The following is a 72,089-nucleotide window of genomic DNA, read 5'->3' on the forward strand; positions in this document are numbered from 1 at the left end:
TTATATACAAGGAAATTATATGTACCAAAATAGAATATTTATACGTGTATAACTTAAATTCATATTAAAAAAAATATATAATTGGGTGATTGGACATGGTATATCTTTGGTTATCCGTTAATCATTCCTGACTCATGTTAAATTTGTTTAGACTTCCTTTTTGTTTCCTCCACAGACTCAGTTCTCCTAATTTTTAAATCTATAATCTTAGACTTAAGATTTGTTTGGTATGAGCCATAACACAGTAAAATGAGGATATATATAATCCATTGATTTTTTATTTCAAAATTTTTATTTTTCGTTCCTAGTAACAAACCATCCCTAGTTTATGTGTCCTACTCAGTTTATTTTTTACTTGATATTTATTTTGTAATAGATTTTTATTTATCACTTTTCAAGAAAAGATAATTTATTTTATATTTTACTCTAAATACTATTTTTCAAAATTTAATACTAAACATCTATTAATAAAAAATAAAAATAATATAATAAAATACTATATTAATAATTATATTTTAATAATGTGTAAAATTAAACTGTGACAAATAGAAATAATAGCTAAAGAGTTTGTCACCTTCGTAGTTTCTAGGTAACTTGCCTTGTTAATCGTCTTCTAGAAAGAGCTGAAGATTTATTCATTTCCTCTACTCTTTTAAAAATTTTATAATATATATGTAAATTCAAGTTAAAAAATATAATACTTCTTTATTAAACTTTTTATTTTTATTATTACAATTATTTTCCTGATCAAACATCTATTTTAATCAGATCAAGGAATATATATATTCGTTTTCATCACGCATGACGAAGACCTCTGAAAATCACCAATTTTTTTTAATTAAGTTTTTACCCTTACATGCATTTATATAACCGCCTATTGACGTATTCTTTTTAAAATAAAGAGCAAGATTCAAATTGACTTCATTTTTAAAAGGGATAATGCTCAAGTACCCCTCAACCTATGTCTGAAATCTTAGAGACACACTTATACTATACTAAGGTCTTATTACCCCTAAATTTATTTTATTAATAATTTTTTACCGCTTTCCGACCTACGTGTCACTATCTTGTGGGCTCAACGATGATTGACTTTTTCTTAAAACTAGTGCCACGTAGGCTAAAAAAGGGTAGAAAATTACTTATAAAATAAATTCAGGGGTAATAAGACCTTAATTTAATATAAGTGTGTCTCTGAGATTTCAGAGATAGGTTGAGGGTACTTGTGCATTTTCCTTTTTTAAAATAACAAACTTAAACTTTTCATTTTTCCTTTCGTCTTTAACAAGCCTATCAAATTGACTTTTCATTTTTAAAATAACAAACTTAAACATTAGTTTTTCTTTAATCATTATTATATCATCAATATGGTACATTAAGACTTAAATTCAGTATTTATTCATATAAAAGTGTCTTAGGTCATAAATCGACGGGTCTTGCACCCAAAATTTTATCATCATGGTGCATCAGGACTTTAACCCAATGTCTTACCCTCTTTGTGCGATTAGACATAAATCTATCGTCTTATTCTTTTGATGCGATAATACTTAAATCTATCGTCTTACCCACAATGAGGCTCAACCTCAAGCCTTCAAATAATTGTAATTTTACTACTTTTGATGTCCATTAATATGATCGTACATTATAATTACACACAGAATTGAGATTATTAATTTATTATAATCAACATTAGTAGTTAATAAATATTGCTTAATAGATCACATATAAAGGTTGAAAACATACCTTTCACTAAATTTTGCTTATTTAATTATTAAAATAAATTAAGGAATTCTCTTTCGAGTCGATTAAAATTAAACGTATAGAAAGTCGACAAGTCTATTTAAATATTTTACTTTAGATGGTACCTCCATATTTATTATATAAATAATTATAACATAAAGATAAATCATACCTTGAAGATATAAGAACCTTATTGCATAACTTATTCAAGATCTCTTTTGTACTTTTCCCGTCTTCTTCATCATTCTTTAAGAATAGGATAATCGTGCTGATAACGTGTTATGCAACTATATAAAATTAGAAGAAAGAGAAAGTAGGGAGAAGAGAAAAGACTTCTTATTTCTCTTGAAATAAATTTAGGATTTATAGATGTTCCACAAATCTTATTTACAATGAAGGAAAATCCTTTATTTATAGGGAAAACATTACTTGGTTCCCAAGTAGGATTCCTAACCATATCTTACAAGGACTCCACATAATTAGACATTCACTATAATACAAATTGTTTATAACAATGCTAAACATCTATTAATAAAAAATAAAAATAATATAATAAATCGAAAAGGACCTAAAATACTCAAAATATTAAAAATGGTACAAAATTACCCTCCATCCACCTATTGACTCCAAAATACCCTTCCCACCCACCTATTGGGTCCAAATTACCCTTGTCATCCACCTTTTGGTTCAAAATTGACCACTTATTTAACGGTTTTATATTTAAACTATTTAAATATTTTTTAAAATACGTGATGCTCAACTATTTATTATAATTTAACTTATTAGTATAATTTATAGATCAATCAATTACCCACCCATTACTAATTAAATTCCTCTTAATAAACCCGTCATATTATCGATGCAAGCTACTGCCAATTGAGTGTTTTTAAAAATTATAGAAGTAAATTATCATAAATTCAAGTGGCTAAATAAAAATCACCGATAAAATTAAAAGTCTGATTGTGTTCATCTTAATTATTTTTACGTCTCAATTATGTAATGTTACTTCATATGTAACTTTTTTTCAAAATAATATATTAAAGGTTTTAAAACAAATCATAAATATTTATAAAATTATATTTTTAAAAAGTGCATGAATTAATTCGGGATGTATTACTTCTGTACCATTAATCATAAATTTATAATTTAATCTTGAAAAAGAATCCTATTGAAAGTCTCAACCTAAATTTAATTGGAGCTTAAATTCGGACTCGAATAATTTTGGATGTCATTTTCACGAATCTATAATTTCATCGTGTTTTAGTAGTGTTTATGATGATTTTGATATTAAAATTGAATTATTAATTGAGAGAGGTTTAGTTAGTAATGAGTGGGTAGTGGGTTGATTTATAAATTATATTAATAAATTAAAATTATAATCAGTAGTTGAACGCCAAGTATTTTAAAAAATATTTAAAGAGTTTAATTTTAAAACAATTAAAGAAGTGGTCAATTTTGAACTCAAAGGTGGATGATAAGGTTATTTTGAAGCCAATAGGTAGATGAAAAGGGTATTTTGAAGCGAATAAGTGGATGAAGAGTAATTTTATACCATTTTTAATACTTTAAGGATATTTTCACTACTCTTTTAAAATTTTTATTATATATATATATATATATATATATATATATATATATATATATATATATATATGTATATTAAACTTAAAAAATATAATATTTCTTTATTAAACTTTTTATTTTTATTATTACAATTATTTTCTTGGTCAAACATCTATCTTAATCAGACCAAGGAATATATATATTCGTTTTGATCACGCATGAACGAAGAAATCAATGACCAATTGGGACCTCTGAAAATCACCAATTTTTTTAAATTAAGTTTTTACCCTTACATGCATTTATATAACCGCCTAATGACGTATTCTTTTCTTCTTAAAATAAAGAGCAAGATTCAAATTGACTTCATTTTTAAAATAACAAACTTAAACTTTTCATTTTTCCTTTCGTCTTTAACAAGCATCATATTATATTAATATTATTATTACAAGCCTTTTGTCTATTAATACCAACTCATCAATTCCACAAATTACACACAACTTTATCTGTTTCTATGGATACTTCTACTAGTTTGAGAGTTTTGATGTTTCCATGGTTGGCTCATGGACACATCTCTCCTTACTTAACTGTCTCTAAAAAACTTGCTGATCGCGGATTTGATATCTTACTTTGTTCTACTCCGGTTAATCTCAATCTTATTAAGAAAAGGATTCCGAAAAAGTATTCTGTTTCGATTCAGCTTGTTGAACTCCGTCTACCGGAATTGCCTAATCTTCCTCCGGAATATCATACAACAAATGGACTTCCACCTCATCTCAACTCGACACTCAAAAAGGCTGTAAAAATGTCAAAACCTGAATTTTCAAAAATCTTGCAAGATTTGAAACCTGATTTGGTAATCCATGATGTATTGCAAGTATGGGCTAAGAAAATTGCAAATTCATATAATATTCCAGCAATAACACTTGTAACTTTTGGTGGAGCTGTTCTTTCTTACTTTATGCATCCAATGAGAAAGCCAGGGACTGAGTTTCCTTTCCCAGCTATTTATCTGACGAAAATTGAGCAAAAAAGAATGCGAGAAATGATGGAACAAGTTTATAAAGATAAGGATCCTGATGATGGGGATCCTTTTGCTGAAGATCCTACACAAGTTATATTGTTGATGAGTACTTCATTGTCAATTGATTCGAAATACATTGATTACCTTAATGAATTGACCCAAGCAAACTACGTTCCAATTGGTCCTCCAATCCAAGAACCTATGAATGAGGATGGTGGGGATATCGAACTCATCGATTGGCTAGGAAAGAAAGAAGAACATTCAACTGTATTTGTCTCTTTTGGAAGTGAGTATTTCTTGACTAAGGAAGACATGGAAGAGATAGCCTATGGATTGGAACATAGCAATGTAAATTTCATATGGGTTGTAAGGTTTCCAAAGGGGGAAGAAGTCGATCTTGAAGAAGCACTATCAACAGGTTTTCTTGAAAGAATTGAAAACAGGGGAAGGGTAGTTGATGGATGGGCACCACAACCAAGAATTTTAAGCCATCCAAGCACGGGAGGATTTGTAAGTCATTGTGGTTGGAATTCAGTAATGGAAAGCATAGATTTTGGTGTGCCAATAATAGCCATGCCTATGCACATTGATCAGCCAATAAATGCAAGATGGATGGTGGAAATCGGAGTAGCTGTAGAGATTGTTAGAGATGATGAAGGGAAGGTTCACAGAGAAGATGTGGCACAAGTAATCACAAGTGTTATTTGTGAGAAAACAGGGAGAAATTTAAGGGAAAAAGTCAAGGAAATAAGTGAAAAATTGAAGTCCCGAAGAAAGCAAGAAATCGATGCAGCCGTTGAAGTGCTATTACAACAATGCAAAAACAGAAAGTTCATTAATTCTTCTAGCTAGTATCAAAAATTGGATTACTAAATTACTCTGCCCATTCCTTCTTATTTGTCATAATTTTCTTTTACAGAATCAAATAATATGAACTTTAATTAACATCTTTTTTGGTAACCAATGTAAATTACTTTCAAATAACATTCTAAGATGTATGTCATAAGGAGGAAAATTTCAAGAATTTGAAACAAAATTTTGAACTAACTACATGCGAGTGATTTGACATAAATTATGTATAATCATGCTGTAAGGTGTGATTTCCATACACAATGATAAGAAATCAAATTTGGTTTCCAACATATCGAACCATTTGTCAATCGGAGTATGGTACAAAAGGTTATGAATGATTTACGAAATTACCGTGGAAAAGTTGAAAGTCCATCTAAGTATAAAAATAGAGGTGACCCTGAAGACTGAGAATGAGAGATGGACAGGTCCTCACCTTAGACTTCGTAGTGTGAGGCTAAGAGAAAGGCAAAACCTCGTTGTGGTAATGACTTGGTTGGTCATTATTGGGAAGTTTCGTGAATTCACTGTTTTTCCCTCTCAATATCGACCTCCGGTCATTTAGAATTTGAGTTTTGAAAATCGGTTTCGAACTTTGAGTATAAAATTGAGAATTTGGTAAAATTTGAGTTTGAAAGTCTAATGTTGTTAAAAGAGAGGGTTTTGGTATCTTTTGGAGTTTCAAGTGTCGAATTGTAATTTCATCGATTCCATCATTCTCGAAATGTGAAATTTGGTCTGAGAGAGTTGTCAATTTCAGATTTGGAGTCCTTTTGAGAATTTGAAGTCCTAAGTAATGCATTTGTGATACTGTTCATTAAAAATATCTTGATGTACTCCAAGACCAGGTGGATCACGATCAACATCTGAGGATTTTACTCCAGAGATTGAGAGTATAGAAACATTATGCCAAGTTCTCAAAGTGCGGATTTTAGCTTGATACATTGGCATTTTTGGGACACATGTCATGTGTCCCAGGAGGGTATTCGGGTAGATCCACCAAAAATTGAGGTAGTGAGGGGTTGGACCAGAGCTACGTTAGTTACTGAGATCAGGAGTTGTGTGGGACTTGCTGGCTATTATAGACAATCCGTGCAAAGCTTCTCCACTATTGCATCTCCTTTGACTAGATTGACTCGGTAGAGTGTGAGTTTTCACTTTTTTTTAAGTTTCCACTGGTCTAATGAGTGTGAGGAGGGCTTCCAAAATCTCAAGACCTTATTGAGTTCGATTCATGTTTTGACTTAACCCAAGGAGGATTTGGACTTCACTGTTTATTGTGATGCTTTTAGAGTCAGGATTAAGTGGTGTGCTTATGCAGAAAGGTAAGGTGATTGCTTATGCTTCTATATAATTGAAGACCTATCAGAGGAATTTCCCTACTCATGATTTAGATTTGGCAGCCATGGTGTTTGTGTTTAAGCTATGGCGACATATATTTATGGAGTTCATTGTGAGGGCTTCACAGATCACTGTGTTACACCTCCAATGACTTAAGCTAAAGCTTTGAATGGAGTCTAACAACTTAAAAAGGGTTAAAATGGTGTTTCTATACCTAACCTATTAAAATTAAGTTGGTTAAGATGTATTAGAGTCTTAGTGTCAAGGAACGACCAAGACGTTCGGAGACTAGTGAAAATGATCTAGTGTGCCTTTAGGTATTGCAAGGGGTTTGAAGAGTCGTATGAGGTCTAAATCTTGTAAAATGCTTAGAATACATATTAGTTCGTGTTTAGGGTCAAAACGTTTGGGTACGACTCCCCAAAGACCACTCTAAGGGTCCTTGAGGAGGACCCAACCATTTGACCCAAAAAGTTGTCAAATGACAGCATGACTTACAGTGGGCAGTGACAAGCCGCCGCTGGGTTTACGCCCCATAAGTGAGGATAATGGGTTCAGACTTAGTCTCCCAACAAAGCCTTCTCCTTTCCCCCTTCTATGACCAGACCTTTAACCTGCAGGACAGGACATAACACCACCTACTATCCGTAGGTGGTGGCTCACTGCCTGGTAAGTGAGTTTCACTTTTAAGTCAAGGGTCATATTAAGAGTTAGTTATTTAACTAGGGGTTAGGAGGGGTGGTTAGTGAGTTAGTTACCTAACTATAAGACCCCAACCCCAATACCCCAAGTCATTCTAACTAAACTCACAAAACACAACTCAAAACTCAAATTCTCTCAACTAAGACTCTATTGAAGAATATCAAACTTTAAGACTCCATCGAACAAGATCAAGCTTGCTCTAGGGATTCAAGAAAAAAAATCTTATCCATTAATCCTTAAGAATGGATAAGGTATAAAAAAATCTTTACTCTTGGGACTTCTTTCCCCAAGAGGTTCCTTCAAATTGAATTGCAATATTCTTCCAAATTTCTAGATTTCACTCAATTTTGTGGGTCACCTTTAAACTTGACTTACTTGGTCTAGAATTGATTAATAATGATTTCTTATGAATGATTAAGAATTAATTGATGTATTACATTAGGTTTTTGACTTGATTCCTTAAAGACCCATGAATGTCCCTCTTCTCTTAATCCTAACTCTTGAATTTATGTTGATCAAGGATTAGAGGTGATGTAATTGAGTATGTTCTTGCATAATTGAATATGGTATGATGATGTTAATTTATTTGATAGGTAAATATCATTGATTTGGGGATGAAGTCTTGAAAGGGTTTCTTGGAGGCCATAGGTAAGATCTTCAAGGTTATGAATATTTTATTGTAGTGTTGTTGGCTTATCTTGGATAATGTTGATCAATTGAAGTATGGATGATCAAGTTATGAATGTATAATCATGCTATGAATATGATGTTGTGAGATAATTTTAGGTGTGCTAATGTGAGGGATTAAAAAGTCATTGTACACCTTATAACTATGTTATGAAGTAATGTTCTCACTTGATGTTGGGTTGTGATGAAAAGACGTTCTCATCCAAAAACCTATGAGCTTTGTATACGTTAAATGAGGGGTTGAACTCCAAGGAACTATGTTATAATTTGATGTTTAAGAAAGACTCAAAGACACACCAAAAAAGGAATTTAGCTTAGCACCGAGAGGATATGCATGAGAGGGGTCTCTTCACGAGGAAGCTTACCCCGATGTCTTCATGAGATGGAAACTAAAATGCTATATAGAATAAACAAAGTTTCTAGTAACAATCTACATATGCCTTAACTATGAAACCCACATAGGATGTAGCTACTGGATCCACCTAGATGTTATACGAATGTTTATGTCTTACCTTGGCAAGTAGGATACCCTTCTTTCGGTGCATGTAGCTCACATGTTCTATGTCGGTTATGGAAAAGTTTCCCAAGTATTAAAATGAATGAACTAAAGTAAGAAGATGAACACTAACTTGGACTACTTAGGAGGTTTTACTTAGTGTAGGTAAGGGTATGTGACTTTACCTATTCATTGCACAAGTGGTCCTTGAGGGGAATAATAGGGTGGGTTCTTTATGTATACATGTTATGAATTAAATGCATGTTGTTGGCCCCATACGATATGTATGATATTGATTTCACTTGATATACATGATGTTGGTCTATATTGGTATGCATGGTCTTGACTACTTATGATATGATGATGGATGAGGTAAAAACAGTGCTTGTGATCTTTTTGTTAGTTTACTTGGTTTATGTGGGGTTATTGGGCTTCACATACACATTGCACTAGTAGACTTAGATTGGGGTTATGAGTAAACGTATTGTGACATATTGATAAATTGGACTCTAAGTATGAAATGCTGACTATAATTCTATTATGATGTTACTCTTGAAATATGAATATGCCTTGTTGTTGTGATATGGACTTGTATATTGTTCTTGGAATGTGTATGAAGACTTTCAAAAGTGATCTTAGCATGCTTATAACAAAATATCCCATTGTGCATGTTTTCAAATATTTTAACTTGTATATGTTTCCATACTTAGTACATGTGGTTTGTACTAACCCACATTTCTCCTATTTTCTACTCCTTTATTCAAGAAACTTGGATTGCGATTCCCAAGTTGGTGATTCCTGAAGTACGAGGATGGATATGCTTGATTCTAATTCTAGTTCCATTTTTCTTATTGAAAAACTGTATTGTAATTCGTACTATAAGGCTTGTTGCTGATGTAAGGGAGAAGTCTCAGTTCTCATACTCTTATGTTTAGATGGTTATGTGAGACAAGTTAGTTCTATTTTTGATATATGAAGTGAAATTGAATTTCAAATGAAAAGTTTTTAAATTTTTTGCTTTTATTCTATCTATGATGCAATGATGAATATTAAGGGCTTGTTAAAGCCTCTTCGAGGACGAATACATAGGTTACCACTAGGGGGTGCTATTCGGTCGTGACAACTGGAGTCTTCATTACATCTTCATATTAACTCCTGCATTCAGGTTAATCAAAAAAAAATATATCAAATAGACAGAATACTGTAAATCTGAAGCCACAGAAACCACTATTTTCCTTAAGAAATTTGATTGCTTCACTGTACCCGAGGTTGCAGATTAATTTTTCCTTAAGATAAAATGGATTAATATGTTAAAGAAGTAGAGGTACCTCAAACTTTGATAACTTCAGCGAACACATGAGAAATAACAGTTTTCTGGAAGGAACATGTCCCTTCAAGAAAAATATTATCGTTACACGTGAATTAAGATAAATCTTGTTACATTAAATTAATTCTGTTAATTAATTAATTAAATAACATATTGAATTAATTTATAAGAGAAAGGAAATTAGAGAAGAGAATTTAATTAATGAAATTGATGAAATAAATATTGTCCAAGATAATTATCAATCGATCACATCATTGTCAAATCCATATTCGAAGCCGAAGCTGAGGCCGAGCGTGCAAAGACGACAGCGCAAGGGGGCACCTTATTCTTAACCCTTTAGTAAGTAAAGGAGGTGTTTCCTAATAGAAGGAAAACAATTCCTTTTCTTCTATCAATATGAGAGAAATGGCTTTTCATTTGCACTTTGCAAATGACTTTTCATTTTCCCTCCAAAATTGGTTCCTTGACTTTTCCATTTTGTCTTCTCTTTTCCCATTCACATTTTGCTAATACTCAACAACCATATGAATGTGGAATGACTATTGTTAAAACATATGCATGAAAAAACTGTGTGTCTTGTAAGTAAGGTTAATCACATCTGCATAAGTAGGTTTCCATTTAAACTTTCCGTAGTGAATATATATCGGATATACTCGGTCAATGGGTAAATTTGATATCTTTGAACCGCCGATCTTTGGTGTGTACCTATACAACATAAGTCACACAATCAACTCTTAAACGGTTTTTGATACTCAATTTTTTTGTTCTTTTCATCCATGAACAGATCTCGGTTAGTAACTGCGTAGACAACTGGCCTTACCGGGTTCTCCTTAAAGAGACTTACACTTCACACTTATATAGGTGGTTTCTAAATGTATTATCCTGTAGATACACTATTTGATATTGTCAAGGCCCGAGCTACCACCGAGATACGGACACGGGAACTAGGATCACAAGTGACCCAAGCTAACCCTGTTGGCATGATCATGAGCATACTAAAGAAAATAAACTGATGCAGAAGCTAAAACATAATTAAAATGAAAAGATGGGGAATACCCATATGCTATAACTGAGATATATGAAAATTGATGATTTTAATATTGAGAAATTACTGACTCAACACTAAGCTGAAACTAACTGTCTGAAAATAACCTCTAACTGACTAGAAATGCTGGGATAGGCCCTAGATAATAAGTCTAGCAAAAACTGAAACTAAAGGACTAAATACTGAAAAGAAACACATGACTATTTTCCTCGGAGAATGAGGGCTCACCACTGATTCTGCTGAACTGGAGATCGAGAATCGATCTAAGCATGATATGGATGTTGAGAACCTAAACCTGCATCACGAGAAGATGTAGCGCACGTATGCGTTAGTACTTGAAAGGTACTGAGCATGTAGGATAGAGTAAATCTAAAGTAATACATAATTGAACAAGCATAAAACTAAGTATAATATTATGAACATGATATACTAAATTCTGAGCTGACTGAATGCAATGACTAAATCTATAACTTACTGAGACAGGATAATACGTGAACTATAAATATGGTCAATGCAATATAGTCTGACTGAACTGTGGGAGCTACTAATAATCGATAATTAAATCACATGAGCTAAATATGGAGTCCAATGTATACGCCCCAAGAGGTATAAAGGCATGCTGGCATGATCACTGAACTGATGCCCACAGAGGGGACTTACAACCTACTTGGTTAATAGTTCTGGGACTATTTGGGTACACTGAACCCTAGTCCAACTCGGTATTATGCTACTCCAATGAATTAAGTAGTTAAATGATTATGAATACATTTTTGTAAATACTGGATAGCTCAAAACTGAACATGCATACTGAGAATGCAACAATAATTTTGATTAATGATGCATTAGTAACTGAGACATGTATAACTGGATAATTGAAATATCTGACCTAGCATGTTTAATTCAAGAAATAAAGAAATAAATATATAGGGTTATGAAATCCATGCAATAATCTAAGTAATAACATGGTAATATGATTTGGAACATGACGTTCTGTTGAAGTTCTAGAAACCCTAGGTCTAATCATGATATGGGAATCAAGAATCTGATTGAAAACTAGGGACCAATGAGTGAAAGGAATCCACTAGTGAAATCCCACATACCTGGTGATGAAATCCACAGAGTAATCTTTAGATTTTGGGGATGGAACTGATGAAAACTTGTTGCATTCTTGAACTAGGGTTTTTGACCTTTTTATCATTTCTTGCCTCTAATTTTCTAAGTTTTGATTAATTATTTGACTTAGGTAAGTTTTAGTTATGTTTCTAGGCTTAAAATAACTAAAATCTCATGATTTTGGATCAAAATGACGTACCTTAGGGGTCCAACAAAGTAGAAAAAGACCAAAAGACCCTGAGTTAATTGCGGTTGGAGCAATCAACGACCTGGACTGACCTATTTCTTTTTTGTATGTATATTGTACCTATACTTTTTTTTCACAAGTGGTGTTCAGATGAACCCTCTTCATCCCTACCTCCGCCCCTGCTTAGTGAGTTATTATATAACGAGGGACGGGTTATAATAAACATGTCATGCAAGTAAAGTATACGATTGAAGCAACTTCCATTGAATTTCTTCTTAGGAGGATTGCTTTTTGGACCAGATACATTTTTTTTTTATTTTGTGGGATCTTTTTTAACAATATTTACTCCAGATATTGCTAAATTACCATGTGACCTCTTTTCTGCAGTCTAGTTATCCCCTTCGATTCTCAACCTTACTATGAGATCTTCAACAGTCATCTCCTTACGTTTATGTTTTAAGTAGTTTTTAAAGTCCTCCCACAATTGAGGTAACTACTCAATAATGGCAGCCACTTGAAAAACATCATTCACAACCAATCCTACATTAAAGATTATGTGCTTATTAAGAATAAACTTAATATTTCCAACATAGGCAATAAATTAATTTATACCTTCAACAAGGAGTTCAGGAATTATGACCTGCAGTTCTTGAACTTGGGTGACGACGGTATTACTATCTATCATCTTGTAGTCTAGAAACTTTGTCATAATGAACTTTTTCATTTCAGTATCCTCTGTTTTGTATTTCTTTTCTAAAGCATTCCACATTTATGTTGAGGTTATGACATTACTGTACACATTGTACAGATCATCTTGCAGACCCCTCAGAATATAATTTTACACAAAAAATCTAAATGTGTCCATGCTTCTGTTACCAAGAATCATTCTTCACGCAAAATTTCATCCGACATAACAAGAACATTCTCATTAATGAACCTCTATAGGCTCAACATAGTGATATAGAAGCACATTTTTTGCTTCCATCTCTCGAAGTCGACTCCAGAAAAAGAAGCAGGTTTCTCAACCGGGTTAGGGAAGCAGTTGAAAGATTGTGCACATGCAATCGATGTTTTTGCAACACTTAATGTTTGTTACAACCCACAAGTACACCTTAGAAGTTAGGGCAACCCTTAGCTCGAAACAAGGTGTGCAGGGAGGTCTTGCACAAGCCTCTTGGCTATCATCCATTACATAAAGTATGAAAAGTAGTGCAAAATTAAAACTTTTCACAAGAATATAATAATAAGAAACATCTTTTATAAAAGTGAGGAATAAGTCTCGTCGTCACAATTCAATCTTAAAGACACACCTTAAACATCTTAGGGACACGACCTTTACATTGAAAGAAATACATAAATAGTCTAATACGAGGCTTAAAGAAGAAGTAAAGAAACAAAGACTATACCTTCGAATATATGAGGACATACTTAGTCTTGAGAGAGTCGATTCCCAAGCTTGCCTTCTAACCTTTAACTTGCCTCCAACCTATACTTATAGAGTATAGAAAAGTATGGGATTAGTACAAACATTGTACTAAGTATGACATTATGCAAAACCATGCAAAAAGGGACAATTTAGTTGAAACATACAAGTCATGCTATTTTGACAAAAACCTTCATGAATTAAGTTATAAAACATCAACTAGTATCATCACTTAGCACATAAGGTAAAACTTCAATTTTTCTTAAATAGGAGCATACTTAGAGTAAAACCAAAATTACACATGAACTACTCCTATCCTAAGTTATCCTAAGGCTCCCCTAAGTACGAAATAAGGAGATTGCCCATACAATCTTTTCAATACCTACCTAAGAGATCCTTAAAGCTACTAAGGATAAGCATACTTTATTTCATTTATACAAGTCACCGTTCAATACCAAAGACACTATGGAAATATATATATATATATATATATATATATATATATATATATATATATATATATATATATGCTTAGGAACTTCACATTAGAACCATTTTTCAAGAAAACTCCACAAGTCACACTTAGTGCAATGTGAAGGTAGTTTCACATACTACTACTTCCACTTAGTGTTCCTTAGGAATTACCTTAGACTAGGCATTTCACATTCATCACATAAATAGCTTTCATCATGCAAACAATAATATCAACCTACTTCCTTAACATTAGACATAAAGTCGCATTACTTTCAACTGCATCATATAATGACCCATTCATACATTTCATATAAGGACACACCAAGACTCCCTCCAAATGTCTACTTGTGCAATGAATAAGTAGCGTTCCATTCATCAATCTACCCTAAGTAGTACACCCTTAATAATACTTATTTCATTTACATACATTTATGGGGGATAAATTTAACTGACATAGACCATGAGAGCTAGACATGAAATTTCCGTACTACCCTTACATAATAGCCATCATTCATAACATTGATTTCTAGACATGCTCATACCCACATTTATCACATTTTACATATTATCATACTCCACATATCAAATACATACTTCATTTAGACATAAACCCATCAAGATACTTATTTCTACCTCCTAAAACATATCATACATATACATATCAAAATCATCACTTACCATTTATCAAAGCTTTCACCACCTATCCACAATTTATCTAACAATTCATCATAAAATATCCCTTAGGGCAGTAGCTAATCCTCAATGAAACTACCAAGAAACAATAACTTTAACATTATCTAATCATGCTCATTGAACCCATTTCATAAGCTAAAAGTTGATAAAAGAATAGAAATGATTCTATTGGGGTTTTGACATTAAAATCATCATTTAGAACTAAGAGCAACTCATTTTAACCATTAAAACATTTTTATGCAATGACTTATACTTAGAGTCAAGGAATAAAGAAGTTTGAAGTTGAAATCCTTTATGAAATCTCTTTGAAATATCTCCTTGAATGAAAGAAGGTTCAAGGATGACTACCATACCTCAATGAGAAGGAACCCAAGAGATTTTTTATGAAGAAAACATGAAGAACTTGGTCCTCTTCCTTGGAGCTTGAAGCTCCTTGGAAATGGAGGTTTTTGGAGGAAGAGTTTTGGAGAGATTTTTTATTTGAGCTTTAGGATTTGAAATGGTGGGTGAAATTGAGGTTTAAAATGACCTAAATCAGTCCACAAATGATTCCCAAAGTTTCCAATCACACCTAAATTATTTGGACCCTTTTCCAAGCTATAATTTGACTTAAGAACGACGCGGCCAAATCAATGACTTGGCTGCGCGTCGTGAGATAACCTCCTGATCTTGGTTCTGGAAATTATTTTGTGACAGTAAGTTTCGTGTTGGCCCGGGTCGCAGGGCCAAATTTTCTCATCAAGTGTTGGCTACGCGACGCGCAGCAGCCTTCAAATCTAGGCTGCCTGGCACTTTGATGGCCCATGTTTGGGTCCTCCTTGGGGACCATTAGGCTGGTCCCCTGGACGTTGTTCTCAGAACCTTTCGATCCTTTAGATGCCAGTTTATGCATAGGAACCATCTATACTCAGTTTCATCTTCAAACCATCCCACAAAACTTCACTACAAAACATTATAACACACTAGTTCAACTTCGACTAGTTTTTGGACGTTTGACTTCCAAACACTCCCAAACTTTACAAACTTACTTTTGATACTAAAATGCACTATTTTAATACATTATTAACTCATGGAACACATGTGAAGCTCTACTTCAACCTAGTTTATTTTGAGGGTATAACTTTGTTGCAGCACTCATTGTTCCAATATTTACTTGACTTGAATTAGTTATTTTTCTGTCACAAATGACAGCCAATTATAGTATTTGAAATACTAACATTAAATAATAAATCATTACACCGCCTGTTTCTGATTTAACGATAAAGTTTTTATGTTTTTTAATCGTTAATCGAATGAATTTTAAAAATTCAAACCGAGTAGAAAACCATAAATTTTAATCTAAACCTCAAATACAGAAACTATTAAATTTCTTAAGATTGTTATCTCAAGTATTTAGGTTAGTGAAAAAATACAGAAACAGAAATAGATGAAATAGACAGAATATTGTAAATCTGAGTCCACATAAACCACTGTATTTCCTTAGGAAATTTAATCCACTTACTGTACCTGAGGTTGCAGATTAATTTCTCCAAAGATAAAATGGATTAACCTATTAAAGATGTAACGGTACCTCAAACTTCAATAACTTCAGCCAATGCAAGAATAGTGACAAAAGCACATACAGACTCGGTCGATCAACAATTTTGTTTATGAGAGAAAATGTATGCAGAGAGAGAAAAATTTTCAGTGTTTTGGAAAAATGAAAATAACCTCTTTATTGTCATTTGCAGCAAAGGAACGCGTCTGTTCGACAATGGTTTGTTCAATCATGTCGTTTTAGACCGTTGTGTCTTATTGGGAAAAATAACAGTTTTCTTGAAGGAAAATGTCCTTCACGAAGAATATTACTGTTACACGCTAATTTAAATGAATCCTTTTACATTAAATTAATTCTGTTAATTAACTAATTAACTAACATCCTCAATTAATTTATAAGAGAAATAAAATTAGAGAAAAGAATTTACTTAATGAGATTGATAAAATAAATTTTGTCCAAAAATATTATCAATCAATCACATCAAACTCCAAATCCAAATCCAAATCCGAGGGCGAAGCTGAAATTAACGAATTAACTACATCCTGAATTAATTTATAAGAGAAAAGAATTTAATTAATGAGATTGATGAAGTAAATTTTGTCCAAAAATATTATGAATCACATTGTTTGTTGAATTCAAAGATGAAACCAAGCGACGACGGTACGAGGGGGCACCTTCTTCTTAATCCTTTAAGAAGTAAATGAAGTGCTTCTTAATATAAGGACAACAATTTCCTTTCTTCTACCAATATGGGAGAAATGACTTTTCATTTTCCCTCCAAAATTTGTCCCCCCCCCCCCACTTTTCCATTTTCTCTTAGCTTTTTCTATTCACATTTTTCTAAAACCCAACACTTCATTCAAAGGGATGTGAACTTGAGGTAGCGGAAATGGCTTGAACTACTGAAGGATTACGATATCACCATCTTGTATCATCTTGGAAAGGCGAACATGGAGGCTGGGGATTTGTGTAGGAATACTTGTAGCATGGGAATTCTTACTGATATTAGTGTGGAGGAGAGATATATATTGGCTAGGGATGTTCAGAGGTTATCAAACAGTCTCGTCCGGCTATAGACATGTTTAGCCAAGTAGTGAAACTGACTATTGTTCGTATGGTACTTCCCATTGCAATCAAATGTGATTGGCCTCAAAGTTAATAATGCATTTCTTCAAGGACGTCTGAGTGAAAAGGCTTATAAGGAGCAACCTCAAGATTTGGACTTATCCAACATATATTTTTGGCATAATACATAAATGGAACATTTAACTTGACCTCATTTTACGTTTATGTCTTCCAACTATGGATATGCATAAGTAGACACTTAAACTCACTACACCATTTTAGGCCTATGACCACACTGAATCTGCGCAACGCTTTAAAAGTGTTGCCCAAACTATTTTTGGGAACACATTTAAAATGTAGCCTAAATTTTTAAGTTTTGACAACAATAATATTGGCAACACTTGTAAAGTGTACCCTTTAATGGTATAGGCTACACTTTTTAAGTGTTATCATAGTATGAAATTATGGAAACAATTATTTATATATATGGACACACTTTTAAAGGGTCCTATGTTTATAATTGTAATAACAATACTTTAGAAGTGTGGCCTACAAAATTTCACCAAAATATTATATTCCCTCCAACATTTTCTACTCTCCCTCCTACTTTTATTGGCCAAAAAAGAATTGTTAAAATATTGGGAAAAATAAATTGGGGCTTATAGAGGAACCTACGCTCCTGAACATATGAATCGAGTGTTCTCCAGAACTTCAAATCGACAAAAGCTGAGCTGAAAATCAAAGCGATGAAGCTGAAAATCGAAGGAGCTGAAGAGAGGAAGCTGAAGACTGAAGTTGAGCTAAAAATCAAAGGAGCTGAACTGAATCTATTCTCCAAAATCAAAGGAGCTGAAAATTGGAGGAGCTGAGTTGAGTAGATGGTCACGAACTGATTCTACGCTCCAAGATTTGTTAGTGTAAGACGTTCTTTTCCCCAAATAAAAAATACGATTTATCTTACAGATTTTCGTAAAAATGGTTTACAGATTCCTTGTTGAAGATCAAATAGCTGAAGAACGTGATTTTCGTCAATTTCTTTTTGTTGAGTTGCTCTTTTCATCACAACTTCTTTGTTAACGAGCTGTTCCGTCGGATTTCACAGATGAACAAAATGCTTCACACATGAACACGCCTCACGTCTTGGGTTGTTGCAATAGTGTTTATAAGGTATGAAATTTTATCTCTAAGAGTGTTAATTATAACTTTTAGGTTTTGATATTCTTGTGTATCTTTGAATGTCTAAATTTTAATTTAGGGTTTTGATATTGTTGTGTTGTTGATACAAATTGACCTACCTCTTAAGGTTATTCAACTCAACCTATACAATGACTTTGTAATCAAAGACTACGCACCTAGAGAGATTACATAAATTAGGGAGATTCTCTCTTTACAAGAAAATTTTTAAGGAATATAAACCTATTCAAACAACTATACCAAAGTTAGATATAGTCAATTTGAAAAATATATAAATTGTATAACTCTTTATGTGTTTCTGTAGCATAAGAATAATATAGGCATCATAAATGCTCTGTTGTTTGTGACTTTATAAACTTGTTGGTGGGATGTTGATTTTGGTATACATCCTCAAAATGTAAGTTGTACTCATATATTCCAAGTCTGCATAATATGGTCATTATCAATACATGACTGTGCTACATGTCTGTGACATTGTTTACCAATTCTCTGCTGGAATGCATATGACAACGATCTATGTTCTCATATTATCAGCAACTTGAATATCCCTGCTAACAAGACTGCAACTAGCTGCTTCCTGCAATCACATATCTGCATATTATTACACAGGAATGTGATTATCTTTATTTATTGCTGAATGTACGTTCTCTCATTCACTTAGCTGCACAGAGTGCTGACTATTAGAGATTAGGACCTGAGGACATTATTATCTCCAACCTGAAATTCGTAAAAACAAACCAAGCTAAACAAAACTGGTTAAGTTCAGAATGAAAAGGAATTGTACAGAAACAAAAGGAGGAATTTAAATCTTTCTAAAATGATCATAGTGCACAACTACCTGAACTTTCTGTTCCTAATCAACAACAACATAAATAATATTTATGCTCAAAGACAAGAAAAATAGAAACTGCAGAAGTTGTATTTAACATAGAGGAAATCAAGGAAGGAACTTTATTCCTTCTCAACTTTTTCCTTCGGAAGCATCGCATTCCCAACTTCTCCAAATTATAACTTCCTCTCGCTGATTTGTGTAATTGAGTGGGAGTGAAAAAATGTTGAATAATTTCATGCTTGTGACTTTGCTTGGATAGAACATTTGATGTACCATTGGACTCTCTATATTTGCGAACACATTGGAAAGATTTACATCGGTTAGCTAGACCTTGAAGATCCCGAACATACCTACAGATCTTCCAAGGAGGATCAGAAATCTGCCAAAACCATTTAGTCAGAAATGCAGAATGTACCTCTAGAATAATGTTTTATATCCACTTGACTGCACCAGTTAAGCCCACAACTAGCATCTTGTATTTTTTGTTAGTCCCTTCACCTGAATGTATAACAAAGGCATAAATGATATCGTACTGACATTACTATTCTAAGTTTGTGGTTTACTAAGAACTCATATTTTTTTAACCCATTCATAGAACGAAAGAATCTCACTAATATATTCTGTTAATTTTCCTTAATGAGATATTTTAGCTGCTAAAACACTATTATTTCTATGTGGAAAAGAAAATGTTGTGTAAATAATGTTTACAGATCTCTAAAACTATAATTTGAGTTTCACTAGCTAAGACTACTTTGTTTGAAAAAGTGAACTAAAAATCATCTTTTAAGACAATGCATATTCTGCTATCTCCTATTGTTTTGTTCCTCTTTAATCTAAATTTTTCATACATACATAAAGCTCACACTTCTGCTCCTTGACATGTTTTAACTTTTCCAGCCAAGGACTTATTTAAAAAATTAGAATTTTACGACTGTTCATTAGCATTTCTTAAAGAGTCGTTCTTGAATCAGAGAAAGCTCTTTCTTATTTAACAAACTCTTGCTGAAAAAATGAAAACATCATTAAGGACCTTTATACCTTATCTTCATCCCAGTTTAGAGAACTCTGGTAGAAGCAACACTTCCCAGATCAATCTAAGAAATTAGTGGCCTTATTACATAAGGACGTTCACTAAAGTTTCTGCTCACAATTTTTTCTTCGATTTCTGCTCATACTTATGATGTTCAATAGAACAATCAATTTCTATGTTAATTGCTCCTAATATTTTGAAAAATATTTAGAAACTTTTACGGTTCAGTTTTGGTTACTAACGTTTTTGAGATGAATATTTGTTCATTTCGTTTTTCTTATAGTACTACCTATATTGTCTTATGATCCTCCTTGGATGTTAATATGGCGAACCTTTAGGGTTCTAATTTGTACCCGCTTTTCAGGTATGTTTATGTTATTGTGGATTTTACTTTGGGATTTGTCTACTTGATGTTGATTTAATTATTAAAAATTCATTTAGTCAATTGATAATTGATTCTATATATCTTGTTCCTTAAAGTCGATTTATATTTTATTCAAGAAAGTACTTTTTGATGTCAATTTCGTTTAGCAAATTGTAGTGTGATGAAATTAATTATGAAATAAGTCTATAAAAATCTAATTTCTGTAAATGTCTTCCAGCCACCTAATGACCTATAATTCTAGTCGAAATCTTATTTGGGCTAGGAGTTTCTATCTTTCATGGTTTTTAGCTTAGCAATCATAAACAATTTCGTTCTTTTTTATTTTCAAAGTGTAAAGAGGAACACGCTGAAACTTTTGAAAAAAGATTCACGCTGAATACATATTGCGTAATGATGGATCTTTTGGACATCTATTTTCTTTATAGTATTTATATTGTAGAAACTAAATGGACTTAAAAAAACTTGCGGACTTGCTTTAAATTCAAGCACATGTATTCAAGCCTAACTTATCTTGTAGCTGTTGCTAGTTTCATCTTCCTACATATATTTTCTCTTCATTGTTCCTAGTGTCAACTAGGATTGTGTTGTTTAAATGTATTAGGATAAAAAAATATATTTACTTTCTCAAGTTTATGTCCATATGTTATTCAATATTTTGAAGTATACTTGGGTAATATTAAACACATAGGACTATTTTTTTCCGAATTCGTACACTTAGTTGTAGCAAATGTGACAAGTTGAAGAGACGAACATTTCCTTATATTAACATTTGAATTGTAAAAATCCTCTACTGAATAAGAATCTTCTTCTGAAGTTTCTTGTGTTGTTTTTGAGATTACTGAATACATTTTCAAGTAGACAAGCGGCTCTTAATATTCTCTTACAAAAACTGAAATCATACTATCAAATTTGGGCTTTATGAGTTTCTGCTGCTTGATTGTTTCTTTTTTTGTAGCTTACTTTTTGTATGTATCTATGTCATCTTTCAATTATTTTTTCTTCAATAGACCTGAGCAGCATAAGTTTATAACATCAAGCTAAATTCTAGTGATGATAGTTCTATCAATGTAGTTCGCACAGATATTAAGAACTTTTATTGATGTTTGTTTTAATCATGAAACTTCCTTGCTCATTTCAATGTTTATCATTCAAACCTTTTAATACCTAAATCATTGATGCAACAGATTAAATGGTTCAAGTTTGTTTTACTATAATCTACATAAATTTGACGTAACACTCGAATTTGTAGAATCAAGGCTTACGCTTTACTAATAGTCACATATAAAATTTTATGTAACTATTTTAGGAGTTCAAACATGTTAATGTTACTCATATTAAGCATGGAAAATATAAGAGAAATCGAATGAGTTATGTTAACTATATTTTTCCTTTTTTTCGGTTAACACTATAAAAGAGTTGATTTTTCAAAATTTATATGATAGAGGGGGAGTAGTAATTTTGTGATTTCCTTTTGGTTTAAAGTTGAACATGTAAATAAAGTTGAGTCCTTCTATTGTAGATTAAGTTAAGCGATAATCATTGGAAGTTAATTGCATTGTTGTTTTCAGATTTGGTTAGTGTTTGGTTGAGATCATGTGGCATGTCATTATTTTATATCTCTTTCGACGTTAATGTTTCTAGAGATCTCCACGAGCATGCTCTCGTAATTGGGGGATTCTTTTTCTTGTTTACCTTGATCCTATCGCTCCTCTTAATTTTTCAGCATCTGAGATACTATAGTGATCTGGCAGTGAGTTCTCAATTTAGGTATACATGGAGTACTCTTTATTCTTATTTTATCAGAACCTAGAAAGTAAATTTGTATTTTCTTATCAAGGAAAAAAATGGACTGTGAGGGTCATTTTTATGAGTCCTGTTTATGCCACATAATCAATAAGGATATAAACTAGTTAAAGGCACTGTGATTTCTTACTTCTTTAGAGCTCATTTATATATACTACTCTTCCTCTTCTCACTAAAATTATGATCATAAAAGTAACAACAATGCAAGGACAAAATAAGCAGCAGGGTATGTGGATGTACCAATACCTCTATTTTGGAAAAATACTTCACTTGAAGAACCTAAAGACAACTGGTATGATTACCCTTCTGACCCTCCTTATCTGTAGGAAAAAGATTTTGCTCATCTTGATTTACTGATGTTCTAACGCCTTGAATCCGAATCTGACAAATTGGGTAATTAGATCATTCGTATTGTTGGAAAACTCTTTCCAGGTAATATCTCAAAAAACCATATCAGTTATCTCAAGTCTATATTACTGACAAATTTTGACAATTACTTCTCAAATTATAGTTTTTTGTTTGTTAAATTTTATGAGTAATTTCCTAATTTAAAGTTGGATACTAAGTAATTAAGTATTGGTTGAATAAAATTAAGTATCTTTATGTAATAGTTGTGTATGTGTTGTTTTAGCTTCTGTAGAGTTACAATGGTGTAACTATATTGGTGTGAACATGTACAATATATGTGTCAAGGCTTAACAATTGAGTCTTTAGATGAGACAGTTATCTTGGCAACACTTTGCTGTTCTCTACTGGCTTTTTGAAGTATTTGTTTGTGCATGAATTTTTTTGAGTTGGTGTTAACCTGCTTGGTTGTTGTTATAAGATCTTACTTTGTGGTCCATTTTAATGATGTAGTTAATATTTGGAAAGTCGAAATTCGTATGAAAGATGGATGCTTTGCCCTAGGATTCCTAACTCCTTTGTTCCTTTTGAGATGGAGGAAGTGAGGTGGTTAATAAAGCGTAATGTAAAGAATAGAAACTACATCAAGTAATGACTTCATAAAATATCATTATCTACTTATATTTGTTTTTCAATACTTATATTCTTTTTATTTCTATATCTTTGTTTTATCCTTATCTACTTATATTTCGTACAACTTAAGAGTAAATATATGTACCATGCGAGCTCATCTATATGTATTTTTATTGTCTAATCCAAACATGACGTTTTCTACTGAACCCATAGTATAGATCAACCTTTGCATCAAACCTCAAAAAGATTAGGAAGTAATTTAACAAATTTATGAAGACAAGTAGGCATCTACTTTGAACATCAAAAGATGCAATCTAATTTTCTGTAACTGCTGGAATTCTTGCCTCTCTATATTGTTGCAATATGAACTTCTTACCTCTTCTATATAACTGCCAATATCTTATTTGTGTAGGGAAATAGAGGTGATCAAATTTGAAGCGGATGATGAAGGTTTTTGAACTATTGTAAAAGTTTAAATACATATTTGATTTATTGTGTACACATTTAGAATATTGATATATAAGTATGGGTATGTACACAACACATACTATCTTTTGGTTGTACATGAAATATTTCTCGAAGTTTATTTGAAATATATAGCTTCAATTTAATGATTAATTAGTTCATTTTGTGTTTTAGGTCACTTGTATGTATTAAATATATTATATATATTTGTGCTACAAGTAGGCTTATAAATGTTGAAGTTACACTTTGTAAGTGTTGCTCTAGGTAGATAAAAAGTTACACTTTGAAAGTGTTGCAATAGATGACCAATAAAAGGCAACACTTTTTAAGTGTGACCAATAAATCTGAAAAGGCAACACTTTTAAGTGTAGTTTAACAAAAAATAGGTGTTGCTAATGCACGTCTTCAAAGCGTGCCCTTATACCTATTTGGCTAAGCTTTATAAGTGTAGCCAAAGATGACAACATTTAAAAAGTGTTGCCTAATGTCAAAGGTTACGCTTCTTTTGGGCAGCTCCTAAAAAGTGTTGCTGAATGTCCAAAAGTGTAGCCTTTTATCAAAGGCCACACTTTTGCTAGTTTAGGCTACACTTACGTGGTGTTGGTGTAGGTCAAAAATGGTGTAGTGACTTGTATAAAGTAGAACAAGCAAATATAGGAGTCCTGCATGGCACAATACATGTAGGACACCGCGTATGATAAAAAATGACATGTATGACATGTGTGTCTATTTTTCAACTTTTATACAAGTTTAAGTATTTATTTGTGCATATCCAAAGTTGAAGGCAATTAATTTGATTTGAAGGCAAGTTAAAGAGCATATTTATGTGTCATGCCTATATTTTTCATCTTCATAAAGCTATTTACGGACTCAAAACAAGCTCCTCGAGCGTTGTATAATGAACTCAAGAATCATTTTCTTTTGAAGGGATTCATATAATCTGAGTCTGACAGCTCACTATTTATTTGTCATATTCTCATGCCACAGTATACCTACTGGTATATGTGGATGACATTATTGTTAATGACATCAATACTTCAGCAGTTAATCAGGTTACTTCTTCCCTTACAACTAGATTTTCTGTAAAAGATCTTGAATGCCTCACCTACTTTCTAGGTGTCGAAGTCATTAGAAGCGCGGATGGTATTATCATATCATGAATTAACTATTCGAGTGATATATTGTGTGAGGAGAATATGACTGATTGCAAACCTCCAATATTTTTCTTTCACTCGTTCAGACATTTGTTTTGTAGTAAAAAACTTGTCACAACTTATGCATACTCCTCCAGAGATCAACTGGAAAGCTGTCAAACAGGTACTAAGGTATCTTCAAGGGACTGCAATCATTTTAGTTTATGGTTGATAAGCTATTGTGGTTTCACTTTACATATGTAATCTGATGTGGATTGGGAGTGGCCGAGTGGAGACGTCAATGATCGAGTTTTCACCACTGGATATCTTTTGTTTCTTGGCCAAAATCCTGTGAGTTGGTCATCCAAAAAGCAAAGAACGATTGCACGTTCTTCCACAGATACTGAATATCAAGCAGTTGCAAGTGCCATTGTGGAAATAAACTTCTAGCAGAGCTTCAACTTAAACTTGCAAAAGTCCCAACTGTCTACTGTGACAATGTTGGAGTAACATATTTATGTGTGAATCCTATTTTTCACAGTCGCATGAAACACATTGCGGTGGATTCCATTTTGTGCGCATGCAAATAGGTTCTGGTCAAGTAGGTTTTAGTTGTCCATATACAATCTGCAGACCAAGTAGCAAATCCTTGGACAGACTCATGTTCAAGCTAGGCGTTGTTACACACTGCCTACCTTGAGGAGGGTGGGGGGGGGACTATTAGCGCATAAGTTACTGTTGTATGATTGTTAGATAGAATTAGTTAATTAAAATTTTTATTAGACATAAGTTACTTTTGATACATACAATTAGTTTACTGCTGCTCTTTTATTTACTTTTGATTACAGTTCTCTAGCAGTATTCAGGCTTAGCATTATCTCCCTAGTTTGTGGAGTTATCTTAGGAAATTGTTTGACTACCTGTATATTTATTTCAATTTCATCAATAAAAATCATAAAGTTCTACAACTTGTCTTGTTTCTTATTTTGGACAAGTAAAAATTCAATTAAAATATGTTAAATCATAATCTAAAATTGTGAATGTTAAATGATAAACGTCTATATTTTATTTTTAAGATTAAACAATATAATAGCAAAAAATTTATGTTGTCCGAAAGGAAAATTTTCAAGTACATTTACACGTACTTACAAAATCTAAATAATTACCTATAAAGACCATATGCGTAAACTAGCTGACTCAAAATCAAAATATTTAATTGATTCATGTTTAGTCAATATATCCTTTTAAGGATAGTCAATACATCCTTTCAGAATTGTTGCTATATTTTGATTTCTCCTTCATTCGAACATGTCAAAAGACAATAATATTATATATTATGATTCTAGTAACTCACCAAAAGGTAAAAAAAGAAGTTGAAAATTAACAATTGAGAAACACCTAGCAGATAGGAAGAGGAGCACCATTCCAGCTCTTGAGACACTCCAACAATGGATCAATGATCTGTCCATTGCACATTGCTGTGAACACCTTTTCAATCTCCTCGCCCGGTGATCGAAATTTTTCACCTGTCAACAGTTCTGTTCCAAGTTGTTGTCTCACCAACCTGTACAATGGATATGATCTGCATTCTGTGATTCTGTTAGGAATCGAAGGGTTGCCACTTTCAAGAACAGCTCTTGCAGTCTGAACTTCTTTAGGCAACAAAACATTTAATTCATCCTCGAAAGCTCCAATCTTTTGGAAGATTGAGCTGTTGACATTCTTCTCACTTTCACCATTCTTCATTGCATGATCGACGAGGACTTATCTCAGCTTCTGCATCAAAGGGTAGGTGGAGCTGCAGGGGTCATCAGCATAGGTAAACAAGTATTCCCTGTCTACGACTCGAAGCAATTCCTTCTCGCAGAATCTTGCTGGATGAAGTTCACCAATAGCACCTATTGTCAAAGTTCTCTTAGCTACTTGGCTAACTGTGGTCTTGACAACACTCTTCAAGTTCTCCTCCAAATGACTCAAGTCTATATCTTGGCAAAGTGCCACGAGATAGGTTGATGACATAAGCTTTAAGATGTCGACAGCCTCAGTTATTTTCCTTGCTGAGATTAAGCCTAAGGAGTTCACATCTTGGTTGTGTTGGTCGGCACTCTGAACATGGTTAGTCACTGAATTTGCCAAGAATTGAAGTTCCGAGCAATAAGAAGCCATGACGATTTCAGCTCCCTTGAAACCATAGTCCAAGCTTGGATTCCTTCCTGCTATGAGGTTAGATGGCAACCCATTGTTGTAATAGTTGTTGACAAGCTCTGAGAATTGGGCAAACATCAATTTCCCAATTGATCCAAGGGCCAATCTCGTATTATCCATGGAGACACCAATAGGGGTACCTTGGAAGTTGCCCCCATGTATGGCCTTGTTTCTTGAAACATCGATCAATGGATTGTCGTTCACTGAGTTGATCTCCCTCTCGATCATCTTTGTTGCAGCACGAACGACTTAAATATGAGGGCGAAGCCATTGTGGAGATGTTCGGAGAGCATAACGATCTTGCTTTGGTTTTTGAAGAGGATCCATTCATGGAGCTTCTGAGCTGCCTTGACATAAGAGCTGCATTCCAAAATGTGTTCCATAATAGCAGCAACCTCAATTTGACTAGGATGATGCTTCAACTTGTATGAAATACAATGAATTCGGATTTCCCATTCATCACTTCAGCGAAAATAGCCGATAAAACTTCAGACATAACAACAAGAATGTTGGAGTCATAGAGGACAATTGATGCCATAGCAGAACCAACTGTTGTACCATTCACAAGTGCAAGTCCTTCCTAAGGCTGCAACTGGAAAAATCCACCACTAAGACCAGCCACACGGAATGCTTCATGAGCGTCAAGTTTCTCACCATTGGGTCCAATAGCCTTGGAATTAGGCCTGCCAGTGAGTAAACCAGCAATGTATTAGAGAGGGATAAGATCACCCGAGGCAGTGACGGTTCAACGAAGGGGCAAACACGGGGTAATGTTGGTATTGATCAACTTAGTAATTGCTTCCAAGATTTCAAATCTAATGCCAGAGTAACCTTGAAGCAAGAGTGTTGATTCTAACAAGCATAGCCGCCCTTGTTGCTGAATGTGGCTAAGTGTGAGATGATGATTCTGTTCCATTGCCAAAAAACTCCAGCATTCAAGAACCTAATAAGTTCCTTTTGAAGAGCACCACCATTTTTGGTTCTTCTATGAGATGTTGCACCAAATTTAGTAGTAACACCATAACTATCTGTACCTTTACTCATACTATCCATAACACAATCACTACTAGCTTTCAGGCCAGCCCTTGCAGTTTCAGAAAGTTGCACTTTGACCCCACTAATATTTGCAATGGATGCAACTTGTGCAACAGTTAAAGTTCCATCCCCAAGTTTCACAATTGGCTTTCTAAGTTCAACCACCATCTTTTTTACTTCATTTAAATGACTCCCTCTTAAAGAATCAGCAGCCATTTCCCAATTCAATGGATCATGAATTGATTTCTTGCACAAAACTTCTCCAATAACATGTCCATTTTGTGCAATTGCTGGTGCCATTATATATATATATATTGGATCAAGAAAATTGTTAAATTTGTAATGAAGAGAGTATATAAAAGAAGATGTTGTGAACTTATAAAACTTTTTTTTTTTTGTGACAGATGTGGTGAGTATAAATAGAGAGGAACAAATGATGGCAGGTAAACAAAATATGTGAGAGGGGGTTGCTAGGAAAACTCTGATCATGGAGGTTGTTGGAAGAACAATATTAGTATTATTCTAAGTTCCTAGGAAAACACGTATAAAGTCAAATTTTTAGAATAATCGGTCCAATCAGTATGAGTCAAATTTAACAACTAATATATATATACTCTTCTATCCCAACTTACATTTTACGTTTTAAGATTTAAGGCAAGTCTATCTTTTATATCAAATCATATAAATATATTATTATCTTAACTTATATTATTTTTTATGTAGTTTATAAATACATAAATTTTATTTTAATTTTTTTTTTAAGATTTCATGTGTAAATGTCCTATCAAACTTTAACTGTTTCACTTTTAAAAACTAAAATATGTCACATAAATTGAGACAAATAAAGTAATTTAAAAAAACAAAGTGATTTCCATGTTAGTCCTATTTGTTTTTGTTTTTGTTTTTTCCTTTTTCTTTTTCTTTTTTTGTAAAATAATATTTTAATTTTTTTAAATAAAAAGTTGATGTCTTTGTCTGGGAAACACACTAAAAAGAAAATAAAATGAGAAAAATTGAAGAAATTTTCTTTATGAACCAAGTGGGTGCACTTTTGTTAGGTTTTGTCCCATGTATATCCATTAATTAATTTTAAACTATGCTTCAAATTGCCTTCATACTTGAGTGTTCACCTATGACCGCGTTTTCACTTTATAGGATTGATGGAGAAGACAAAACTACATTTTGTAGGTGATGAAACAAATTTTGCTTTTCGAAGTTGATGAAACAAATAAACTTGTATTTTAAAATTTGAATTTTGATTTAAAAAAAAACATACTTTCAACAACTTTAAATATTTCAAGACTCAAAACATTAAATTTCAAAATCAATAGCATAAACTAATTAGAAATGGTTCAGGGTAATTATTTGGAGGAGTAAAATGATATTTTCTAACAAATCGAAAATGACCTTTTGGGGTCGTTACAACACTACTTTTATATTTTGTGAATCTTTAACGAACACCTTTCACTCTCTAATTGTATGACTTCTTGTAACATCTCTTTAGTAATTTATCATGTTTTTATTTCCTTTACAAATTATGAACTATTCAAATCATAATTCAAATCTCTCTTTTGATCGGAAAATTAACAATTCTTTTGAGAAATGTTGAATTACGATTTCAAATTGTGTAAATAAATGTGAATACGAAACGACAATCTAATATTTTATTTTTAAAATTAATTAATTTAGGAGAAAAGATTAGACTTGAATCTAATATATTTGTCCGAAAAAACTTTTCTAGAAATATATTTACACATACTCAGAAAACCTAAATGATTAGTCAATATATTCTTTAGATTAGTCAATGTCTCATTTATGAATTGTTTCTACACATATTTTCCTTCATTTCAGCGTGCCTAATTAGTATATGTTTATTTATTTGATAAAGACTTTTTAATCTTCTTTTTAAAAAAAATGAAAAAAGAAAAGAAGATTAACTTTATCATATTACAATCTTATCCAATTTATTGATGATGTTCTCAACTAGATATTAAATAAACATGGAGTGGGCAAATTTATTATTGGTAATCAGAGGCGGATCTAGGATTTGGAGGTCGGGGTGCCACAACATTCAAGTAAGATAAAAGATCGATTGCTTTAATTTTGGGTTACAATTCCATTTTTTTATTTATTTTTTTTATAAACAAATCGAAAATGCATGTTAGTAATTTTTTTTTTAGAAATTTTGTGATTAGAGATAACTAAAAAATTCATTTTTTTTTCTTTTTGGAATTAGATGTCTTATTCGTTGAAACTTTGAGGGGAAAAAAGATTTTTCACATTAAAATTTGAGTTTGTATAAACCATCTAATAGTATTAACATAATATATTCATCATTCATTGACTTTATGTGTTGTTGGAGATACATAGTAGGAAAAGAAAAAAAATTGTGGTTCTAGCGTAGTCATCTTACTTAGCAAGAACGTTGGTGAAAATCGAAAGAACCTTTAAATTAAAAATAAATCTAACTATAATATTCATCATTTTTAAAACTTATGTTTTTTTAAAACTACCATTTAAATATATTCTTAATAATATTTATTTGACGCTCCTAATTCAGTACTCACTAATTAATAAAACAAAATAATCACGTTACACACATATCATGAGATTGATAATTAGTGCAAGAGGAAGTAAAAAAAACTAAATATTAATTATAGAAAGGGGTCAATTTGAGTTAATAAAGAATAGTAAATAAATAATAATAAATGGAGAAAAAGAAAAGAAAAGAAAAAAAAGGAACAAGCAAAAATGTAGATGTTGTTGGTGATGTTTGAACCATGGTTGGCTATGTGGCAAACCATCTCCTTCGCCAATTGAGCTATTCACATTATGCATTTTAGGTGGCAAAGGTGATATTTATTCAACTATTATACATATATACATATATATACAATATTTTTTTTATATCACTGGGTTCCATGGCACCCCTACCTGTCTACGTAGATCCGCCCCTGTTGGTAATGAAGTTCTTGATAATTAGCAAGGGGAAAGGTAAAACAAAGTTATCAAATTTGTTCATGTACTATTTAAATTTAAGAGAATTATTGAAAACGCTCTTAAATTTGGCATGAAGTATTTCTTTCATTTCCAAACTATTGAAAGCCTTAAGAACACTTGTTTACTTGACTTAGTAAACATAAATACATCTCTGATCTTGCAACATTATTGAAATACACCAGTAAATTTTTGTCAAGTTTAGGGGCGTCTTCAACACTTGTATAGATTTTGCAAGTTTTGGACCATGGATCGCCTATGTGGATCGACCGGCCCGACCTTGAAATATTATATGTAAAAAAGAGATAAGTCTTATTTTAAAAATAGGGGTGGTAACAGTTACTATGTATTTAACATCTAGAAAACTAGTAGGTAAAACTTGAAACTTACGTGAGTCTTGGAGTTTGATGTTTCGTTTAGAAGTGTAAAATGGCTTCCCAAACTTGGGATGAGTGGTTTTAGGGGTTAAATATCAAGGTACGACCCCCAAGGACCAAACAAGGGTCCTTGAGGAGGACCGTAAATCCTAACCCCCCAAGACTCCCAAATCTGCCAAAACTGTCCAAAAGAGGGCCACCTATGGATGGCACCTACGACCAGTAGGTGGACCCACACTTCGTAAATGAGGGTAGTGGGTAAGCCCCTCAAATTTAGGATACAGGTCATGACCTACGGACCTTTAATATGTCCAGTACACCAACCTACGGATAGTAGCTCCTAGGCGTAGGTCATGCCTGCAGAATTTGCCTAGACTCGACCAAGCGAGTGATATTTTAGGTAATTCCTTTTGGGGTTAGTTTGAACTGAGGTCATTTTATATTGTTTTTTTATACTTATATAAGGAATTTTAAGCTATTAATTAAGCCTCTACTTCATAAAATCTCAACTACCCAAATCATAACCACCTTTACCCCCAAAGTCTTCTCTTTAAAACTCCATTGAAGAAGATGATCAAGATAAGGCTTGAAGTAGGGGGCTTTCTCACACGAATTTGATTGTATTTCTTCATCTAAGGTACTTTCAATTTCAAAGTTGAAAATATTCCAAAACCTAGGGGTTTTTTACTCCATGTTATGGATTCTTCCTTAAAATAATTTTGATGATTTAATTATCATATATTGTGGATGAATTGTTGTTTATGGTGGTTTTGTAATAAAATCTCCCATTAATTCATGAATTCTCATAACCCTAATTTATGACTTTGGGATGTGGGTAAACTGTAGTAAGATGAATATTATAAAACTGTTCTTGCAGTAGTTTAATTACTTAAATAATGTTATTATCCATGAATAATTGTAGTAATTCTAAGTGTGATGGTGAATTATGATTCATGGTCCTTTAAGGGCAAATTGTTAGATTTTATATAATCATGATGCTTATGTACATGCTTTGCGAATACATTGAAAGTAATGTGATCGTGATTATAATGAAATTGTGATTATAGTATTGTTTAAAGGTTATTCTTATCGATGAACTTGTGAATTATGATGACATGTTTTTATTGGGTATGTAGCGAGAATTCGTGGGAAATGAAGGGAAGATGAAAAGAGAAGAATTTGAAAAGTTGGGAACTTGAAGAGCTGATAACTTGAAGTCCTCTTATACTTTAATGAAAAAGACATTTGTCCCTCATCGGTGGTTGAAAGTAAAATAGGAGAGTTTAAATATAGAAACACTCCTATTAATTATTAAAAGGGTTGGAAAGAATGACTCCTCTCGCGCCGTCATCGTCGCTCGCTCGGCTATGACTTCAACTTTGGATTGATCGAGAGATTATTTTTTGGACAAAGTTTATTTTGGTTAATTATTTAATTTAAACGGACAAACATTTTCAATTAATTAGTTGATAACAAAAATATTTTTAATTATTTAGTTGAGATTAACCAAAACGTTTCAACTTTTTAGTTGATTAACCCGACTCGACTCGGATTTGCGTCACCCGTTTTATTTAAAATATTTTTTGGTTTTATTTATATTTCCCACCGTTTGAAAATGAATATTCCGAAACGTTGCAACTTCCAGGAACAACAAGGACCATTTTAAAGATTGCAAACTTTCATTAATGGTCGTCTTGATTCTGAATGGGTTGCAACCTTTCGAAACATGTTCCTTTTCCCTATAAATATCATTCATCCAAATTCAAAATGAGTCAAATTTAACAACTAATATATATATACTCTTCGTATCCCAATAGATTTAAACAAGTCTATCTTTAATCGAAAACTTTGTATATATATATTATAAATATTACTATTGTGACTTTTCCATTAATTAGTTTCAAATTATGCTTCAAATTGCCTCCATACTTGAGTGTTCACCTATGACTGCATTTCCATTCTATTTGGTTAATCAAATATTATTATTTTAAAATCTTTTATCTAATCAATCCGAGTGTCTAAACTTTAAATATTGACCAAAGTCAACTCTTTATCTAATTTTAATTAAACTTTTAATTGAAGTGCTCAAATCCATGTGACAAATATAAGACAGGAAACTACAACTCTTTTAGATTAAATTCAGCATTCCGAGCTGATGGAATAAACAAAAATGCATTTCGAGACACAAAACTCTATTGTTGTTTTTTTAAATAATACTTTCGACAACTATAAACCTTCTAAAACTCACAACTTTTCAATCAAATTTCAAAATCAACTTCATAAACTGATTAGAAATGGATCGGAGCAATCATTGGGAGGGGTAGAATGATAATTTCTTTACAAAAAATTAAAATGACTCGTTACAACAATATTTTTATTTTGCGAACCCTTTTAGGAAAATACCATAACGGTCAATCCGAACACTTTTTCGAACATCTCTTTAGTAAATAATCATGTTTTTTTTATTATTTCTGTTACGACTTATGAACTATTCAAATCATAATTTAAATATTTCTTTTGAGAAAATCCACAATTCTTTTGAGAACCATCGGATCACAATTTAAAATTGTGTAAATTATTATTAGGAATACTAAACACCAGTATAATATTTTATTTTTAAAATCAAACAATTTAGGTGAAAACAGACTTGAATCTAACATTGTTCCAAAAAAAAAAAATTTCCAGATATATATTTACACATACTTATAAAACATATATGATTAGCCAATATATCCTTTAAGAATTGTTTGTACACATATTCTCCTTCATTTCAGCGTCCCTAATTAGTATATGCTAATTTATTTGAGAAAGACATTTTAATCTTCTTTTTTTTAAAAAAAAATTAACAAAAAAAAAATATTAACAATATTTTAATACCATCTTTTCCAATTTATTGATGATGTTCTCGATTAGATATATAAATAAACATGGAATGGGCAAATTTACTATTGATAATGATTTTCTTTATAATTAGCACGTAGAGCTGTCAATATGGGCTAGCCATCCCATACGGGCTAACCCATACAGGTTTGAACATTTTACGGGTCAGGCCGGGCTAGACCATTTTTGGCGTGGTCCAAAAAACGACCAGCTCAATCCACAAATACATGGACTACAGGCTTGTCGGGTCAGCCCATTTTATTTAAAAATTATATTATATTTAGAATTGTTAAATTAAATTAAAAATTATAACTTAAATCATTATCATAAATATCTACAAAACAATATTACATGATGTTAATGTCACTATTTTTTAATCAAATCCACAAATAAAATTATCTTTATAATATTTATTAAGTTTTTTTTCAAGTAAAAGTACAAATATCTAATAGAAATATTAACCTAATTATTTTGAATTTGTAGTCTCCTTAATTTTAAATTTTAATATTATATTATATTTTTTAACAAATTTTTATTGACCCACGGGTCGGCCCTACAGATATATCTTAAGCCCCACAAATCAACAGACTTATGCAGGTGTCACGACCCAAATTCGGGCCGCGACTGGCACCCACACTTACCCTCCTATGTGAGCGAACCAACCAATCTAAACCTTAACATTTCAATGTAATAACAACCGAAAATAATGCGGAAGACTTAAACTCATTAATAAAAACCAATTCAATAACTATCAATATTCAACATCTACTATTCCCAAAACCTGGAAGTCATCATCACAAGAACATCTACTTTAAACTACTAATTCTAAGAGTTTCTAAAAGCTAAAATACATAAGAAGCTAGTCCATGCCAGAGGTTCAAGGCATCAAGACATGAAAGAGAAGATCCAGTCCAAGCTAGAAGCGTTAGCTCACCCTGAAGATCCGGTGTGACGAAGACTGGCTTGAGTTACTGTTGAGTCGAAGATGACGGCACGTTTGCTGTACTCCACAAATAACAAGAAGAGAAACATAAAAGTAGGGGTCAGTACAAAACACGGGTACTGAGTAGATATCATCGGCCTACTCCAAATAGAAAACAGTATGTATTAAGCAATATCATAAAATCAACTAATATCCTTAGCATGCAGCATTTATAGTTACCATAACCCTTGGTTACAACACCAAGCACATCAATGAGGACTCACACCTCCTCATCATACTCATTTGGGAATTTAGTTCATTAGATTGGATATATTATCATATTTCAAGATTCATTATCTTTATTCCCCTCATGTCGGTACGTGACACTCCGCTCCTCAATATACTATCCTGGTGTCGGAACGTGACACTCCGATCCATATTCTATCCTGGTACTGGAACGTGGCACCCGATCCATATTCTATCCTGGTGTCGGAACGTGACACTCCGATCCTCATATACTATCCTGGTACCGGAATGTGGCACCCGATCCATATTCTATCCTGATGTCGGAACGTGACACCCGATCCATGTATTCTATCTTGGTACCGGAATGGGGCACCCGATCCATATTCTATCCTGGTGTCGGAACGTGACACCCGATCCATATTCTATCCTGGTACCGGAACGTGGCACCCGATCCATATTCTATCCTGGTACCGGAACGTGGCACCCGATCCCCTAATCTCACCACTTTCGTTCATCAAGCCTTCTTTTATACCAAGGCATCATCATTAACAAGTAGATTAGGGTTTCTTTTCAAGATTTGGGATTCAATAGCTTCATCATGCTTATTTATTCACAATTACATAATCACATCATTCATGCAAGCATACAATTAAGCATATAGAAGGTTTACAATACTACTAACACATATCATTCACTATTAAGAGTTTACTACGAATAGCATGAAATAACCATAACCTACCTCCACCGAAGAATTGGAATCAACAAGCAATTTCCCAAGCTTTGATATTCCCTCTGCCTCTTGATCGATCAATTTCTCTCTCTCCTTGTTCTCTCTATTTTCTTTATTCAAACCCTCTTTCTTTTACCCTAGTTAACATATAATTAAGTGTAAAAGATGACAATAATACCCCACTAATTAACTTAGGGTTACCTCTTTTAACCCCCAAGAATTTGAGTTATTAATATAAACCCACGAAATCTATAATTAAGGAAAAAATAGTCCAAAAACGTCCCTTAAAACGTGTAAGGAAATCCGATTCTGCCTGGGATTTGCGCAACCTGTGACGGGCCGTCGTGCCTGCGACGGTCCGTCCTGCAGGTCGTCGCAAGGGTCAGAGAGTCAATTTCCACTGAACAATCTATGACGGTCCGTCACGCCTGTGACGGTCCGTCCTGCCATTCCGTCACGAAGTTCAGAGAGTCGTTCCCTGTACCAAATTCTCAAGAGTTGAAGTGTTTTGAAACGGTGGATCACGACGGTTCGTCGTGCCTGTGACGGTCCGTCCTGCGTGTCCGTCACAGAGTTCATAGAGTCGATTTCAGCACCCAAATTTCAGAATTTCTAAGTGTTTTGGGACGAGACACCCTTGACGGTCCGTCGTGCCCATGACGTTCCGTCGTGGGGTCCGTCGCTTCTGCCAGTTTTTCAAGAATTGAAGTCTGTTGCTCAAAACGACTAAATGGGTCGTTACATTAGATACCAATTTACCCATCGTTCGTCCCCGAACGATCAAAAGAAGGAAAGCAAGGGCGATAAGGAGTACCTGAATCTGTAAACAGATGTGGGTGTCTTTCTTGCATATCTGCCTCCTTCTCCCAAGTGGCTTCTTCAACCAGTCGATTCTTCCATTGCACCTTGATGGATGCAATCTCTCTTGACCTCAACTTGCGAACTTCTCTATCTAAAATAGCAACAGGCTCCTCCTCATAAGACAAGTTCTCTTCAAGCAAAACTGAATCCCAACGGATAATGTAGTTTCCATCCCCATGGTATCTTTTCAACATCGACACAGGGAATACCGGATGTACTCCGGACAGCCCTGGAGGCAAGGCTAACTCATAAGCCACCTCTCCTACTCGCTTAAGTACTTCAAATGGTCCAATGTACCTTGGACTTAGTTTACCCCTTTTACCGAACCGCATCACTCCTTTCATGGGTGAAACCTTAAGCAAGACTTGTTCACCTTCCATGAACTCTAAGTCTCTAACCTTTCGATCTGCATATTCTTTTTGTCTACTTTGCGCCGCTAGAAGCTTTTCTTGAATAGACTTCACTTTCTCTATCGAATCCCTCAAAAGGTCAGTACCCCAAGGCCTAACCTCAAATGCATCAAACCAACCAATGGGAGACCTACATCTCCTACCATACAATGCTTCGAATGGAGCCATATCAATACTTGAGTGATAGCTATTATTGTATGAAAACTCTGCTAAGGGTAGGAAGCTATCCCAATGACCACCAAACTCTATCACACACGCACGAAGCATATCCTCCAACACTTGAATCGTCCTTTCAGACTGACCATCGGTCTGAGGATGGAACGCGGTACTAAGGTCCAACCTTGTACCCAATTCCGCATGCAATGTTTTCCAAAACATAGAAGTAAACTGCGTACCTCTATCTGATATGATGGATAGTGGAACCCCATGCAATCGCACCACTTCCGAGATGTAAAGTTTGGCTAACTTTTCTGCATTGTAAGTCACCTTGACCGGAATGAAATGAGCAAATTTAGTTAACCTATCAATAATCACCCAAATGGAGTCATGCTTACCCATTGTCTTCGGAAGACCAACCACAAAGTCCATTGCAATTCTTTCCACTTCCATTCCGGAATGGGCATTCTCTGAAGTGTTCCTCCGGGCCTTTGGTGTTCATACTTTACTTGTTGACAGTTTGGACATTTGTTAATAAAATCCACAATGTCACGCTTCATTCTACTCCACCAAAAGTGTTGTTTTAGGTCACGATACATCTTGGTTGCACCCGGATGTATAGAATACCTTGAACTATGAGCCTCTGTCAGAATAGTGTTGATCAAATCATCGACGCGGGGTACACATACCCTTCCCTTGATTCTCAAAACACCTTCCTCATCGATTTGTGCTTCCTTAGCCTCCCCTCGCAATACTTTATCTTGAATTCTTCTTAGTTTCTCATCATCAAACTGTTTTCCCTTAATTTTGTCAAGAAAAGAAGATCTTGACTCCACACAAGCCAACAATCCTCCCTTCTCATTTACTTCTAATCTCATCAAGTCGTTAGCTAGAGTCTGAACCTCTCTAGCTAATGGGCGTCTAGAGGCTTGCAAGTGAGCTAGACTTCCCATGCTTCCCGCTTTTCTACTTAAAGCATCCGCCACAACATTCGCCTTCCCCGGATGATACAAAATGGTGATGTCGTAGTCCTTTAGTAGTTCCATCCATCTTCTCTGTCTAAAGTTCAAATCTTTCTGAGTAAAGACATACTGAAGACTACGATGATCCGTGTAGATCTCACACTTAACCCCATATAAATAGTGTCTCCATTGCTTTAATGCAAACACTACTGCAGCCAATTCCAAATCGTGGGTTGGATAGTTACGTTCATGCACTTTTAATTGCCTCGAAGCATAAGCAATCACACTCTTCTCTTGCATTAGTACTGCACCCAAACCCGAATAGGATGCATCACAATAAACAATGAAGTTCTTACCCTCTACTGGCAAGGTAAGGATAGGTGCGGTAGTCAACAAAGTTTTGAGCTTCTGAAAGCTTTCCTCACATTCGTCCGATCATACAAATGGAACATTCTGCTTAGTCAAGTTCGTCAATTGGGAAGAAATAGAAGAGAATCCCTTGACAAATCGACAGTAGTAGCTAGCTAACCCAACAAAGCTCGTTATTTCTGATACATTAGTAGGTCTCACCCAATTCTTCACTGTCTCAATCGTAGAAGGATCCACCATCACTCCATCCTTAGAAACCACGTGCCCCAAGAAGGACACTGCATCTAGCCAAAACTCACACTTAGAGAACTTGGCATAAAGCTTTTTCTCCCTCAACATTTCCAATACCATTCTCAAATGCTCTTCATGTTCCTTCTTGTTCTTTGAGTATACTAGTATATCATCAATAAATATGATCACTAAGAGGTCCAAATATGGCTTAAAAATCCCGTTCATCAAGCTCATGAACGTAGCAGGGGCATTCGTTAGACTAAAAGACATCACTACAAATTCGTAATGCCCATACCTCGTTCGAAAAGCAGTCTTTGGCACATCCGCTGCCCGTATTTTCAATTGATGATAACCGGATCTCAAGTCAATCTTAGAGAAGACACAAGCACCTTGTAACTGATCGAACAAGTCATCAATTCGGGGAAGAGGATACTTGTTCTTTATGGTTACCTTGTTTAGTTGTCTGTAGTCTATACACATTCGAAAACTCCCATCCTTCTTCTTTATAAACATAACCGGAGCACCCCAAGGAGATGCACTTGGTCTAATAAAGCCTTTGTTTAACAACTCTTGAAGTTGGGCTTTTAACTCTCTTAACTCTGCGAGAGCCATTCTATAAGGGGGTATAGAAATGGGGCGAGTACCCGGTTCAAGGTCAATACAGAAATCAATATCCCTATCTAGTGGCATACCGGGAAGATCTGCAGGGAACACATCCAAAAACTCACGAACCACTGAAACCGACTCAATCGAAGGTACTTGGGTAGTGTCATCCTTGAGATGTGCCAAGAAAGCTAAACACCCTTTACTAACCATTTTCTTAGCACGAAGAAAGGACATGATACGCACCGGATTGGAAGTGTAGTCACCCTCCCACACTAACAGATCTGTCCCAGGCTTGGCTAACGTCACCGTTTTAGCATTACAGTCCAAGATCACAAATTGCGGAGAAAGCCAAGTCATACCCAGAATTACATCAAAATCTTCCGTTTCTAAGATAACCAAATCTACATAAGTGTTGCTCCCCATAAAGTTCACCAAACAAGACCTATACACCTTTTCAACTACCACAGACTCACCCACCGGAGTAGAAACACGAATAGGCATATCAAGTAATTCACAATCTAAAGTTAGACCATTAGCAAATGAGGAAGATACATAGGAAAATGTGGATCCAGGATCAAACAATACGGAAGCCATGCAATCACAAACCAGAAGATTACCTATGATGACAGCATCAGATGCCTCCGCTTCAGACCACCCAGGGAAAGCGTAACAATGGGCCCTATCCTTCGTCTGTCCGTTGCCACTACCATGTTGTGATGTGGTGGCCCCAGTTTGCCCATTACCTCGGCCGTTTTGGTGACCACCATTTCCTCGACCACCACGTCCTCCAGAATAATGGCCTCTGCCATGACCACCTCTACCTCTAACATTTGGAGGTCTGTAAGTCTATTTTGGACAATATCTCTTAATATGTACAATCTCCCCACATCCATAGCACTCTCTGGGTTCATGCATAGGTCTCTCAGAGAAGTGTTGACCGGTCGGAGGTGGACCCCCAACTACAGTCTGTAGTGAAGACTGAATTGGTCGGACTGAGTAACTTCCCGAACCCTGTCCTCTAGTGTAAGTACCATTAAACTCACCTCCCCTTCGAAACCTTTTTGATGTCGATGTCGTAGTGAAGTCGTCTGGCTTCACTCCTTCCACTTATATCACAAAGTCTACCACCTCTTGGAAGGATTTTGCCGTTGCCGCTATCTGTAAGGCCGAAATCCGCAATTCTTACCTCAACCCCTTCACAAACCGGCGAATTCTCTCTTGGGGACAGAAACATAATTGAGTGGCATATCCGGATAGTGCGCGAAACCTAGCCTCGTAAGCATTTACCGACATCCTACCTTGCTCTAGGCTCAAGAACTCATCCTTTTTCCTATCCCTCAAAGTTCGGGGGATATACTTCTCCATAAACAAGCTAGAGAATGAGGCCCAAGTCATAGGTGGTGCCTCTGTTGGTTGACACTCAATATGTGACCGCCACCACATTTTGGCGTTTCCTTGAAACTGATAACTCACAAACTCAACACCAAACCGTTCTACTATACCCATCTTGTGTAGTAGCTCATGACAGTCGACCAGAAAATCGTAAGCATCGTCAGATTCCGCACCCTTGAAGACTGGAGGTTTCAATTTCAAGAACTTACTGAAAAGTTCATGCTGATCATTTGTCATTATAGGCCCAGTAGTCAGACGTGGAAACGTGCCTATTTCCAATGGAACATCCATGCGGGGAGCCATAGTAGCCGCATGTTGTACTCCGGAGCCTGAGGTGCTGGTGCAGAAAACACTGGGGGTGTCTGGCCCTGATCAGACAACCCACTAAGATAAGCCAGAACCTGATTGATCATCTCTAGGGTAGGTTGGGGTGGCATTTCCTCATTTTGCACTTGTTCAGTTTCCCCATCCTCCCCTTCTCTTATTACCTCCTCAGTCGGTGGAGGAGTCACTGCCCTAGTATCATATGGGCTACGTGCTCGTCCTCTTCCCCTAGAGGACGTCCTCCCACGACCTCTACCACGGCCTCTTGCCGTTGTGCTTCCTCGAGCCACAGCCCCAGTGGCTGGCTCAGTTGTTTCTTGTCTGGCCGGTGTTGATGTTGGCGTAGTCGTTGCTCTAGTTCTAACCATCTGCGAAAGAGAGTGGAGATGGTCAGATACCAATTCGTATCGCCTAGATACCAATTGGACTCAAGTAGTAGCACGAAAGAAAGAATGAAAGAGTGAAATTTTCCTAAAGTCTTATAGCCTCTCAAGGAAAAGTAAAGGCGTCCCCCTACCGTTCCTTAAGACTCTACTAGACCTGTTCTTGTGTGATGAGACCAACGAACCTAATGCTCTAATACCATGTTTTGTCACGACCCAAATTCGGGCCGCGACTGGCACCCACACTTACCCTCCTATGTGAGCGAACCAACCAATCTAAACCTTAACATTTCAATGTAATAACAATAGAAAATAATGCGGAAGACTTAAACTCATTAATAAAAACCAATTCAATAACTATCAATATTCAACATCTACTATTCCCAAAACTTGGAAGTCATCATCACAAGAACATCTACTTTAAACTACTAATTCTAAGAGTTTCTAAAAGCTAAAATACATAAGAAGTTAGTCCATGCCGGAGGTTCAAGGCATCAAGACATGAAGGAGAAGATCCAGTCCAAGCTAGAAGCGTTAGCTCACCCTGAAGATCCGGTGTGACGAAGACTGGCTTGAGTTACTATTGAGTCGAAGATGACGGCACGTTTGCTGTACTCCACAAATAACAAGAACAGAAACATAAAAGTAGGGGTCAGTACAAAACACGGGTACTGAGTAGATATCATCGGCCAACTCAAAATAGAAAACAGTATGTATTAAGCAATATCATAAAATCAACTAATATCCTTAGCATGCAGCATTTATAGTTACCATAACCCTTGGTTACAACACCAAGCACATCAATGAGGACTCACACCTCCTCATCATACTCATTTGGGAATTTAGTTCATTAGATTGGAAATATTATCATATTTCAAGATTCATTATCTTTATTCCCCTCGTGTCGGTACGTGACACTCCGCTCCTCAATATACTATCCTGGTGTCGGAACGTGACACTCCGATCCATATTCTATCCTGGTACCGGAACGTGGCACCCGATCTATATTCTATCCTTGTGTCGGAACGTGACACTCCGATCCTCATATACTATCCTGGTACCGGAACGTGGCACCCGATCCATATTCTATCCTGGTGTCGGAACGTGACACCCGATCCGTATATTCTATCCTGGTACCGGAACGTGGCACCCGATCCATATTCTATCCTGGTGTCGAAATGTGACACCCGATCCATATTCTATCCTGGTACCGGAACGTGGCACCCGATCCATATTCTATCCTGGTACCGGAACGTGGCACCCGATCCCCTAATCTCACCACTTTCCTTCATCAAGCCTTCTTTTATACCAAGGCATCATCATTAACAAGTAGATTAGGGTTTCTTTTCAAGATTTGGGATTCAATAGCTTCATCATGCTTATTTATTCACAATTACATAATCACATCATTCATGCAAGCATACAATTAAGAGTATAGAAGGTTTACAATACTACTAACACATATCATTCGCTATTAAGAGTTTACTACGAATAGCATGAAATAACCATAATCTACCTCCACCGAAGAATTGGAATCAACAAGCAATTTCCCAAGCTTTGATATTCCCTCTGCCTCTTGATCGATCAATTTCTCTCTCTCCTTGTTCTCTCTATTTTCTTTATTCAAACCCTCTTTCTTTTACCCTAGTTAACATATAATTAAGTGTAAAAGATGGCAATAATACCCCACTAATTTACTTAGGGTTACCTCTTTTAACCCCCAAGAATTTGAGTTATTAATATAAACCCACGAAATCTATAATTAAGGAAAGAATAGTCCAAAAACATCCCTTAAGACGTGTAAGGAAATCCGATTCTACCTGGGATTTGCGCAACCTGTGACGGGCCGTCGTGCCTGCGATGGTCCGTCCTGCAGGTCGTCGCAAGGGTCAGAGAGTCAATTTCCACTGAACAATCTATGACGGTCCATCACGCCTGTGACGGTCCGTCCTGCCATTCCGTCACGAAGTTCAGAGAGTCGTTCCCTGTACCAAATTCTTAAGAGTTGAAGTGTTTTGAAATGGTGGATCACGACGGTTCGTCGTGCCTGTGACGGTCCGTCCTGCGTGTCCGTCACAGAGTTCAGAGAGTCGATTTCAGCACCCAAATTTCAGAATTTCTAAGTGTTTTGGGACGAAACACCCTCGACGGTCCGTCGTGGGGTCCGTCGCTTCTGCCAGTTTTTTCAGAATTGAAGTCTGTTGCTCAAAACGACTAAACGGGTCATTACAGCAGGCAGGGCTAAAAAATTCTTTTCTCAAATGAGCTCTAAAAATTGTAGCCCAACCTTATTTAATCCCGGGCTAGGCCAGACCGGCGTAACATGCCTAGCCTATATTGACAGCTTTATTAGCATAGGTAAAGGTTAAAAAAGGAAAAAAAGTTATCAAATTTTTTCATGTACTATTTAAAATTAAGAGAAGTACTGAAACACTCTTAAAATTGGCGAGAAGTATTTGCTTGATTTCCAAACTATTGAAAGCCTTAAGAACACTCCTTTACTTGACTTAGTGAACTTAAATACATCTCTGATCTTGCAACATTACTGAAATACACGGTAAATTTTTGCCAAGTTTAGAGGCGTTTTCAACACTTGTATCGGCTTTTATTGAGTCATATGTTCCTACATGAATTTGAGTCAACTTGCTATGTAATATGACATATCGGGGCTGAATGGAGGGTGTATGTAGGCTTAATTAGTCAAGTAGAGGAGTGTTTATAAGGTTGTCCATAGTTCAGTACGAAACTAATTATTTGCGCCCGATTCAAAGGTATTTTGCTATACTTCTTCTTTAAATTTGTGCCAATTTTGCCTTTCGTTAGACTTAAGGTTTAGTTTTATTTCGATATTAAGAAAAAATTTTATTTTTATCTTTGACTTCTAATGGAGCTCCAAGTTGGAAGTATAATAATAAATACATTACTACATAAAATAATCAAATATAACATAACTAAATTTGAAAAATGGTGGCAATTCATATAAACTTGACAAAACTTATTGTGAAAAAATCTAAGTCATATACATATTGCATTTGATATTGTTAAAAATTGGGATAAGACATAAGTAACCACCTAAACTATGATCGAAATCTCAGAGATACACCTAAACTGAGGTCCTATTACCCACCTGAATTCATTTTTTTTCGTATTTGTGCATCTTATGTGCTAACAATGCTTATTTCACCACCCAAGCTGCTAATGTCTGTACACACTCGTCCGTCACGTGTGTAAATAATGTTATTTATTTTTCTAGTTAAAATATTTTTAAAAGAAATTCAATTTTTTTTGATTTTTTTTAAAAAAATATATTTTTGTTTTCTTCGTTATGTATTTAAATTAAGTTAATACACATTTTTTTTACCTAGTAACGAAACATTTTTCACCTACATTTATGGTTTTTCACTTTTATTTTCTATTGATTTTTATTTTCTTTGTCTTTCGTTTTGATTTGATTTCAAATCTAATTCCAAATGTCTTGAATTAAAAATAATTTAGTTTTGAAAACGGATATCAAAATAACTGAGGAAAATTAAATAAACCATAAATAAATTAAAGGACACTTTTAAAATATTTTTAAAAAATACACATAACTTCTTTAAAATAATTAAAAGCGAAAATATAATAAATTAATTTTTTATATAAATAAAGTGAAAGAAATAAAAATAAATATGTTACAGAGTAAGAATAAAAATAATTATTGTCTTCAAGTGAGTGTGCACACTCTCTAGTTTTATTCAATAAAAAAAATAATATGTATCCAATTTGTACACTAATCACTTGTCTTCAAGTGAGTGTGCACACTCTCTAGTCCATGTTAGTGTTTGTGGTGTATTTATTACATTTAAATTAGTATAGGGGTATGAGGAGAGGGGTAATAGTACCTACTAAAGTTTAGATGTGTCCCTAGAATTTTTGAGTCTTGGTTTAGGTGGGTATTTCTACCTTATCCCTTAAATATTCTTGATATGTGAAATACACCAGTAAATTTTGATCTTGCAATATTTCTGAATTACACTAGTAAATTTTTGCCAAGTTTAAGGGTGTCTTCAATATTTGTATCGGTTTTATTAAAAGTCATATGGTCGTACAATAATTTAAGACAACTTGCTTTGTCATATGACATACCGAGGCTGAATCGGGGGTATATATAGGCTTAGTTAGTCAAGTAGCGGAGTGTTTCAAAGGCTTTCAATAGTTCAAGACTAAACTAATTATTTGAGCAGAATTCATAAGTATTTTTAATACTTCTTTAATTAAATTTATGCCAATTTTGCTTTTCGTAGACTTAGGATTTAGTTTGATTTCAATATTATGCAAAAGTTTTGTTTTTATATTCGGAAAAGGGCCTATAATACCCTTAAAGTATTGGAAATGAGACAAAATTACCCTCCATCCACCTATTGGCTCCAAAATACTCTTCCCACCCACCTATTGGGTCCAAAATACCCTTGTCATCCACCTTTTGGTTCAAAATTTACCACTTATTTAACGGTTTTACTTTAAATATTTTTTAAATACATGGCGCTCAACTATTTGTTATAATTTAACTTATTAATATAATTTATAAATTAATCCACTACCACCCATTACTAATTAAACCCCTCTAAATTAATAAGTCCGTCACATTATTAATGCAACAACATATTAGCTACTACCAATTGAGTGTTTTTAAAATTTTGAGGCGAAAATATCTATAAAAGTAAATTATCATACATTTGAGTGTCTAAATAAAATTATCGATAAACTCAAAAGTCTGACTATGTTTATCTTAATTATTCTTACATCTCAATTATGTGATGTTACTTCATAGGTAACTTTTTTTAAAAATAATATATTAAAGGTTTTTTAAAATAATAAATATTTATAAAATTATATTTTAAAAAAATGCATGAATTAATTCGGGATGTATTAGTTTTTTTACCTTTAATCATAAATTTCTCATTCAATCTTGAAAGAAAGTGTCTTCCTAAATAAGCGGCTCAACCTATATTTAATTGGGGCTTCGATTCGTACTCGAATAATTTGGAATGTTATTTTCAGAAATCTTTAATTTCATCATGTTTTAGAAGTGTTTATGATGATTTTGATATTATAATTGAATTATTAATCGGGTGAGATTTAGTTAGTAATTAGTGGGCAGTGGGTTGATTTATAAATTATATTAACAAATTAAATTATAACCAATAGTTGAACGCCAAGTATTTTAAAAAATATTTAAAGAGTTTAATTCTAAAACAATTAAAAAAGTGGTAAGTTTTGAATCCAAAGGTGGATGACAAGGGTATTTTGGAGCCAATAGGTGGATGAAAAGGGCATTTTGGATCTAGTAGGTGGATGAAGGATAATTTTGTACCATTTTCAATACTTCAAGGATATTTTAGGCCATTTTCCATTTTATATTTGACTTCTAATAGAGCTCCAAGTTGGAAGTATAATAACAAATACATTACCACATAAAATAATCAAATATAACATAAATAAATTTGAACAATGATGGCAATTTATGTAAAATTGAGAAAATTTATTGTGACAAAATTTTAGTCATATATATTGCATTTGATGTTGTTAAAAATTGGGATAAGATATAATGAACCACCTAGACTATGATCGAAATCAAACTTAACTGAGGTCCTATTACTCACCCGAACTCATTTTTTCTTTTTTTGCGCATTTTTTGTGCTGACATGGCATATTCAACCACCGAAGCTGCTTATGTTTGTACACACTCGTTCCTCACGTGTGTAAATATTATTTTTATTTATTTTTCTAATCAAACAAAATTTTCTTAAAAAAACAAAAAATTATTTTGAATTTTATTTTAAAAACTATTCTAATTGTCTTCATCATGTATTTAAATTAAGTTAACACACACTTTTTTAACCTTGTAACGAAACTTTTTTTTAACCTACATTTATGGTTTTTCTCTTTTATTTTCTTTGTCTTTCGTTTTGATTTGATTTCAAATTTAATTCCAAATGTCTTGAATTGAAAATAAGTTAATTTTGAAAGGAGTGAAGAAAATCAATAAAACATAATAAATTAAAAATTAATATTAAAGGACACTTAAATTATTTCAAAAAAAAAATTACACAGAACTTCTTTAAAATAATTAAAATTAAAACACAATAGATTAAATTTTTTGTCACGACCCAAATCCGGGCCACGACTGGCACCCACACTTACCCTCCTATGTGAGCGAACCAACCAATCTAAACCTTAATATTTCAATATAATATAATAGAAAGTAATGCGGAAGACTTAAACTCATTAAATAAAGACCAATTCATTAACTTCTAAAATTCAACATCTATTATTCCCCAAAATCTGGAAGTCATCATCACAAGAACATCTACGATCAAATGACTAAACTAAGAGTATTCTAAAAGAAAAAAAATACATAAGAAGCTAGTCTATGCCGGAAGTTCAAGGCATCAAGACTTGAAGAAGAAGACCCAGTCCAAGCTAGAAGCATTAGCTCACCCTGAATATCCGATATGACGAAGACAGGCTAGAATCACTGCTGAGTTGAAGATGACGGAATGTTTGCTGCACTCCACAAATAACAAGAAGAAAACATAAAAGTAGGGGTCAGTACAAAACACGGGTACTGAGTAGATATCATCGGCCAACTCAAAATAGAAATCAATATATACCGAGTAATATCATAAAATTAACTATGATACTCAACATGTAGCAACAACAAGTACTATAATCATCAATAAGTACCATCAAGTTCATCCATGAGGGCTCAAGACTCAACACCATACTCATTTGGGAATTAAGTTTTATTAGATTGAGTATATTGTCATCTTTCAAGATTCATTATCTTTCTTCCTCTTGTGTCGGTACGTGACACTCCGATCCCCTACTACTATGTGTCGGTACGTGACACTCCGATCCCCTAATTCTATGTGTCGGAACGTGACACTCCGATCCCCTACATGTGTCGGTACGTGACACTCCGATCCCCTACATGTGTCAGAACGTGACACTCCGATCCCCTACATGTGTCGGTACGTGACACTCTGATCCCCTACACATGTCGGTACGTGACACTCCGATCCCCTAATTCTATGTGTCGGAACGTGACACTCCGATCCACTAATACTATGTGTCGGAACGTGACACTCCGATCCACTAATACTATGTGTCGAAACGTGACACTCCGATCCACTAATATCATTCTGTAAATCATCTAGCCTTCTCTATTCTAAGGCATCATCAATCCCATTACTTTAATTCATCAAGCCTTCTTCTATACCAAGGCATCATCATTAATAATGTATATTAATGTTTCTTTTCAAGATTTAGGATTCAATATTTTCATCATGCTTATCTTATCACAATCACATAATCATATTCATGCAAACATACCATTAAGCATATAGTAGGGTTTACAATACTACCAATACATATCATTCACTATTAAGAGTTTACTTATGAAGCATGAAAACCATAAACTACCTCCACCGAAGAATTGAAATCAAGCAAGTGAATCCTCAAAGCTTGGTGTTTTCCTCTTCTTCTCGATCGTTTCTCTCTCTCCCTTCTTGTTCTTTCTATTTTCTTATTCAAACCCTCTTTCTTTTACCCTAATTAGTATATAATTAAGAATAAAAGATGGCAATAATACCCCACTAATTAACTTAGGGTTATCTCTTTTAACCCCAAGAATTTGAGTTATTAATATAAACCCACGAACTTTATAATTAAGGCAAGAATAGTCAAAAACGTCCCTTAAAACTTAACCAGAAATCCGACTCCAACTGGGATTATCCAAACTGTGACGGGCCGTCGCGCCTGCGACGGTCCGTCCTGCCGGCCGTCGCAAGGGTCAGAGACTCAGTTTCCACTGAATTATTTGTGACGGTCCGTCACGCCTGTGACGGTCCGTCCTGCCATTCTGTTACGAAGTTCAGAGAGTCGATTTTCAGTACCCAATTTCAGATTTTCTAAGTGTTTTGAAATGAGACCCTGCGACGGTCCGTCGTGCCCATGACGGTCCGTCGTGGGGTCCGTCGCTTCTGCCAGTTTTTCCAGAAATAAAGTCTGCTGCTCAAAACGACTAAATAGGTCGTTACAATAGATACCAATTTACCCATCGTTCGTCCCTGAACGATCACAAGAAGAAAAACAAGGGCGGGAAGGAGTACCTGAATCTTTAAACAGATGTGGGTATCTTTCTTGCATATCTGCCTCCTTCTCCCAAGTGGCTTCTTCAACCGGTCGATTCTTCCATTGCACCTTGATGGATGCAATCTCTCTTGACCTCAACTTGCGAACTTCTCTATCTAAAATAGCAACAGGCTCCTCCTCATAAGACAAGTTCTCATCAAGCAAAATTGAATCCCAACGGATAATGTAGTTTCCATCCCCATGGTATCTTTTCAACATCGACACATGGAATACCGGATGTACTCCGGACAGCCTTGGAGGCAAGGCTAACTCATAAGCCACCTCTCCTACTCGCTTAAGTACTTCAAATGGTCCAATGTACCTTGGACTTAGTTTACCCCTTTTACCAAACCGCATTACCCCTTTCATTGGTGAAACTTTCAACAAGACTTGTTCACCCTCCATAAACTCCAAGTCTCTAACCTTCCGATCTGCATACTCCTTCTGTCTACTTTGAGCCGCTAGAAGCTTTTCTTGAATAGATTTCACCTTCTCCATAGAATCCTTTAAAAGGTCAGTACCCCAAGGCCTAACCTCAAATGCATCAAACCAACCAATGGGAGACCTACATCTCCTACCATACAATGCTTCAAATGGAGCCATATCAATGCTTGAGTGATAGCTATTATTGTATGAAAACTCCGCTAAGGGTAGGAAGCTATCCCAATGGACACCAAACACTATCACACATGCACGAAGCATATCTTCCAACACTTGAATCGTTCTCTCAGACTGACCATCGGTCTGAGGATGGAACGCAGTACTAAGGTCAAACCTAGTACCCAATTCCACATGCAATGTTTTCCAAAACTTAGAAGTAAACTGCGTACCTCTATCTGATATGATGGATAGTGGAACCCCATGCAATCGAACGACTTCTGAGATATAGATCTTGGCTAACTTCTCGGCATTGTAAGTCACCTTAACCGGAATAAAATGAGCAGATTTAGTTAACCTATAAACAATCACCCAAATGGAGTCATACTTATCCATTGTTCTTGGAAGACCAACCACAAAGTCCATTGCAATTCTTTCCCACTTCCATTTCGGAATGGGCATTCTCTGAAGTGTTCCTCCGGTCCTTTGGTGTTCATACTTTACTTGTTGACAGTTTGGACATTTGGCAATAAAATCCACAATGTCACGCTTCATTCTACTCCACCAAAAGTGTTGCTTTAGGTCACGGTACATCTTGGTTGCACTCGGATGTATCGAATACCTCAAACTATGAGCCTCTGTCAGAATAGTGTTGATCAAATCATCGACGCGGGGTATGCATACCCTTCCCTTGATCCTCAAAACACCTTCCTCATCGATTTGTGCTTCCTTAGCCTCTCCTCACAATACCTTATCTTGAATTCTGCGCAGTTTCTCATCATCAGACTGTCTTCCCTTAATCTTGTCAAGGAAGAAAGATCTTGCCTCCACAGAAGCCAACAATCCTCCCTTCTCATTTACTTCTAATCTCATCAAGTCATTAGCTAGAGTCTGAACCTCTCTAGACAATGGGCGTCTAGAAGCTTGCAAGTGAGCTAGACTTCCCATGCTTCCCGCCTTTCTACTTAAAGCATCCGCTACAATATTCGCCTTCCCCGGACTATACAAAATAGTGATGTCGTAGTCCTTCAGTAGTTCCATCCATCTCCTCTGCCTCAAGTTCAAATCTTTCTGAGTAAAGACATACTGAAGGCTACGATGATCCGTGCAGACCTCACACTTAACCCCATATAAGTAGTGTCTCCATTGCTTTAATGCAAACACTACTGCAGCCAATTCTAAATCATGAGTTGGATAGTTACGTTCATGCACCTTTAATTGTCTTGAAGCATAAGCAATCACACTCTTCTCTTGCATTAGTACTGCACCCAAACAAGAATAGGATGTATCACAATAAACAATGTAGTTCTTACCCTCTACTAGCAAGGTAAGGATAGGTGCGGTAGTCAACAAAGTCTTGAGCTTCTAAAAGCTTTCCTCACATTCGTCCGACCATACAAATGGAACATTCTGCTTAGTCAAGTTCGTCAATTGGGAAGCAATAGAAGAGAATCCCTTGACAAATCAGCGGTAGTAGCTAGCTAACCCAACAAAGCTCCTTATTTCTGACACATTAGTAAGTCTTACCCAATTCTTCACTATCTCAATCTTAGAAGGATCCAATATATCATCAATAAATACGATCATGAAGAGGTCCAAATATGGCTTAAAAATCCCATTCATCAAGCTCATGAACGCAGCAGGGGCATTCGTAAGACCAAAAGACATCACTACAAATTCGTAATGCCCATACCTCATTCGAAAAGCAGTCTTAGGCACATCCGTTGCCCTGTATTTTCAATTGATGATAACCGAATCTCAAGTCAATCTTAGAGAAGACACAAGCACCTTGTAACTGATAGAACAAGTCATCAATGCGAGGAAGAGGATACTTGTTCTTTATGGTTACCTTATTCAGTTGTCTGTAGTCTATGCACATTCGAAAACTCCCATCCTTCTTCTTCACAAACAAAACCAGAGCACCCCAAGGAGATGCACTTGGTCTAATAAAGCCTTTGTTTAACAACTCTTGAAGTTGGGCTTTTAACTCTCTTAACTCCGCGGGAGCCATTCTATAAGGGGGTATAGAAATGGGGCGTGTGCTCGGTTCAAGATCGATACTGATGTCAATATCCCTATCTGGTGGCATACCAGGAAGATCTGCAGGGAACACATCCAAAAACTTGCGGACTACCGAAACCGACTCAATCGAAGGTACTTGGGTAGTGTCATCCTTGAGATGTGCCAAGAAAGCTAAACACCCTATACTAACCATTTTCTTAGCACGAAGAAAGGAGATGATACGCACAGGATTGAAAGTGTAATCACCCTCTCAAACTAACGGATCTATCCCAGGCTTGGCTAACGTCACCGTTTTAGCATTACAATCCAAAATTGCAAATTGCGGAGAACGCCAAGTCATACCCAGAATTACATCAAAATCATCCATTTCTAAGATAACCAAATCTACATAAGTGTTGCTCCCCACAAAAGTTACAAGACAAGACCGATACACCTTTTCAACTATCACAGACTCACCCTCCGGAGTAGAAACACGAATAGGTATGTCAAGCAATTCACAATGTAAATTAAGACCATTAGCAAATGCGGAAGATACATAAGAAAATGTGGATCCGGGATCAAATAATACAGAAGCCATGCAATCACAAACCAAAAGATTACCTGTTATGACAGCAATCAGATGCCTCCGCTTCAGACAGCCCAGGGAAAGCGTAACAATGGGCCCTATCGGTCGTCTGTCCGTTGCCCCTACCATGTTGTGATGTTGTGGCTCCAATTTGCCCATTACCTCTGCCGTTTTGGTGACCACCATTACCTCGACCACCACGTCCTCCAGAATAACGGCCTCTACCATGACCACCTCTACCTCTAGCTATTGGGGGTCTATAACTTTGTCTGGGACAATTTTTCCTAATATGTCCAATCTCCCCACATCCATAACATTCTCTGGAGTCAAGCATAGGCCCCTCGGAGAAGTGTTGACCGGTCTGAGGTGGTCCCCCAACTACAGTCTGTAGTGAAGACTGAATTGGTCAGACTGAGTAACTTCCCGAACCCTGTCCTCTAGTGGAACAACCATTAAACTCACCTCCCTTCCGAAACCTTTTTGATGTCGATGTTGTGGTGAAGTCGTCTGGCTTCACTCCTTCCACTTCTATCACAAAGTCTACCACTTCTTGGAAGAATTTTGCCGTTGCCGCTATCTGTAAGGCCGAAATCCGCAATTCTGACCTCAACCCCTTCACAAACCGGCGAATCCGCTCTTGAGGACTGAAACAGAGTTGAGTGGCATATCTGGATAGTGCACGAAACTTAGCCTCATAAGCATTAACTGACATCCTACCTTGCTCTAGGCTCAAGAACTCATCCCTTTTCCTATCCCTCAAAGTCCGGGGGATATACTTCTCCATAAACAAGCTATAGAATGAGGCCCAAGTCATAGGTGGTGCCTCTGTTGGTTGACACTCAATATGTGACCGCCACCACATTTTGGCGTTCCCTTGAAACTGATAAATCACGAACTCAACACCAAACCGTTCTATTATACCCATCTTGTGTAGTAGCTCGTCACAGTCAACCAGAAAATCATAAGCATCCTCCGATTCAGCACCCTTGAAGACTGGAGGTTTCAATTTCAAGAACTTACTGAAAAGTTCATGCTGATCACTTGTCATTACAGGCCCTGTAGTCAGACGAGGAAATGTGCTTATTTCCAATGGAACATCCATGCGGGGAGCCATAGTAGCCGCATGTTGTACCTCCGAAGCCTGAGGTGCTGGTGCAGAAAACACTGCGGGTGTCTCGCCCTGATCAGATAACCCGCTAAGATAAGCCAGATCCTCATTGATCATCTCTGGGGTAGATTGGGGTGGAAATCCCTCATTCTGCACTTGTTCAGTTTCCCCATCCTCCCCTTCTCTTATTACTTCCTCAGTCGGTGGAGGAGTCACTGCCCTAGTATCAGATGGGCTAGGTGCTCGTCCTCTTCCCCTAGAGGACGTCCTCCCACGACCTCTACCACGGCCCCTTGCCGCTGTTCTTCCTCGAGCCACAGCCCCAATGGCTGGCTCAGTTGTTTCTTGTCTGGACGGTGTTGGTGTTGACGTAGTCGTTGCTCTAGTTCTAACCATCTACGAAAGAGAGTGAAGATGGTCAGATACCAATTCGTATCGCCTAGATACCAATTGGACTCAAGTAGTAGCACGAAAGAAAGAATAAAAGAGTGAAATTTTTTCCTAAAGTCTTATAGCCTCTCAAGGAAAAGTAAAGGCGTCCCCCTACCGTTCCTTAAGACTCTACTAGACCTGTTCTTGTGTGATGAGACCAACGAACCTAAGGCTCTGATACAAAGTTTATCACGACCCAAATCCGGGTCGCGACTGGCACCCACACTTACCCTCCTATGTGAGCGAACCAACCAATATAAACCTTAACATTTCAATATAATATAACAGAAAGTAATGCGGAAGACTTAAACTCATTAAATAAAGACCAATTCATTAACTTCTAAAATTCAACATCTATTATTCCCCAAAATCTGGAAGTCATCATCACAAGAACATCTACTATCAAATGACTAAACTAAGAGTATTCTAAAAGCAAAAAAATACATAAGAAGCTAGTCCATGCCGGATGTTCAAGGCATCAAGACTTGAAGAAGAAGACCCTGTCCAAGCTAGAAGCATTAGCTCACCCTGAATATCCGATATGACGAAGACTGGCTAGAATCACTACGGAGTTGAAGATGACGGAACGTTTGCTGCACTCCACAAATAACAAGAAGAAAATATAAAAGTAGGGGTCAGTACAAAACACGGGTACTGAGTAGATATCATCGGCCAACTCAAAATAGAAATCAATATATACCGAGTAATATCATAAAATCAACTATGATACTCAACATGTAGCAACAACAAGTACTATAATAATCAATAAGTACCATCAAGTTCATCCATGAGGGCTCAAGCCTCAACACCATACTCATTTGGGAATTAAGTTTTATTAGATTGAGTATATTGTCATCTTTCAAGATTCATTATCTTTCTTCCTCTTGTATCGGTACGTGACACTCCGATCCCCTACTACTATGTGTCGGTACGTGACACTCCGATCCCCTAATTCTATGTGTCGGAACGTGACACTCCGATCCCCTACATGTGTCGGTACGTGACACTCCGATCCCCTACATGTGTCGGAACGTGACACTCCGATCCCCTACATGTGGCGGTACGTGACACTCCGATCCCCTACATGTGTCGGTACGTGACACTCCGATCCCCTAATTCTATGTGTCGGAATGTGACACTCCGATCCACTAATACTATGTGTCGGAACGTGATACTCCGATCCACTAATACTATGTGTCGGAACGTGACACTCCGATCCACTATTATCATTCTGTAAATCATCAAGCCTTCTCTATTCCAAGGCATCATCAATCCCATTACTTTAATTCATCAAGCCTTCTTCTATACCAAGGCATCATCATTAATAATGTATATTAAAGTTTCTTTTCAAGATTTGGGATTCAATATTTTCATCATGCTTATCTTATCACAATCACATAATCATATTCATGCAAACATACCATTAAGCATATAGTAGGGTTTACAATACTACCAATACATATCATTCACTATTAAGAGTTTACTTATGAAGCATGAAAACCATAACCTACCTCCACCGAAGAATTGAAATCAAGCAAGTGAATCCTCAAAGCTTGGTGTTTTCCTCTTCTTCTCGATCGTTTCTCTCTCTCCCTTCTTGTTCTTTCTATTTTCTTATTCAAACCCTCTTTCTTTTACCCTAATTAGTATATAATTAAGAATAAAATATGGCAATAATACCCCACTAATTAACTTAGGGTTACCTCTTTTTACCCCCAAGAATTTGAGTTATTAATATAAACCGACGAACTTTATAATTAAGGCAAGAATAGTCAAAAACGCCCCTTAAAACTTAACCAGAAATCCGACTCCAACTGGGATTATGCAAACTGTGACGGGCCGTTGCGCCTGCGACGGTCCGTCCTGCAGGCCGTCGCAAGGGTCAGAGACTCAGTTTCCACTGAATTATCTGTGACGGTCCTTTCGTCACGCCTGTGACGGTCCGTCCTGCCATTCGGTTTCGAAGTTCAGAGAGTCGATTTTCAGTACCCAATTTCAGATTTTCTAAGTGTTTTGAAATGAGACCCTGCGACGGTCCATCGTGCCCATGACGGTCTGTCGTGGGGTCCATCGCTTCTGCCAGTTTTTCTAAAAATAAAGTCTGCTGCTCAAAACGACTAAACAGGTCATTACATTTTTCTAAGATAAAAGTGAAAAGAAATATAAATAATATGAGAAATGAACAAAATTAAATAGTTAGTCATGTATCTTGTGGTAAAACACAAACACTTATATTTCACAAATAAATATTTTATAAAACAACTTTATTTTCTCTCTCTTCTGCTGCGTTTCTTCTTTAACTATCTTTAAAAGTTCAGCCCCAATTTTTTTTGTGAAAACTTCGATCGAGGAATTTTTCGGGGAAACATTGAAATGGCTTTAGCTAGTAAAATGAGATAAAGTCAATGGGAAATGACTTCGGTTAGTGAACTGATATAAAGCCGATGGAAAATGGTCCTGACTAGTAAAATGATATAAAGCCGATGAAAAATGATTACGACTAGTGATTTGATATAAAGCCAATGAGAAATAGTTTGGTCTAGTTAAATAATATAAGATAAATGAGAAATGGTTCCAGCAAGTGATATGATCGAAAAACGATTGGAAATGGTTCAGCTAGTGATATTGTGCCGATTGAAAAATGTTCAGGCAAGAAATTGATAATTGTAAGTTGATACATTTTGATACTTATGTTTGACTTACTTGTGAACTATGATTGATGAACTTGTATGCATGATTGATCGATTTGGCATTAAGATTGACTTACATGATACATGTAGGTGTGTGACTATTGTATGGTGATTATTAGGCCTTGTGAGTTGTATATTGTAGAATTGATAAGTTGGGTTGATTTATGTGCATGTTTTAGTTTAAATATGTTCGGTTGGGATCAAAGGAGTTTTCTTTTTCTAGCTATATTGCTTTGCTATTATATTGCTTTCGAGGTACCATGTTGTTGGAATTCAGTACTTATTTTTACACTTGTGTAGGTTCTAAGCACGGTATAGTGTGATTGCTCTTCTTCCTCCTTTCCAAGGCTAAGTGAAGGACTTGAGAAGTAATTGTTTCTTATCATGGTATGCTAGACGGGGATATGGGTGTAGACGGCATGTCAACAACATGTTCCTGATATTTATGATGTGGTAGCCACATGTGGTTCTTACAACGGTTGTTGGTGCACAGATTGCTCGTAAGGTTATTTTGATAGTAGTTGGTCAGCACTGTTATGAGAGGTTTCAAAAGATGAAACCGCTCCAGTGTCATGGTGGTAAGAGTGAGGATATTGCTTATGAAATCCTAACTTTGTGCCATGAGATGCTTGAGGCAGTGGGTATGAAAGATGCTCGTGGAGTTTTTTTGTTGCACTTCAACTTCGTTAGAGTGCCAGAAAGCAGTAGATGACTTTTGTGAGTTCTAGACTAGTTGGATCTCCTTGAAGGAGTGGTATGTGTTCTATAGTTCTTCCCAAGGCGCTTCATTTCTTGGAGCGTGAGAGAGTAGAGTCAACTGAAGTTTGAGACCTTGATTCAAGGTAGTTTATTTGTGGTGGAGTATGAGTCTTGTTTGTGTGATATTTCTAGGCATGCTATGAATATTTTCCCGAACGAGGCAGAGAGAGTCCAGATGTTTGTAAGAGGGTTTAATTTCTCTATCAAATTGTATATGTTTAGAGCATCCAGAGAGGTGGCTTTCCTCCACTCCATTGTGAGAACCGCCAAAGATACAATGTTTAAGGTTTTAGAGGATTTTATGGACTCCAAGAGAGTCCATTCGCCTTGAAATTTTCAGGTGCCGTATCTAGGAATAGAGGTTCACATAGAGGTAGTAGCTCCTTTAAGCGTTATGTGCAAGTTCATGAATCTATGACAACAATTGAGAATAGACAGTCAACCCAAGGATCTTATGGTTTTGGTTGAGGTGGCCATGGTAATTCATCTAGTTCGCAACAGTAGTTATTGGTATTGATGTATAATAGAGGAATTAAGGTCCAATGTTGTGAAATAATGAAAAATTAGACTTTCAGGTTCAGAAGATCATATCGAAATTCAAGAGTATTGTTAGATTCAAGGGATGATTTTAGTCCTAGGTGAGGCCTTGATTGATTTTTGAGAAGTCTAAAGCTTGTTTTAGCTTTTTCAGGTGTTGATCAAGTCAAAGAGACCTCAAATTTATGTTTCAATAGTTCCGTCTAGTCCAAAAGTCGAGTATAATTGATTTGAATATATGGTCTGTGTGTATAAGGTTTTGAACTGATCCTGAGGATCCCTACGATGTTTGAAGTGTTGGCTATATTTTCTTATGTTGATGGTCTTGCAAATGAGAAGAGATATTAACGATCATGATGGTCGCATTAGCAAAGACCTTATTATAATCGTGAAAGTTACACGTGGCTATATCTTCGCTTTTTCCAAATTGACCCATTTTTCAAGTATATGAGTTGGTATTGTTGTTTCCATAAATTTGTGGTGAATACTTGATTGATATAAATTGTGTGGCATTGGACATTTGTCAAAAGGGAAGACCTTAGTGTTGGGTGACTAGTTGATTGAATTTAAGGCAATTTATCTCTTACACCTTGCAATTTAGTAAATTTGTATACTCAATTCATTGTGTGTGATAGAAGTAATGAGAATAAGGTGAAGGGTTAATTGTCCACCGGATAAATGAATAAAAATGTTATGTTTTGATCGTAATGCTTGTGAATTTCTTGTGATGGCCCCTATTTTATTGATTGATGAAATGCCTAATAGCATTTATGCGGACTTGAATTGCTTGAATTTTTGTCTATTTATTATGGTGTTAACTTTTGTATGTACATTGATTGTTCTGTACCGTCATGAGATTTGTGATATAAATTTGATGACAATGGTTATTGCTAGTGAAAGCCGATGGGAAATAGTTCTGGCTATTAAAGTGATATAAAGTAGATAAAACTGATTCCAACCAGTGAAATAATAAAAAGTTGATGAGAAATGGCCATGGCTAGTAAAACGTATAAGCCGATGAGAAATGGTTCTGGCAAGTGAAATGATAAAAAATCGATGGAAAATGATTTTGACTAGTGATTTGATATTAAGTTGATGAGGAATGGTTATATATTTAGTGATTTGTTATAAATACAATGGAAAATGGTTTCATCTAGTTCAATGATATAAAGCCAATGAAAAATGGTTTCTACTAGTGATATTGTGCCGATAATAAATTGTTATGGCACGAAACTGATTATTGTGAGTTGATGTATGTTGATTCTTATGTTTGGCTTGGTTGTTAAATGTGACTGATCCACTTGTTATATGTGATTGATATACTTGACAATGATATTGACTTACTTGATATGTTTTTAACTGTGACTACTGCACAATGATTATTGAGCCTCACGAGTTATATTGTTGAATTATTAGGTTGGGCTGATTTTTTTTACAAGTTGTAGTTTGAGGAGATTTTGATTAGAGGAGTATTTGTTTTCAAGATAATATTCTTCGTTTATTAGAAACTGAATATAGAAAGACTATCAAAAACTATCTATCTATGAAGCCTTTACTGTATTAAGATAGGTATTGATACAAGATCCCCTAACACCTTAAAACTCTACTTCTGACAAAATCTAAAAATTAGAGTCCTCTGAAAGCAAGGAGGTCTCACTAAAAGTTGATGAGAAGATGATGTGATCTCAATGAAATTCCTATTTATGATCCAAAGTACCATAATTTGCATCAAAACAGATGTAGATCGAATGACATCCCTACAATTGAACGTACGAGTATGTAATAGGGATAAATTAAACAAATAATTGAATTGAAAGGTCTAAGTAGCTCAACTAAAAGCTAACCTAAGTCACGATAAAAATATTTAATTTTCTTAATGTAAAAATACAATAAAATTAAATATTGAACTAAAATATATAGATATACTTTACTTTACTGGGAGTTTCTCTAACTGACAACCATCACTATGAGCCTAGTGATGAATTGATACAATGTCTTATCAACTTTGCTAAAGCCACCCAATACCTTTCCAGAGTATAGGAAGCAACCGAACAGTTGGATCATTGATAAACCTTCTTGAGGAAGGTGAGGAATCACCCGTCTTGTTGTAGGATTCTATCTACACTGGCGGTGTAGGTTGTGCAGTTTGAGTAAAAGTATTTTGTATTTTGTTAAAATTCTTTGTCGGCTGAATATCAGCCATATGTAAAAAGTAATAATTTTTATTTTTGTCGTGTTGTGTCAGCTGTAAAAAGCCAATTGTAAAAGTCATAAAGAAAATAGTGTGTATGTCGGCCATAAATAAAAAAGAGGCCATTATGTAAAGTAGTAATAGTAAGTATTTTGTTTTCTTGTGTCGGCCGAATATAAAGAGGCCAAGTGTAAAGTATGTGTCGGCCATTTTTGGCCAAAAGTCTGTAAATTTTGTGTATAAATAGAGGGTTTCCCCTCATAAATAAAATCATCAATCCTTCATCTAACAATGTTCTCTCTACTCTCTACTCTCAATTTATAAATCCGCTTCCACCACCTCCATTGGTATCAGAGCTAGATAATTAAATAATTATGGAAAACAAATCAACTATGACAAATGATCCACAAAAAAAGGTATACCATTTTATATTCATGAGTAGCTAAATTAATTTATTCCTGAAAATCTTTTGTTAATTATAATTGTTTATCATGTTTGAATAATGTTATAATAACCATCTTTAGAAAGTTTGCTACAAAAATATTCTTCGAATAAGTATGCCCAGACTATGCCATCCTAAGGTTGAAACCGGTAGGCAGAGAAGGCCGTTTAGGGGAGTAAACAAAGTTGAGGCGCTGTTAGGGTAACTAATCAAAGAAGAAAGCTGTAGTAGTGACCAGACAAGATGATTATTAAATCATTATTTTTGCATAATAAGCAAGTATAATTTATTAAGAGGTTGGAAGGAATAAAATTTTAGTGAAAAATGAAAATAATAAAAATGGAAACATACCTATTAGACGATAATGTTGATTATAAGATATTACTACTCTATATACTAAAAAATTTGAATACTGATATAAAAAGAGAAATTTATAATAAATTATTAACATATGAGATAATAGAAATAACAACCCAAGGTTGGACTGAGTTAACTATACAAAGTATACAAGATGAGCTTTATTATGACATGTATGATTTATATGATGATTTAGATATTGGAGATTAAATATGACTGAATATTGGCTAAGGCGATATAGTAGAAATTACAGGTTAAAAAAGATTAGATATCCAGATAAATTAAGTAAGCTTTTTAAAATATTACATAAAAAGTTATGATGAATAAAAATAAAAATATTAAAATAAAAAGAACTAAGATAGATAAAAAGGTAAGAAAAATATGGAAAAAATTAAGATCTTTATATATAGAATATGAACTATCACAACTAGTCAAAACAGATAATGATAGAAAAGATCAATTAATAAACATAATTTCAAAAATAGAATATAAATAAGTCTATTATTTGAAAAAACAATATGAACAAAGAAAAATATGAACAACAATTAATAGAAAAAATAATGGAACAAATTACTAAAAAAGAACAAAAATTACAACACAGGAAAAGAAGGTTAGAAGAAAATATATTAGCAGGAGTATATAATAAATCAATACTAGCACAAAGAAAATATATATTAATGTTAGAATTAGAATTAGATTGTCTTGAATATGAATTACAACATAATATAATACATAGATCATGTCACGACCCAAATCCGGCCCGCGACTGGCACCCACACTTACCCTCATATGTGAGCGAACCAACCAATCTAAACCTTAACATTTAAATATAATATAAACAGAAAGTAATGCGGAAGACTTAAACTCATTAAATAAAGATCAATTCATTAACTTCTAAAATTCAACATCTATTATTCCCCAAAATCTGGAAGTCATCATCACAAGAACTTCTACGATCAAATGACTAAACTAAGAGTATTCTAAAAGCTAAAAATACATTAGAAGCTAGTCCATGCCGGAAGTTCAAGGCATCAAGACTTGAAGAAGAAGACCCAGTCCAAGCTAGAAGAATTAGCTCACTCTGAATATCCGGTATGACGAAGACTGGCTGGAATCACTGTGAGTTGAAGATGACAGAACGTTTGCTGCACTCCACAAATAACCAGAAGAAAACGTAAAAGTAGGGGTCAGTACAAAACACGGGTACTGAGTAGATATCATCGGCCAATTCAAAATAGAAAACAGTATATATTAAGCAATATCATAAAATCAACTAATATCCTTAGCATGCAGCATTTACAGTTACCATAACCCTTGGTTACAACACCAAGCACATCAATGAGGACTCACACCTCCTCATTATACTCATTTGGGAATTCAGTTCATTAGATTGAATATATTAACATATTTCAAGATTCATTATCTTTATTCTCCTCGTGTCGGTACATGACACTCCGCTCCTCAATATACTATCCTGGTTTCGGAACGTGACACTCCGATCCTCATATACTATCCTAGTACCGGAACGTGGCACCCGATCCATATTCTATCCGAGTGTCGGAACGTGACACCCGATCCTCATATACTATCCTGGTACCGGAACGTGGCACCCGATCCATATTCTATCATGGTGTCGGAACGTGACACCCGATCCATATTCTATCCTGGTGTCGGAACGTGACACCCAATCCATATTCTATCCTGGTACCAGAACGTGGCACCCGATCCATATTCTATCCTGGTACCGGAACGTGGCACCCTATCCCCTAATCTCACCACTTTCGTTCATCAAGACTTCTTTTATACCAAGGCATCATCACTAACAAAGTAGATTAGGGTTTCTTTTCAAGATTTGGGATTCAGTACCTTCATCATGCTTATTTATTCACAATTACATAATCACATCATTCATGCAAGCTTACAATTAAGCATATAGAAGGTTTACAATACTACTAACACATATCATTCGCTATTAAGAGTTTACTACGAATAACATGAAATAACCATAACCTACCTCCACCGAAGATTAGAAATCAAGCAAGCAAATTTCCAAAGCTTTGTGTCCTCTTCGTTTCTCCTCTTTCTCGTTCAACTTTCTCTCTCTTTCTCTTGTTCTTTTTATTTTCTTATTCAAACCCTCTTTCTTTTACCCTAATTAATATATAATTAAGAATAAAAGATGGCAATAATACCCCACTAATTAACTTAAGGTTACCTCTTCTAACCCCCAAAAATTTGAGTTATTAATATAAACCCACGAACTTTATAATTAAGGCAAGAATAGTCAAAAACGTCCCTTAAAACTTAACCAGAAATCTGACTCCAACTGGGATTACGCAAGGTGTGACGGGCCGTCGCGCCTGCGACGGTCCGTCCTGCTGTCCGTCGCATAGTTCAGAGACTCAATTTCTCTGAAGAGTCAGTGACGGTCTGTCACACCTGTGACGGTCCGTCCTGCCATTCCGTCACGAAGTTCAGAGAGTCGATTTTCAGTACCCAATTTCAGATTTTCTAAGTATTTTTGTAACGACCTGTTTAGTCGTTTTGAGCAACAAACTTCAATTCTGGAAAAACAGGCTGAGGCGACGGACCAACCGACGATCCGTCATGGGCACGACGGACCGTCGCAGGGTCTCGTTTCAAAACACTTAGAATATCTGAAATTGGGTACTGAAAATTGACTCTCTGAACTTCGTGACGGAATGGCAGGACAGACCGTCACAGGCGTGACGGATCGTCATAGATTGTTCAGTGGAAATTGACTCTCTGACTCTTGCGACGACCTGCAGGACGGACCGTCGCAGGCACGACGGCCCGTCACAGGTTGCGCGAATCCCAGGCAGAATCGGATTTCCTTAGACGTTTTATGGGACATTTTGGGACTATTCTTTCCTTAATTATAGATTTCGTGGGTTTATATTAATAACTCAAATTCTTGGGGGTTAAAAGAGGTAACCCTAAGTTAATTAATGGGGTATTATTGCCATCTTTTATTCTTAATTATATACTAATTAGGGTAAAAGAAAGAGGGTTTGAATAAGAAAATAGAAAGAACAAGAAGGAAGAGAGAGAAACGATCGAGAAGAAGAGGAAAACACAAGGCTTTGAGGATTAACTTGCTTGATTTCAATTCTTCGGTGGAGGTAGGTTATGGTTTTCATGCTTTCATAGTAAACTCTTAATAGAGAATGATATGTATTGGTAGTATTGTAAACCCTACTATATGCTTAATTGTATGTTTGCATGAATATGATTATGTGATTGTGATAACATAAGCATGATGAAAATATTGAATCCAAAATCTTGAAAAGAAACTTTAATATACATTATTAATGATGATGCTTTGGTATAGAAGAAGGCTTGATAAATTAAAGTAATGGGATTGATGATGCCTTGTTATAGAAGAAGGCTTGATAAATTAAAGTAATGGGATTGATGATGCCTTGGTATAGAAGAAGGCTTGATGAATTTAAGTAATGGGATTGATAATGCCTTGGTATAGAGAAGGCTTGATGATTTACAGAATGATATTAGTGGATCGGAGTTTTACGTACCGACACATGTAGGGGATCGGAGTGTCACGTTCCGACACATGTAGGGGATCGGAGTGTCACGTTTCGACACATGTAGGGGATCAGAGTGTCACGTTCCGACACATGTAGGGGATCGGAGTGTCACATTCCGACACATAGTATTAGTGGATTGGAGTGTCACGTACCGACACATGTAGGGGATCGGAGTGTCACGTTCCGACACATGTAGGGGATCGGAGTGTCACGTTCCGATACATGAAGGGGATCGGAGTGTCACGTACCGACACATGTAGGGGATCGGAGTGTCACGTTCCGACACATAGAATTAGGGGATCGGAGTGTCACGTACCGACACATGTAGGGGATCGGAGTGTCACGTTCCGACACATGTAGGGGATCGGAGTGTCACGTTCTGACACATAGAATTAGGGGATCGGAGTGTCACGTACCGACACATAGTAGTAGGGGATCGGAGTGTCACGTACCGACACAAGAGGAAGAAAGATAATGAATCTTGAAAGATGATAATATACTCAACTTAATAAACTTTATTCCCAAATGAGTATGGTGTTGAGGCTTGAGCCCTCATGGATGAACTTGATGGTACTTATTGATGATTATAGTACTTGTTGTTGTTACATGTTGAGTTTTATAGTTGATTTACGATAATATTTGATATATACTGTTCCCTATTTTGAGTTGGCCGATGAAATCTACTCAGTGCCCGTGGTTTGTACTGACCCCTACTTTTATGTTTTTCTTCTTGTTATTTGTGGAGTGCAGCAAACGTGCCGTCATCTTCGACTCAACAGTAACTCAAGCCAATCTTCATCACACCGGATCTTCAGGGTGAGCTCACGCTTCTAGCTTGGACTGGATCTTCTCCTTTATGTCCTGATGCCTTGAACTCCAGGCATGGACTAGCTTCTTATGTATTTTTTGGCTTCTTAGAAACTCTTAGAATTAGTAGTTTAAAGTAGATGTTCTTGTGATGGTGACTTCCAGGTTTTGGGAATAATAGCTGTTGAACAATAATAGTTATTGATTTTATTAATGAGTTTAAGCCTTCCGCATTACTTTCTGTTGATTGGTTGGTTCGCTCACATAGGAGGGAAAGTGTGGGTGCCAGTCGCAACCCGGTTGGGTAGTGACAATTTTGAAACGAGACCCTGCGACGGTCCGTCGTGCCCATGACGGTCTGTCGTGGAGTCCGTCGCCTCAGCCTGTTTTTCCAGAAATAAAATCTGCGGCTCAAAACGACTAAACAGGTCGTTACAGATCATAATGAATAAAGAAGAGTTTGCAGTAGACGAAAAAACATATGAAAACCAAGATGGAATGATAATAAAAATAGTATTTTCAAATTTTGGAAGAAGATACAAGAGAATAGGAAATAACTTATACTTAATGCTAGAAAAAGAAACAGCAAAATTAGAAGATAGTTTAACAGCTATGGTAAGAATAACAAAAGAAAATGAAGAAATAGATAAATCAAGAGAAATTGAAAAAATAAAAACACAAGCAAAACAAGAAGTATAAAATTTAGAAGAAATAAAAATACAAGAATAAGTGAATTAGAAAAAGAATTAGCTAGGTTAAAATTATTATATGAAAGTAAACAAAAACAAAAAGATAAAGAGCTAGAATTAACAAATGAAATAAAACAAATGGAAGAGAAACTAAATGAAGATCTAAAAGATCTAAATGAAGATATTGAAGTAAATGAAATAGACGGAAATGAAAATGACCAACAATCAGAAATAAGTAATATAAGTGAAACATATACAGAAATTCTTGAACAGATAAATAAACCAAAAAAATTAGAAATAAACACAGGAGATATGAATAGACCTAGTACGTAAGAGTTAAATCCCCAGATAATAGTCCCAGAAATAGTCCTAGAGTTAGTCCTAGGAAAACACCACCAACATATTATACAGAAAGCTATCAACAATCAGACAGAAATAATGCAATATGGAACAGTAGACTAAATAAAAATTGGACACCTAAACCAGCAAATGAACAATACAATTTCTTAGATTTAGATTGTGTCGCAGATATAAATAAAGCAATATTGTTATGGATAGGAAATATGTCTAAACAGTTAATAGATAACAAAATAGAAATAGCGAAAACACCAAGATACGTAGAAAGAACATTCGTAGGAACAACAAAATTATGGATAGAAAATCTACCCTCGGAAAGATTAGAAGTACTTAGGAATGATAAGAAAATGGATGGATCCGCATCAGCAACAAATATAGATATACTAGATAAATATGAATCAACAATAAGAAATGATTTTGGAGGCATTACTACAGATATAAGAGAACAAAATAGAGAAAAAATAATAAATAGACAACTTATGACAAAATTAGCTATATGTAAAATGTGTTACTTAGAAGAATATACTTGCGCATTTAAAGAATATTATTACAAATCTAAATACAATTTAGACGAAGCAAAAGAAATAAGAAGACAATATTATACAAAATTACCAGAACCGTTTAGTACAAACGTAATAAAGGATTGGAATAATGAAGGAATGGTAGATACTTTAGGATCTAGAATAAATTTTTTAAATCAATGGTTCATACAACTATGTGAAAACCAAAAAGAAAAATTAAAAATGGAAAAAGTATTAAATAAAAATTATCATGTAAAAATTTATTTACAGCAAGATGTAAAAATTTATATATATTAACAACAAAGCATAAAATAACAGCAAGAAATAAATTTAATATAATAAAAATAGAAAATCCTTTTGAAAAAATAATTACTGTAATAGACAATAATGAATATAGCTATAAAGAAATTGATATAGAAGAAGATTTAGAGATAGTAAAAGAAAGATTAAGCACTTCAAGCGTACCAAATACATTGACAAGAGCTACCTCATCAAGGATGAGTACATCTAAAAGAAAATATGAAATTCCACAAAGCTTATTAGATAAAGAAGAAATAACACCATATCATTATTTCATAACAGGAATAATAGACCAAAGAAAATATAAAATATTAATAAATACAGGACAAGAAGAAAATTACATAACAAGAGAGTTAGTATTAGAAGAAGAAATTATAAGAACAGGACATACATGCCCTGGACTACCTAGTGAGATAGTAAACACGAATGAAGACACAACAGAAAAAGAAATAATTATAGGAGGAATACCCTTAGTAATACAATTTAAAATATACCAAGGAAATCATAATATTACATTAGGAATAAAATGGTTAGAAAAAGTCAAACCATACAATATAGAAAATGAACAATTAACAATAACTTGTCAAAATAAGAAAATAATTATAAAAAGGACAAAATGATTAATGAAAATATTTATACTTGCAAAAATTATAGTAGAAGGATATCACAACGGATATTATACCCCTATGATAGATACAGGAGCAGAAGCGAATATATGTAAATATAATTGCTTACCAGAAGATAAATGAGAAAAATTAAAAACCCCTACGGTAGTAACGGGATTTAACAATGAAGGAAGTATGATTAAATACAAAGCAAAAAATATAAAAATACAAATATGGGATAAAATACTAACAATAGAAGAAATGTATAATTTTGAATTTACTACAAAAGATATGTTATTAGGAATGCCATTTCTAGATAGATATTATCCACACATAATAACAAAAACACATTGGTGGCTTACTACACCATGCGGAAATAAGATAGGAGCAAAAAGAGTAAATAATAAACAACGAAAACCTATGGAATGGATATGTCACGACCCAAATCCGGGCCGCGACTGGCACCCACACTTACCCTTCTATGTGAGCGAACCAACCAATCTAAACCTTAACATTTCAATATAATATCAACAAAAAATAATGCGGAAGACTTAAACTCATTAATAAAATCAATAACTATTATTATCCCCAAAATCTGGAAGTCATCACCACAAGAACATCTATTATCAAATTACTAAACTAAGAGTATTCTAAGAAGCTAAAACAAATAAAAGCTAGTCCATGCCGGAAGTTCAAGGAATCAAGACATGAAGGAGAAGATCCATTCCAAGCTAGAAGCATTAGCTCACCCTGAAGATCCGGTGTGACGAAGACTGACTAGAGTTGCGGTCGAGTTGAAGATGATGGCACATTTGCTGCACTCCACAAATAACAAAAAAGAAAACAATAAAAGTAGGGGTCAGTACAAAACACGGGTACTGAGTAGATATCATCGGCCAACTAAAAATAGAAAACAGTATATAATTAGCAATATCATAAAATAACCTAATATGCTTAGCATGCACCATTTACAGTTACCATAACCCTTGGTTACAACACCAATGTCACGACCCAAACCGGGTTGCGACTCGCACCCACACTTTCCCTCCTATATGAGTGAACCAACCAATCTAACCTTAACATTTCAATATAATAACAACAGAAAGTAATGCGGAAGACTTAACTCATTAATAAAATCAATTCATTAACTTCTAAAATTCAACATCTATTATTCCCCAAAATCTGGAAGTCATCATCACAAGAACATCTACGATCAAATGACTAAACTAAGAGTATCCTAAAAGCTAAAAATACATAAGAAACTAGTCCATGCCGGAGGTTCAAGGCATCAAGACATGAAGGAGAAGATCCAGTCCAAGCTAGAAGCATTAGCTCACCCTGAAGATCCGGTGTGACGAAGGCTGGCTTGAGTTACTATTGAGTCGAAGATGACGGCACGTTTGCTGCACTCCACAAATAACAAGAAGAAAAACATAAAAGTAGGGGTCAGTACAAACCACGGGTACTGAGTAGATATCATCGGCCAACTCAAAATAGGGAACAGTATATATCAAATATTATCGTAAATCAACTATAAAACTGAACATGTAGCAACAACAAGTACTATAATCATCAATAAGTACCATCATGTTCATCCATGAGGGCTCAAGCCTCAACACCATACTCATTTGGGAATTAAGTTTATTAAGTTGAGTATATAATCATCTTTCAAGATTCATTATCTTTCCTCCTCTTGTGTCGGTACGTGACACTCCGATCCCCTACTACTATGAGTCGGTACGTGACACTCCGATCCCCTACATGTGTCGGAACGTGACACTCCGATCCCCTACATGTGTCGGTACGTGACACTCCGATCCCCTACATGTGTCAGAACGTGACACTCCGATCCCCTATATGTGTCGGTACGTGACACTCCGATCCCCTACATGTGTCAGAACGTGACACTCCGATCCCCTACATGTGTCGGTACGTGACACTCCGATCCCCTACATGTGTCGGAACGTGACACTCCGATCCCCTACATGTGTCGGAACGTGACACTCCGATCCCCTACATGTGTCGGTACGTGACACTCCGATCCACTAATACTATGTGTCGGAACGTGACACTCCGATCCACTAATACTATGTGTCGGAACGTGACACTCCGATCCACTAATACTATGTGTCGGAACGTGACACTCCGATCCACTAATATCATTCTGTAAATCATCAAGCCTTCTCTATTCCAAGGCATCATCAATCCCATTACTTTAATTCATCAAGCCTTCTTCTATACCAAGGCATCATCATTAATAATGTATATTAAAGTTTCTTTTCAAGATTTGGGATTCAATATTTTTATCATGCTTATCTTATCACAATCACATAATCAAATTCATGCAAACATACCATTAAGCATATAGTAGGGTTTACAATACTACCAATACATATCATTCACTATTAAGAGTTTACTATGAAAGCATGAAAACCATAACCTACCTCCACCGAAGAATTGAAATCAAGCAAGTTAATCCTCAAAGCTTGGTGTTTTCCTCTTCTTCTCGATCGTTTCTCTCTCTCCCTTCTTGTTCTTTCTATTTTCTTATTCAAACCCTCTTTATTTTACCCTAATTAGTATATAATTAAGAATAAAAGATGGCAATAATACCCCACTAATTAACTTAGGGTTACCTCTTTTAACCCCAAGAATTTGAGTTATTAATATAAACCCACGAACTTTATAATTAAGGCAAGAATAGTCAAAAACGTCCCTTAAAACTTTATCAGAAATCCGATTCCAACTGGGATTATGCAAACTGCGACGGGCCGTCGCGCCTGCGACGGTCCGTCCTGCTGTCCGTCGCATAGTTCAGAGACTCAATTTCTCTGAAGAGTCTGTGACGGTCCGTCACACCTGTGACGGTCCGTCCTGCCATTCCGTCATAAAGTTTAGAGTGTCGATTTTCAGTACCCAATTTCAGATTTTCTAAGTGTTTTTAAACGAGACCCTGTGACGGTCCGTCGTGCCCATGACGGTCCATCGTTGGGTTCGTCGCCTCAGCCTGTTTTTCCAGAAATAAAATCTGCTGCTCAAAACGACTAAACAGGTCGTTACATTAGATGCCAATTTACCCATCGTTCGTCCCCGAACGATCACAAGAAGGAAAACAAGGGCGAAAAGGAGTACCTGAATCTGTAAACAGATGTGGGTATTTTTCTCGCATATCCACCTCCTTCTGCCAAGTGGCTTCTTCAACC

General features: G+C 35.3%; 1 protein-coding gene, 1 long non-coding RNA gene and 1 pseudogene across 2 annotated transcripts; 2 read left to right on the forward strand and 1 right to left on the reverse strand.

The window, feature by feature from the left end:
* The first annotated feature begins 3,694 nt into the window (after positions 1–3,694).
* On the forward strand, positions 3,695–5,266 carry LOC101263292 (beta-D-glucosyl crocetin beta-1,6-glucosyltransferase-like). The gene has a single exon (XM_004234868.5). The coding sequence runs from the start codon at positions 3,812–3,814 to the stop codon at positions 5,171–5,173; it is 1,362 nt and encodes a 453-aa protein (XP_004234916.2). The 5' UTR covers positions 3,695–3,811; the 3' UTR covers positions 5,174–5,266.
* A 12,664-nt stretch (positions 5,267–17,930) lies between these two features.
* LOC138347747 (uncharacterized) lies at positions 17,931–24,100 on the forward strand. The gene is made up of 3 exons (XR_011220283.1): positions 17,931–18,177; positions 18,363–18,427; positions 23,895–24,100. It is a non-coding gene; the product is annotated as an uncharacterized lncRNA (long non-coding RNA).
* Positions 24,101–26,440: 2,340 nt separating this feature from the next.
* On the reverse strand, positions 26,441–28,635 carry LOC101263586 (phenylalanine ammonia-lyase 1-like; annotated as a pseudogene).
* Between the last annotated feature and the right edge of the window lie 43,454 nt (positions 28,636–72,089).

The sequence above is a fragment of the Solanum lycopersicum genome, chromosome 3 (genome assembly GCF_036512215.1).
Source record: "Solanum lycopersicum chromosome 3, SLM_r2.1".
Taxonomy (NCBI): domain Eukaryota; kingdom Viridiplantae; phylum Streptophyta; class Magnoliopsida; order Solanales; family Solanaceae; genus Solanum; species Solanum lycopersicum.

Coding starts and splice junctions, on each gene's coding strand:
- LOC101263292 (XM_004234868.5), top strand. CDS start 3,812: ATGGATACTTCTACTAGTTTGAGAGTTTTGATGTTTCCATGGTTGGCT.